At 40.6% G+C, this 71634-nt stretch overlaps 2 protein-coding genes and 1 long non-coding RNA gene across 6 annotated transcripts in view; 2 read left to right on the top strand and 1 right to left on the bottom strand.

Annotated features, from left to right (window-relative positions):
• The window catches only part of TUB (tubby bipartite transcription factor), a gene marked incomplete at its 5' end in the record, with an annotated part of 61482 nt that extends 32364 nt beyond the window's left edge, over positions 1-29118 (top strand). Inside the window, 10 exon segments of the mRNA XM_021403770.1 lie at positions 3840-3974; positions 13865-14032; positions 17535-17606; positions 18490-18611; positions 19512-19703; positions 20240-20352; positions 21425-21539; positions 26546-26644; positions 27070-27241; positions 27893-29118. Coding sequence (XP_021259445.1) covers positions 3840-3974; positions 13865-14032; positions 17535-17606; positions 18490-18611; positions 19512-19703; positions 20240-20352; positions 21425-21539; positions 26546-26644; positions 27070-27241; positions 27893-28026 — 1322 coding nt within the window. The 3' untranslated portion in view covers positions 28027-29118.
• On the bottom strand, positions 36100-55488 carry RIC3 (RIC3 acetylcholine receptor chaperone). 4 transcript variants are annotated; one of them, XR_002440887.1, is made up of 7 exons: positions 54340-54579; positions 50754-50977; positions 48913-48991; positions 47923-48016; positions 43793-43938; positions 40810-42712; positions 36100-36202 (listed from the first exon to the last, which is right to left on the bottom strand). XR_002440887.1 is itself a non-coding variant. In XM_021403773.1 (6 exons), the coding sequence occupies exons 2-6, from the start codon at positions 50949-50951 to the stop codon at positions 42219-42221; spliced, it is 1011 nt and encodes a 336-aa protein (XP_021259448.1). In that variant the 5' UTR covers positions 50952-50977; positions 55383-55488; the 3' UTR covers positions 36303-42218. The 4 variants fall into 4 exon arrangements, 3 of the variants coding, with proteins under 3 accessions (XP_021259448.1, XP_021259446.1, XP_021259449.1); XM_021403773.1 differs by lacking the exons at positions 36100-36202; positions 54340-54579 and adding an exon at positions 55383-55488 and having other exon boundaries at positions 36303-42712; XM_021403771.1 differs by lacking the exon at positions 36100-36202 and having other exon boundaries at positions 36303-42712.
• On the top strand, positions 55244-64190 carry LOC110402089. The gene is made up of 4 exons (XR_002440890.1): positions 55244-55316; positions 55423-55602; positions 61485-61535; positions 62946-64190. It is a non-coding gene; the product is annotated as an uncharacterized LOC110402089 (long non-coding RNA).

The raw sequence follows: 71634 nt of genomic DNA, 5'->3' as shown, positions 1-71634 counted from the left end.
ACTGTGAGAGAACAAATCAATACTGTGATAATAGAGTGAATAGCTTTATAGAGTTGAGCCGATGGTTTGCATCACATAATTTATCCATCTTTCTACATGAGGTGTTCTCTCCACTACTGTGAGATTTTTTTAGTCTATCCATTTCTTTGTGTTGCATGTGTTTTTTTTTTTTTTACTTTCTTCATTCTTCACATAATATACTGATCAAAAATATTTTTTCTCCTATCACATGGCATTTTTATGTGAGAGGGGTTGGTAAGTTATGTTAGAGTTTTTCTTTCTTCCTTTAAGAATGTGAGAGTTCGCAAGTATTGAAAACAAGAAAAATAGGCATGCAAATGAATAAAGAAATCATTTTCATTGCAACATACTTTGAAACGAATTTCCTGCATGAACTTATGTTCATGAAGGCTAGACAGAAAAACATGCTTTTCACTGTCATTCACTTGCGTATCTGTAGGTAGCTGTCTTTCAATGTTTTTTTTCAATTCTCTATTGGCTGCATCACAGATTATTCAGGAACTTTGAAATTGCATCCTTTCCTTTGGTTATCAGTTGTAGCCCTGCCCTTGTCACTTGCAGTGTTGTCCAGCACAGAACTGGTTCATGAAATGCTTCTTCCCGCACTTCAGGCGGTTGGATCACTGACAATGCAAAGCAAAGCCAGCTTATGACCCTTTTCTGCTTTGATGTCAAGACCGTGTGCTGTGTTAACAGTCCACTTGTTTGTTGTTCACCTTTCCCTCTTAGCTCAGGTTTTGAACTGATAAAGTAGCTTCTGCTGTTTTCTGTCTCCCAAAAAGCATGTTCTGTAATACTGTACTGGGGTTAGTGATGAGCAGTCAATTTAACAAAAAGATGAGTAACAGTAGGATTAAAATCATATCATTGTATTACTTGAAATCTTTGCCATTTATCCCAAAACAGTTTCTTACCATTTATGAGTCCAAAAGAGAATGAAACATCAGGTGTGATGGTTCAGCATCATTTGCTGTTTGGAATTTTGTCTCAATAGACATCCTGCTCGCATTTCTGTCTCGTCTAAATGCAAATTCTAGCACAAGCAAATCTAATTGAAAAGGAAAAAAATGTCTTTTTTAAGTTTTTTTAATGAAGATTTTAATGATTTAGAGCTGGAAATATGAGGTATTGGACTATATTTTTAAATGTAGTCACCTGATGATTAAGATAACTGTCAGTTGGGATTTTTAAAGTTAACTGATTTATTTTTTTTTAATTGACATGAGTACATTTGCGAGTGACACTCATTGAAACTTCATCCCTCTAGCTGCATGTAAGATTCTTTATTTGTCCTTTGCTACTACTGTCATTATGTTTAACTTTTTAATATCCAACTGAGGACATAATCATATCATCATTATGCAGGGAGGCCAGAGAAGACATTAGCAAATGGGGGAGCCTTAGCCAAGGACTGCTGTTTTCTAGGTAATCGATAGCAAATGATAACATGGTGGGGTTTTGTGATGAAGGCAGTATTTTGGGACTCGATTTGGATTTATTTTAGAGCTAGTGCTTGAAATGTAATGTTACAGGTCTGAAAAAGATCCTTCAGAAACGGGAGATTCTGTGTAAATTTCTTTCACGAACCCACCTGTAATATTGGCACATTTATGGTTTAAATTTTATTTTTCATCCTCCATCACTTATGTTTGAAAGTTCTGTTTACCATATACAGCAGTGATGGTGTATGTTCAAAATAGCTAATGCTTGGAAATTTTGCCTTATAGATTGAATTAATGGGGGTATTTCCTTCTCTGGCCTTTGAAGCACCCATCACTGTACTTACAATCAGATATCTTTTGCTGAAAGTTGTGGGGCAAAATGAATTCAAAAAGCTTTAGGCTTTTTCTTGCTTAATCAAGGGACAGCTGACAAGACAGTGAAGATGAGTCTTTAACTTTTCAATGTACAGTGTCAGAACTTTTCATCCCTTGGTTATTAATCATTGCTTTGGGCCAAGTAGATGATACTTCATCTGAATGAATGAATGTGGCCGTGCTTAAAAGGGAACTGACTGGTCATTGTATGCTGGTCATTTGTAAAGTACTGAAGTTCAATTATAAGGAGAATTATCATCTTTCAAACAATGGAAAGAATGTACCCTCATTTTTATAGACTGACTGAGCTACAAATATAGGACAGATTGCTGGGCTGACCAGTCCTGCCTATTTAAAGACCGTGCAGCAGGGACACTTTGGTTCCCTGCTTAGTTCAAGGCTGCCATGCCTGTGGAAATAGGACGCCATGCTGGCTTGTACGTGCCACTTTCCCTGACACGCTGTGCACTCACTCCCCAGTTCTGTCTTGTTCGTTTCTGCAGTGTTCTGTGATGCTCAGCGAGGAGACTGCGGTCTTGGGATTTGTTTGATAAAGACAGGAGTGAGGAATTGGGCAGTGACAAGTTGTTTATTTGGGCTATTAATCACTCACACCTCTGCCAGTTTCTCCTACATACTCTGTAAAACTTGGACTCTTCCTCTGTGTAATGAAGAGTGTGTGTTTCGTGAGTGCTCCAGATGCTTCCTTGTGCTGTGAATGTGATGCTCTTCATACTGGATTGTATAGACCCGAAGCTTGGGGAGAATTTCCCTCTTCAAAGGGATAACTGGCTATCTGCATGTCGTGGGGCATCACTAGCCCTTCTGGGGCTTTAGGAAGTTTGCTAGGGATGTTTTCACCTAAACTTACATTCAGCCAGTTTGTTGCAGTTAGGTTCCTTTATGGTTTAGTTTGTTTGTTTGTTTTTAAGAGGACAGTTTAGTTTTGGGAGTAATAAAGAAATGGTGGGAGGCCCTAAGAGCCAAGGTGATATTCCTCTGGGATAAACCAGTCACCTCGTAAAGCTGGGGGCTTAACAATAAACAGCAACCAGCAGCTGGTGCCAGCATTTCTTAGTGCCTACCTACAAGTTATTTTGCTCGGGGTGTGAAGTTTGATGATTTCTTTATATATTCTTTATATATTCTTTATATATTTCACAAAGGTGATTACTTTTATGCCTCTCTACCTCAGTGTTACTTGACTTCAGGGCTTGGCCTGGCCGAAAGAAAGAGTTACTGCGTGTGTTGCTCTGCACAGGTTGAAATACTGACCTCAAAGCATGTCATGCTTGTAGAAAGTGATAAAGCCTCTTTTTAATTTGAAAGCAACTAGCAGTATGTGAATTATGCTGACGTTCATAGTTCGTGCCATGCATAATATGCCGAGACTTCTAAAAATTAATTTGTCTGGTACAAACTAGGGGGAGTCTTTACTTTCAGCTTTGTCTATAGTTTCTCCTTTAAGTGCCTGTCTGTCCTACTCATCATACTGTGGTATACACAGTTATGTAAGGTGTGTTTTTTTTTTAAAAAAAGAAAACCAACGATTCCTTGTTTATGGTTTTAGGATTTAGTTTTAAACACAGACACTACAAAGTCTAAATGAAGCTCTTTTGCCTTCATGCTGCCACTGTTTGTGATCAGTCTGGCAGAGTTTAGGATGAGGAAATGTGCTTCCTACAATAGCTCAGCAACACATTAACATTCTGATGTTATTTTTGGCCTGAAAGCTAGCAGCTATTGGAAGGAGGAAAAAAGTTAAGAAGTACATCCCAGTTAAACTAACACTTCCAATTTTTTACTGTAACTTTGCAATTTCTCATTTATTTGAATCTCCTCTTTGCATGAATTATCTGAAATACCAAATTCTGCTATGTCTGCTTACATCTTTGTGCCTTCACAGAATTCTCAGTTCATTCTCTCTTCTCTCTCTCAATTTATTTCTCTCTTCTCTTCCTCTTTTTCTTTTTCATGGGGTACCCTGAATCTCTCAAGCAGTACAGGAGGCCGAACAGGAAGATGTAAAGGTGGTAGTGGATGCCCAAGCTCCGAAATCAACTAAAAAAACCAAGGCAGCATCTGCGAGCTGTCAGACTGGCAGTGCCAGAAAGGAGAAAAAAGGGAAACACAAAGGTTAGCTGCATGCTGCGGAATGTCAGATGTTGAATTGACTGCACCAATACCTTTCCTCTTTTTTGTTGTTGTTGTTTTGTTTAGTTTCTCTGAAAATGAGTGATTTTCTGACAATTGCCTAAAAGTGATTCATTGAAATTTTTATGAGATTGGAAAATGCGGATTACTTGGACCTGTGTGTGTGAAGGAGGGCTGAAATTTGTAAACCACGTCTGTTCCAAAGAAGCATGTTTATTCAAATTGTGGATGAGTAAAAAAGTCCTGATGAAACAGGCATTTTCCTGCAGTGTTAAAGAAATGGGAACCATCCTACACCACTATGATTTTTCTTTCTATCTGCACGCAGCATAATCTGGTGGAACAGCCTTCAATTGCAGTCATTCTGTCTAAGACTCTCACTGAGGTTTAAATGCTGCACAAATTCGAGGTTAAGTGAGCATTTTGAAAATCAAATTTGACAAATCCAAGATAATATCTTCATAGGGATTCTTCAAGTTGTTACTTCATGATTAATCTATCCTAGCTGGTAAACATATGTGAGGTGTTTGCCTGAAAAAAATGCCTGCGATGATTATGGGTAAGATTGGTTAAACATAAAAAAAAAAAAAAAAAAAAGCTATGGATAATGACAGAAGTGTAGGTAATAAGTATGTATAAAAGATTTTTTATGTATGCACAAACATACACAAAGGAGAGATTTTTGTACCATAACATGCAGGGTTTTTTATTTGATGGCAGATGACTAATGAATTTAATAAATACCTTTCCAATAGTTTGCAGTTCTTGGATAAGGCTATTGTAAAACTGTCGTGCCTAGACTGTACTGTATTCCCATCTTGCATTTTTCTGCAGTCTCTCTATTATTTCATAGGTAAGAATGTAGTGTCTGTTCTTGACAACTCTACTTAACGATAATAATGACTAGCACAGGTATTTATTGAGGTCAGAGTATAAGGGCTTATCTACAGGGATTTTTCAGGACCTGAGCCTACCTTATCAAAATCCATTAAACCATATTGCAGCCTAATTCTTGAGATGTGAATCTGCAGCTTCTCTATATCTGTATTCCCTCTGGGACCAGCATAGTCAGGCTTTGAAGGCTGGCCCTGAGTTAGAGAGTTTATTCGATTATTTGTTTGAAAGAAAGATGATGTTTGTCTTGTCAATACCTAAGCTTAAAATAGTAAATAAAAGACAAGGGTAAAATTAACTCTGTGTAAAAATTGTTGCAAAATAAGTGAACAGAAAGCTGATATTTCTGAACTTAACATAAAAAAATAATTCCACAGTAATACAGATGCCAAGTTTTATTCTGAAGTGCATTTTACTGGAGGATAAAGTTTATCTTACTGGTTTAAAGGAAAACCTTCCTAATGCTGTAGTTGAGCACTGTGTGGAGTAATACTTAAATCATTCTTACTGCATAGTCTTGAGGCTCTGTTTCATCTCATAATGCCTGTTTGGGCTGTCTGTGTATGTACAGAACTTAAAATGTTGTTCTGGTCAGATACAGTAGGCTTAATTTGGCAAATCTGCGTTGTGTAACACCGCTGTATGTTTACATTTGCATGTTTTCTAATCAGTTTTCTCATGAGTTCTTGTGCTAAAATAGTCCGTGACTGAATCCACCCAATACAGTTAAAACTGCTGAGGTAGCATGACGTATGCACTGCATGTACATCATGGGGACAGCATGTCTATGCAGCAGCTTTGACAAAAGAAATCTGGGAAGCCCAAGGGCTTAGCAATAGAATGTTGCTTTTGAGGGCAGCTGTGTCAATGTTTCAAGCCCAAGGTAAAGCAGTAGCCTCAGCCCCAGTAGCCAGCATCAAGTTTAAGGTTTTTATCACCTACAGCATGCTTTGTGGCCTGTATGGATGTTGCCCTTTAAGTGTAGAGAGGGAAACAGTGGGGTTTATTTGGGAGACTGTTGGTTGTGTGGTCACCAGAATCTCCAGAATGTCTTCCATTGCTGTCAGCTGCTTGAAAAGAGTTTTGTGTTTGGTTTTGTGTATTATTTGAGGGACGGAGGTGCATCTTGTCCTCTTGTTAACGTTTGAGCAATACAGGTCTGTTCCATGCTGTAACTTTTATATGTCCCATAAGTGAACAGGATGGTTGCTGGGGGGTGAATGCATGTTGCATGGTAAGATAGCCATTTTAAAGGTTTCTGTTAATATTTAGTTATAGTATTACTTTTCTGAGTGCAGCTGAGCTCTTTGTGCTTGAAGAAAAAAAGCCTTTAGACTAGATCCTATGAATAATAAGCCAATTCAGACCAAGAATCATTGAATTATACATGAATAGCTCTTGCAGCTGTAATGTAATGATCCTGCTCTGGTCTTAGATGTGTAATGCCTTTTTAAGTGGCTCAAAGAAGATGAAACTATGATCAGAACAATGTGCTAAAGATAAACGCGAGGGAAGTAGTAGGTTTAATGAGGTTACACTGACACAGGGCAAGAGAAGGATGTGGCTAATTGCTCATGTAGAGCTGGTGGTTGCTCCTGAGTGAGGGTTCACTGCGTTTTGTAATTCTGTGATGGGTAGTATAGCGTTTAGCAACTTTCTCTACATTTGTGCTTACTACTGATGCTTCTCTCATTAAGAGATTATCCCAAATACACTGTGCCTGTTTTTAAAAAGAAACATCATTTCTGTGGGAAGGAGCCTGCAAAGGAGGTAAATTGATTGCATTTTGTAGTTGTATTTCTGAAAAGCTGGCTCTCCAAGTTTACTGTTGGACATCATATTCAATATTGGGAAAAAGGCAAAAAATGAAGCAAATGAGTATGTAAAGTGGTAGAAATAATGGATTGAACTCTAGCTTGATTTTGAATTTTGTGATGCAAAAAAGGGCTATACAAGGATATTAATGAACCCAGTGTACAGTATTACTAGGTAATTCAGCAGAAAAATAATGCAAACAAGTGAAAACAGTTGCAGTTCCAAAGGCACCTTTGGAAAACATGCACCCAGAACAGGATGCAAATACAAGACCAGAGTATCTTTAAATACCAAATACCTGGATTATTCGTTCAGAATTGAGATTATGCAATTGTACGTGGTAGTGTGAAGTGGTGTGGTTGTTGGTTTTTTTATTTGTTTTCTTTTTTCTCAGTGTAGGTTTGTGAACCTACTTCTTTGGCTTTTTGCAGGGAATCATGCAGAAACAAATCAGGAAGATTAAAAGAACCTTTATCAATATCAAAAAAACATGCAAAGCCAGAACATAATTCCAAGTGAAATCTGATATGAAAATTCAGAACTCATTCCACGAGGGTTTGTTTCTAACTGAACCCGTTGTAAATATACCACATTAGGATGTTCTAGGAAACATTGTCTGTACTGCACTTATGAACGTCAGAAAGCAAAGGAGAAGCTCTGACACACAGCACTTTTTCTGGCAGGATAACTGTTTCATGTTTTGATTTTATTTACTTCTTCCATGTTTATTTCCTCTCTTTCACGCCTGTCTGTCTGTTTTGATTTGTGCATCCCGTCCCATTTTTATATGTAACAAGAAACTACGTTAGCGCTGGCCGACTCAGAAAGTAGCACCATTTGTTGGATAAGAAGCATTAGTTCTCACCATAGCACTTACTCTGATAGGAATAAAAGAGTTTATGTAGAGTGGATTTATCTTAGCTTTCCTGTGCATTAAAGAGAAAGGATTGTAGGAGGAACAAATGAGTTTCCACCAAGAAAAGCGCTGCTGTTTCCAGATTTGACAACCCTTCCAAGCTGCAGTTTAGGAACACACAGACTTGGTTGTGATGAAGTCCTGCTACAGTTTTCTGGATTTCATCAAGTTGAATGTAGAGCTTGCTGCTTGAGCACTTCTGTTAGTGACCTGATGTGATGTTAGCAATAGTCCTTCCTTTGACTGAAGTTTAGATTAAGTCACCTCTAGGGGTCCTTTCCTAAAAAAAATTTTTCTTTGCATCCATTTCTTTACGAACAAATACCTTTGTGCTTTTGCATTTGCTTGGGCCCATCTCAATGGATGTGCAGCCCCTAAGAGAACAGATATATGCTGGGAAGTGGCTTAGAAAATATTAACAGCTACAATATACTTAAGGCAAGGTGATCCTAAAAATAGAACAAAAAAAGAGTGGTTTTATACCCCTTTAAGCATTCTCTCCACTGTTCCAGAAGTAAACCTCATTATACTTGGTGGTCTAACTTCCTGATAGTTGCAGATTTCAAAAATATGATCAACTGCAGTTTTTTCTTTTTAACTTAAACATAGATCACTTGAAGCAATAAAAGCAGAAGCGGAGTTTCCTTTCAGCCAAGTTCTTTAAAGGCTGGAAATTCCTTTTGTTTTTGTGTCGGTATAATAAAAATGGATTTTCTGTCTCTGACCTTGGAGTAGGCTAACTGGCTTTTGGAGCTACAACTCTTGAGTTGGTGGAATTGCTGCTCTGCAGTTTGTAATAGCAGCCTTGCTGCTGGCTGCAGCCTTGTGTTATCCACTTGGATGCGCCTTCTGTGTCAGACCAGTGGTTTGTCTAACCTGGTATCTTACCTTTTAAGTCACATTTAAAGAAAGAAATGAAGGAAAGTCTCTAGTGTGTCAACAGCAGAGGAAGGACGTACGTGTTGGAGAACTCTTGTATGCATCTGAGGTTGGAAAATGTGGCTTGAGGTCTTGCTCTTCTACAGACCTCCTGCTTGACCTTGGACATGTTTTCTAGTCTGATACACAAACGGCTTAAGCATATTCTTAACACTTAGTGTATAAGCAATATAGCTAAATTGTGTCTTCAATGCTCTACAAATTGAAAACGAAAATTTTTATATTGTGCAGTTCCTCTTTGCTCAGTAGGGACAGATATAATTGTTTTCTGTGCTAGATGCCTTCCCTGACACATATTCTTGTTTGCCATGTAGTCACTGGGGTCACTTAGTTCTCTCTGGTGATATATTTCTTTTTAGTTTCTTTTATAATTTGCAGATGTCCTCTGAAAAAAATCTTAATTCGCTATAATTGTTATTTTCAAATAATTTAGAAATCTTTTTCTTCATGTTGTCCTCAGTGCAGTAAAGATTCTCTGTAAATAATGACTTAATCATTCTTTTCTATACTTACAAGTCCATGTGAAAGTACCAGTAGGAAATATCATACGCTGACAATCTTTTAACAGCAGAATGTTTGCATGTGTAAATAGGTGAATGAACACAATGCTCATATATTCAGTTTGTTTCTTTTTTGAAGGATCTGGCTATTGGGGATTCATGTAGTATATAATCCAATGCTTAACTAATGGTTTGGAGAACTGACTCACTGCGCTCATGTCTGCAATTTGCTGCTGGGCAGTTGGCCACTTTTTGAATCTTTAACTGATGTATTCAAGACTAGCATTGTGCATTGTCTCTATTGTCAGATAGCAGTATCTCTCCTTGAGTTTGTACTGGTGCTCATCTGTAAGTGGTGGTAGCTTACATCAGCTGCGTCTCTGAGCTCTCCCTGGTCATGCACAGCTGGGTAGGATGTAGGCTCTTTCTCCTCTTTGAACCCACACCCTCCCCCCAGTGAAAGGTGTTATTCTTTCCTGATTATCTCTTGAGCAACTAAATGTTTTGCTTATTATCAGTACCGACTATAAGATTTTAAGTGCTGAGATACAGTTTTCAATACAAGTATTGAAAACAGAATACAGGTTGGAGCTTATAGGATGGAAATGCCAGTGAATGCCAGTTGGTTAGGGGTTTTCCCTGTTTTTTATTTCTAGTAGCTCCAAGTTTCCTCCGAGACACGATGGTGTCAAAGTTTGCCAGAAGGTCGTTACTGAAGGGAGTTGCTTCAGTAACAGGGTTGTTTCAGTCTCTCTCTTTCCTCCCTGCCTCCCTTTGTAGTTGCCTAGAGGGTAATACAAAGAATTCCTTTTCTTCTTAACGGATATTCAAGGACATGTCCATCAGTTTTTCTCTACATTACCCTTGGGAAAAAAAAATGTAGAAAACCCTGCATCCAGCTATAAACACTTTATTTTTGGCACAGCCCACTCAGCTTGTCTTTCCTGACGCTCTTCTTAAACTGGGAAACTTAAAGCTGTAGACATGAATTGTTTGCTTTTATTGCTTGGTGAACCATCCTTCTAGTAGGTGGGTGGAAGGACAAGGAGGCAGTGAGGCAAAGAATGCGAGAACAAAGGGAGAGATCCACCTCAAATATCACAATTGTGCAGGCTTGAAAGTGCTTTCAGAGATCGGGCAGGTGATGTTAAAGCTGCCTTTTGAACTATGACTGAACAAAATATACAGACATCGCCTGATATATATCATGATATATATAAAAGAAATGCGTGTGTGCTTGCATTTAGTACCATTGCATATAACTTCATTGCATATACATAACTACAATAATGCATGCGCACACACACAAATATTACATAGTTAATCCTGTGTTTGCCATGAACCATGCGCAGCATCAAATTTATTTGCTGCTTTTTTTTTTTTTTAATAATATTATAATACTGCAGAGGTTATTTTCTTTTTTCTTCTCTCTGCCTGGCTTCATCTTCCATTCCCTTAAATGGGGTCACCAGCAGAACCATTCGTAATGCTTAATAACACACTCTACCAGTGATGCACACTTCAGAATGCTGGAATTGATTTTTCTTTTCTAAAAGTGTTGCCTGCCAGGGTAGCCTTTGTCCTACTGCCTAATAATACGTGATGTTCCTGACAGCACGGGATGTGAGCACAGATGTTCTGCAGGCATCAGAAAGCAGCAGCCTCAGTGCAGTCTCTGCTGCTGTCAGAGGCATTTCATTTGCTGCAGATATTGATCTGCATGGAAGGAGAATAATTGAGGTGTTTTGTTCCTTTTGAAATGGCTTCTCAAAGTTAGGTTTCGAGCATCCAAAACTTGATAAGGGTCTAGATGTGCACAAGGGATGAACATCTTGTTAAATTCATGAGTGCTTAATGCTTGACATTCTGAATATTATGGTAAGAACTTGACTTTGGGCAGTTGCTTTAAAAAATGATGGTTAATATGAATAAAGCTGTTTCAAGTGCTGCAGTGGATCCAAGCAGCTCTCTGTTTTAGAATACCTTTTCTGTAGTGCTTAACCTGAAATAACTCACAGTCAGCAAAACCACTAGTTTGCTCACTGCCATATTATGCCTGCAGCATTGGGAATTACACTGTTCAACCTACAATTTGTCCCTGCTAGCATACTGTAGCTAAGAATGTATTTGTTGCCCAAATAGGTATGTGAATATTTGGATGTCATTAACTTTTTAAAGTTTCCTTTGTTACTGCTTTTCTCAGCTTCAGTGCTTAGTTCACTGCAGTCGTTTGTTTGCATTTGCTACCTTTCGGTACTGTCAATGACCTGATGAAAATCCTTGCGCTTGTGCTGTAAGGGGCAACAAACAGAAAGTTAAATTTACATTTTCTGTACCTTTCATTATTTTTTTACATTTGTTTTTGACCTTTCTTTGATTTGACTTAGGCTGTGTGAGATTAAAGTGGGGGTATCTGCAACATCCATATCAATCACACTGTATAAGCTAGACTTACGCAGTTTCCTAAGAGAAGTGTCAACAGTGAATATGTTGAAAAGAGGTCTTCTCTGTTTTGGGACTGATGCCTTCCAGTCAAAACTTTGAGAGTTTAAATCATGGCTGGCAAAGCTTGCTGAATAAACACATCTTTGTGTTATGAATTATAAGACTTGTGAAACAGCAATCTGTTTGTCCAGCGAGCTCGAATCCATTCAGACAGCATGCATTTTTGTAAAGCTGCATGCAAGATTTATATTTAGTTTTCAGCAATTTAGTATTTTAGTAACAAAGCGCATGGGGAGCACTTGTGGCTTGGCAGACTGTCCTGGGAAGCAACACCTCCTGAAAGATGAAAGCCAAGGTGAGAGGAGCTCTGTTGTTATGCAGGAAATGGCACGGAAGGCCACAACTAAACTAATGGCACTCCAGGCTTCAAAGGGGAAACTTTCAAAGAATTCGGAATGATTTGAAAAGCGGAGGACAGGAAAACATGCAGAGACATAAAAAGTTCAGTTCCTTTCACTGATCAAAGTTGGAGAGGTGCATTGATGAGGACTGACTTCTGAAAGGACAAGGTACTTGACGGTGTAGAATATCTGTTGCTTAACCGATGGTGTAAAAATAATCAAGTAGCTGGAACTCATTAGGCACGTTCAGACTGAGTCACACGTGTTGGACAGGAAGGGTAATGCACCAGTAGAGCGATGGCCGTGGGGTTGCAATGCATTCTGCATCACACAGACCACATGAAGCTTTATCTTGCCAAGGTGATAGGAGAATTTCCTTCTGCTTTACTTAGAGATCCCAGGGTGGATGGACTGATTGTTTATTTGTTGTTAGTTTTACTGTAACTACACCAGAACTTACAGATTAGTGCAGAATTTGTCAGATAAGGTTCTGCATGACTCAGCAGAGTCAGTAATTCCTTCTGACCTTGAAATCAGACTATGGGAAATGTCAGTCACACCTCCTCTTGTTTTGTCTCTCTCTTTTTCCATCTAACCTGAAAGTTTTTAAATACTTCTGTGGTGTTGCACTGCATCTTGTCAGGTGGTAGCACAGTCAGTGCTGTTGCTGAGGAGGCGGGCCGCTTTTTTTTCCACTTATGCTTTGCACCGTAGTGACAGTGACATCAGGTATGACAGCGTACAGTTAAGCATGCTAATGTATCATCCAGTTGCCTTGCAATACAAGTTGACAGGTACTGGCAAGGAAGGTTGTAATGGTAATCTTGGAGACTTCTGCTACAGATGACAGTCTGAAAACGCCCGAGTCCCTAACAGTTCATTATTAGAGGATTCATTCAGCTCTGTTTGGTCTGAGCAGCAGCATATTCTTTTACTGAGCTAGCTCTTTGTAGTGCCTTTAAAACAAAGCCTTTAGAACAGCAACAGCATAAAGGGTTATGTTATTTACTATATCTGTAAATGGTAATAGTACCTTTTTATTGGCGCAGAAATGCTTTTTTATATAGCTAGTTTAGTAATATATACCAGCACTAAATCTTAGCCAAGAGCTGAAGTATGTTTGCAGACTGATGTTTCAACCCACTGTCCTGAAGAAAGAAGTTAGCTTATGATAAGAACACCCCCTCCTCACTCCATATTTTCATTCTTACATCTTCAGAGGCAAATTACAGCAGTGAAGAGATAAACAGTTTCTGTCTGTCTGTCTGTCACCAGAACTCAGAATGACAGCATGGCTGAGGCTGGAAGGTGCCTCATGGACTGTCTTGTCCTACATCCCTGCTCAGAGCAGGTTGCCCAGGACTTGTGTCCAGTCTGATCTCAAGTATCTCCAGGGATGGAAATTGCAAGGGCTATTTATTGTCTTCATATACTTTCATTCTGATTTTTAACAGTATGGCAGTTTACTGATTTGGTAGGCAAATTTAGGCTGGTTAGTGTGATTTTCTTGTTGTATATGCTGCTAGTTTTGTGAGTGAATTTTCTAGGTTTCTTGGTTCTTAATGGAAGTCTTTTTGTTTCATAGGGAATGAGGCAGAATCTGGGACTCAGATCAGTTTATTTCTGAACGAGTTGTGTACCCCTAGGAGAACTGCATCTGTTATTTGTCTGTCCTCTCCAGTTGATTTCTGTTCAGTTTTCAGTGCATTAGTCTGTTGCTTTAAGGGTGAGGAGGGCAAAAGTGAAATTCAGATCACCTCTTGGATATTCTAAAGCACTGCATATGGGAAGTGAGGCTTTTGCCTTGGACACTATTTCTGTCTTGTTGAAATCTAGAAAGTATTATTAAATACGAGCTTCTGATCTTTGCTTCCTAGAAAGATGCTTTTTATAAGGGAATGATTCTCTTTTCACTAACTTCTTGACACAATGACATCTAAGGCTGTTACTGTTGTCTGACAGGAATTGATGGCCCAGCTGCTTTTCAAGATGATGTTCAGAAAGCAGGAAGTCAAGTGCAGATTCTCACTGTTGGGCAGTCTAGCCATGATGAAGATGATGGAGAGAAAATGGCTACTGGCCAACAACAGCCAAGCAAACAGGATCTTAAAACAGCAATGCAGAAAAAGGGTAAGTAGCTAAAGTCACCTTCAGATTCTTACTGCTCGTTTTATTTATGCTGATTCCTTTTCTTATGCTCAGCCCTAGCCTAAGCAGAGATTGGTACTCTTCCTTTCAGGCTCTGTTCTATTCTGTCCCTAAAAATAATGAAGTTCTCTCTTGTCCCAAGGAACAAGAGCTCCCCAGGCTCTCAGAATTGTGATATTCCCATCTGCAGTACAGTGCAGCTATTAAAGCACCAAGCAGATGCTAATACTCATATCCATCTGTTACATTTTGATATTTTATGACTCCAGAAATCACATACCTGACAGCTGATGAAGAATATGGAATAACAGTATTTAAACTAGAATATTAGTTTTAATTTTGCTGTTGGTGTTAAACTCTGTTCATGCTTTCACAATGTGTGTTCATGCTCAGAGAGGTGAAAATTACAATACTGCATTCAGCAGCATTTGTATGGGGTGTATTTGTCTCGCGTTGTCCTGAGATTGCTTTTGATTTTTTTTTTCCTAAAGGCACACATGATTTAGGAGATAGACCGTGTATGTACGCATTCATGCGTCTGTGCTTTCCTTCCTGCAGTGTTATTATCTTTTGTCAAACATTATCCGTAGGAAGGAAAAAATCCTAAAATCTTCACAGAGCTTTTTCTGAAAGCATTTATTTAGGAGTTGTTCTTCTTCTGTGTATGGCTTTTGAAGCTAAGATGACTTGAGCCAAGTGTACTCCGATGCTTTAAGAATAAACTCCTTGTGTATAAAGAGCAAAATGTAAGTGCAAACTTGACTCATCCAGAATAGACTATTCATATCTAAATGCACGCTTCTTGTCTGCAGCACAGTTCTCACTAAGATTCATTTTTTCTGGGACATTACTCTGCAGATGTGAGCAACTTCAACTGAAACGGGCATATTTTATCCAAGTGGGGCACTTCCTGGGCATTTGAGTCAAAGGAATGTTGGCATGACTAACAAGTTCTGATCTGTGTGATGATTGTGTTGCCTTAGACTATGGCTCAGAATATGTAATGGTCGAACACGCTACTTACTAAAGCTGGTTGACTTGAAAATTATCTACAGACTTCTCAAATTAGGTCAGAGCACTCAGATTTTTACTCCAGGGGACACTTCTATTTTTGATGTTTTTCCAAGTTAACATATATTTTTATTCTCTCGATTCTTTTGTTTATTTTTTCAGTAGAAGCAATATATGGCATGACTTTTTTTTAGCCAGCTCTGAGCATACTCCTGGTCAGAACAGGCACAGCTGAGGCTGTTTGACTGGTATGCTTCAAGTCTGCGCAGGGGCTTTGTTTTGAGAATGCTGGGGATAATTTTTATTAACAACAGAACTGTCGTCTGTGGGACACAAAGAAAAGTATTAAGACAGGACTGCAACTAATAGTACCTCCATAAAATATTTTTACTCTGCAGATGTGGTTTTCCACTTGACACCAGTAAAGCAGGCTTCATAGTATCCCAGTAGCCCTAGGAACCTTTACATAGGGCTAGAGCTTTTCATATGGATTCCCATATTCCCCACTGCTGCTTCACTGCTTGTGGCATGTCCTTTTTAGCATGTCCCCATTGGTCTGAAAAACATTTAGAATTGCTTTCTCCCGTCAGTCCACCTCTTGCACGGAACAGGAGCAAGAGGAGAAAACCACTGAGGTGAATGCTAACTGGCCTGATGTGAAGGGGCAGGTCAATTCCCATTAGATTTGCTTACCCTGATTTGTGCCTATTCTGCTCTGTTTCTTTAACTTTGTGGTGAGAAACCTCTCTCAGCATATGTATTTCTCCTCTCTGAGGATCATCCAGCAAGTCAAGCTCAGTTACGAGACAAGAGGGCATAGGCTAGCTGAGTGTGAAGAGAATATGCTGTTTGCTAGAAAATGCCAAATGTTTTATTTGATTTTTCCATCTGTTGGAAATTGCCATAGCTAGAATCATTTTCTTCCTGCAGGAAATATTTGTCCTTATAATTCCAGAGCTCTTAATATGTATAGGTCTTTGCTGGCAAATGAGTCACTAGGGCAGAGCCAGACTTCTCTAAGTTTCGCCACTGAATAATTAACATTCAGTCTTCACGTTTATTAATTTCCTGTATGTCTCTGTAAAGACTTGGAATGAACAATTTGATCTTAGTTCCTTGCCACCTAAAGTTACAGCTCTCTTGAAATTTAGAGAAGGAATAGGTTTGATTTCTGGATTCAAGAACAACTCTGGAGCTCTTTGAAGCATTCTTCCTCACAGGTCCTCACTGCAGGCTTTTCCAACACAGGCAGAGAATTTTCCCCACCAACATCTTGCATGAATGTAGAAGCAAACTATCTATGTCTGTGCATAAGAGCATATGCAAGCATGGCTTTTCTACATGGATGCCAGTTGAAGAGATAGATTGCTTCTCCTAACCATGCATATTTGACTAGAACATTGGTTGTCATCATTAACAACTAATGTTTGTGATTAATGTGTGTGATTAATAATGAGTGAGTTCTGCAGGCTTTAAAAATATCAGCTGACCCATGAATTCAGGCTCCCCTGCATAACCAGGTCCTACTAAAATTTTTTGCTGTCATGCTGGGTGCTGTATGTCCAGACTGGGACAACTGAAGAAGTAGATTGTGAGACCACTCATGGTAAAGCTGAACAAAATATAAAAATTGTTGTATGCCTCTGCTTCATTTTTATTTGCTCTTACTGCTTTGGTGTTGTTTTATTGTCAGGTATGCATCTGGTGTCAAAAGCTATTTTAAAGGGCATGCACTGAAGTTACTGGAAAGAGCAATAACATAAAAAATATTTAAGAGCTTTTTGATGTCTATTTTCCTCATTCATTTCCAAAATTGGAAGTGAAGCAAACCATTACTGGTACAGACTCTGAGATTTATATTTTTATGGTAGTTCAGTCTCTGCTTATTGCCGACCAAGCTCGTATTCCAGAGACTAAGTTGCCTGAAAATCTCCACGTGTACCTGTGGCAGTTCAGAAGCACCATCTTGACAGCCTAAGAAAGATACTGCAGACACACTGGGAGCAGGGCTTCAGGTAGAATTTAGGCCATCCAAATATGAATCTGAATACTTCTTGTTTCAGTGTTACTGAATAAATATTTGTATCGAATCTGTGTTTATGCCTTGTATTTACTGGGTGGGGGTTCTGTAATGTGTGCGTTAGAATTAGACCAAAAACTTACCATGAAGAGCATGTCATTCATGGAAGTGTTTGTGACACAACCTTTTAGCATGGACGATGCTTTCTGAAGCTTGAGCTCTATGAATCGGGGCTGTGTGGCTTTATTCAAAATTTCCAAAGAAGTGACAGTGGTGGAAAGTGAATTTGGTTGTGCAGAAAGACATGATGTCCCTAACTGAAAATTGTGGCGGCAGTGTTTCAGCCCCGTGTGGTAACCCTTTAGTCCTGTGAGGAATGCTGTTGATGAGTTCCTCTTGTTTACACAATTAAGGGTTTGCAGAATCATTCCCATAGATGTTTTCCTTTCCCAGATCCCCATGCAAACACATCCTGGTCCTCTTCCACCTCCCAGTCCAGTCTTGTTGCCCTGGATCACGCTCCTGGTAAGTACAGAAAGAAAAAAGTTAATTATGCCCATGCTGTTTAGCTCCGGAAATCATTGAGTTTAATTTATCCTCTGTGGCAGGCTTAACAATAGTGGACATTCTGGACCAGATGGTTGTTGGTTTATTTTGTTTTGTGAGTTTTCTGGGGGAGGGGGGAAGAGGGCGAGTGAGAAGGACTGCACAGTCTGCCTCTGATATGTGAAACTTGAGTACAGGGTGGCTTCATCTGAAAAACTAGACTTGGCAAATGTCCCATTGTTGGATACTTTCTGCTGCCAAGTCCTGTTTGATGTTCAAAGTTTTGTTCCCCTTTGAAATGTCTGAGGCTTTGAATTCTTTGAAAGTCAGATTTTTAAGCGCTCTAAGGCAGTACCTTTGGCCTAGGCTGCTTCTTTTTTTTTACGTGAAATAAATATGCATAAGAGCATTTCCTTACTGTGAATGTTTTCTTCTCAGTGTAAGATCAGCTCTTCATCAGATCTCATAGGAACAGTTAAAAGTGGACTGTAGATGTGTTCATATTTTAATTGTTAAGGTTTCCAAATGGCCACGATAGGTTGTCTACTCAGTGTATTGTATTTGAAGTACTTGATGGGGTTAAGATTTAAATTTAATTCCTCACTGTATATTTTTCTTGTATCACTGTGTAACAGTCTTCTCTGTGGAATGGAAACCATGCCATTCCCTTCCTCATTTGCTGAAATGTTTTGGTTTCTCCATGCAGATGCTGTCTCACCACTCATTCGTACAGTGCCTCACATAATGAACCCCCTCACACACACATACCTTCTCTCCCCTGTAAGCCTAAGTGTGCAACAACATAAGAAATTATATTTTATGTCAAGTATTAGTATATCACAGTACCCTGCTCTCTCCTCAGGCATTTCAAGCAGCATGAATTTTGATGAGGAGGAGGATGAGGAAGATGCAGACAGCTCTAGCTCTTCCCAGCTAAACAGTAACACCCGGCCTGGTTCTGCCACAAGCAAGAAATCCAGTAAGGTAAGTAAGGGGTCAGTGCTGAAGAAGGAGCATGTGGGTCTCTGTGTACCGCATCAGTTCAGGGCACAGACAGGACAGGCCTGTTTTTTTTGTTCTGTTTTCAATATGTACTACAGCATCTCTGAGCTGATTTACTGTGAAAGCTCTCAGTTCACAGAAGTAATGAAAATAATGACTTGGAGTAAAGAACAGCAAATATTGCCCAAACTTGAATGAAGAGAAAGGTAAACAGTAAATATTTACCTTTCTGCCTCCTGCAGGATCTCAGAAGGATCTTTTGTTTCTATTGTCTTTTTTTCTGAGCGTTTTTCCACTCCGCTCTTGTTGCTGCTATCTGAAGATAAAACAAGGCTTCAGGGTGTTCAAATATTCCAAAGCACCGGCTCTTGTTAAACCAGCTGATGATGGCTCACTCCTTTGTGTACTGCAACCGACTTCTCATCCCTTTTAGAGTTTTCTCTAGCTTAAACTGTCTCTCAGCCATCCAGTTCCTTCCTTTAATCGAAAAACGTTGCTGTCCATGGGTACGAGCCTTCTCAAAAGAGAAACATTTTGAGATGGGAAAGTGTGAGCCAGAGTTCGATTTTGTAACAGTACAGCACTCTGATTGTGCCACTGCCGGTTCTTCTTTGCCAGATGTATCTGTATGTTCAGCATCAGCAGGACAGAGAACTGCTTTGTGAGCCTTTGGTAGGCAAGAGCTCAACCAGCTGAGTAGGAAGATGTCCTTAGTTTGATAGGTTGTCTTGAAGGCCTCTGTGGAACTCGAATGGAGAAAATTGTATGTCCCTTTCGTTTATGGTGTGTTGTTTTTTTAAACTGCAGCTGTCAGCAAATGTCATTCCTTCGTATTTATAACTTGGTATCTCAAGGAAACCTGAGTTTTGTTTACTGTTCTAGGAAGTGGCCTCAGCCCCTAGTCCTTCCACAAATGAGCCTCTCATAGATGTTGATGACCTGGAGGAATTTGCTGTAAGACCTGCTCCACAGGGTGCCACCGTCAAATGCAGAATCACAAGAGACAAGAAAGGAATGGATCGAGGGATGTACCCTACTTATTACCTCCACTTGGAAAGGGAGCATGGTAAAAAGGTCATAAAATAACTTGAATAGCATAACAGTTGCATCTGAATATAGAAAAAAAAGTCTGAAGAAGTCTTACAGGGAATATATAGTCTTGTATTTTATATGCCTTTTCACTGAGATCTGCCCTACAGTCTTCCAAAAGCAGAACAGCAATATCTCTTTGTTCTGCTGCCTTTCTCCATATGTCTAATCTTTGGCCTGAAGTAATCCATGCATGGCACCTTTATGGGAGAGCAATTGGGACTTTCTGCATTCTGTGGCCTGAAAAACATCTATTTTCAATTCCAGCAGAAGAGACAACGCAACCTAGAATTAAACATTTAACAAAATAGATTGGATTTAATTATTTAAACCATAAATAATGGACTGAGTGGTTGAGAAGTCACTTTCCCATCCTGATTTTTATCTGGTTTTGCTAAGTCCCAGGAGACCTTCTGTTACTTTGCTTACGATGCTAGAAGACATCCTTATATCAAAGCAGAATGTGGTGTGCTCTAACCCCTTTGGCATTCTAAAATATGACGTTTTTTTGCACTGCTTAGGTGTTTCTGTTAGCTGGAAGGAAACGAAAGAAGAGTAAAACCTCTAATTACCTCATCTCCATAGACCCAACTGACCTGTCTCGAGGTGGAGAGAGTTTTATTGGAAAACTGAGGTAAAGATAGAAACATAAAAAAAAAAAATGATGTAGTTCATATAAAATTAGGATGGCTTTGATCAATGTGACTTCTTATTTGGAGGTTTGGATACATCAGATGATAATGGTACTGCAGTTTAGCAGTATCCAAGACGATTTCAAAATGTCTCAATTATTTATGAAATCACATTTTAATAAAAGTCAGCAGACTGAGGCTCTTAAATGCTCAAAGGCCAGATTCTCAGGGGTTATGGGCATCTGAAGATGCAGACAACTTATCTTAATGAGATTTTGAGAAGTGCATGAGCAGATTGTGTCTACCCGCTATTGATGTAAACAGTTTGGAAGTTCTGTCTGTTAGATAATCTGAAAATCTTCTTGGGTTTTGCCCATTTCTTGAGAGCCTAATTAGAGTTATTTGCATTTAGTGGACTTTGCTCAGAACCACTTGCTTCTTTTCTGTCTGTCATCTCATCACACATCCGTCTGTTGTTGATAACATATGTGGTGCCTCTCAATGTGTGTTTAGATTGTCTCTGCCTGAGGAAGGGGACTACACTACTAATTGCTGTTTGCCTGTGTGGATCTCAGAACTTCATGTGCTACTGCAGTGCAAACACAGAATGAGGATAATGCAGTGTTAGTGTGTTCTAAATTGTATTTTGCAGTCCTTGATATGATTTCCATTTAAATAGTTAAAACCAATCTTATTTATAACCTTATGAAAATCACTGTCTGTAGTCCAGCAGAGCTAGCAGTCAGGTAAGAAAGCCGATGATATTTTAGATGGTAAGCATATTGTAAAAAAATAAAACAATCAGACAAAATAACCCCAACCCCGCTCAGATGTTTCTTAATTGCCTTCTTGAATTTACTAGTTTATGAGATGCCACGAGAAGTCTTCAGATAGGGACCTTTACATTTTTGTTATGGCCTTTAATCTAGAAGTTACCATTCAGTTGAGATTAGAGTTGTACTATTTGTACTTGATATTCTTTGTCCTTCCTTTGGAGCTACAATGCAGTAAAGGATAGATATCTGAGGCAGTGTTATTGACAAATGGTGATTGGATTTTCCATTTTTTTGATAGATCAAATCTTATGGGAACTAAGTTTACAGTTTATGACAATGGAGTAAATCCAATGAAAACAACATCAAGCCTGGAGGCGAGTGTCCTGCGTCAGGAGCTAGCTGCTATTTGTTATGTAAGTACTGCTCACAGGCAAACTATGCAAGAAAGGGCAGTTCAGTTTCTGAAATAGCACACTGAATTTCCTTCTCACTTAAGGTTATGTAAATCAACATTTATGCTTTGGCATAGTGAAACACCTGATCTTCAATAGAGAAACCAGGAAATTCAGTGGAAAGTAAGAGTTGGAAAAATATTGTGCACAGAACCAGGTTGCCCAGTTCTCACTTTTGGTCAGAAGCTGTTAGAGCTTTTACATAGCCTTCCTGAAGAGGTAGGATGCTTCACAGCCTGCAGGCATCATCTGAGAGAGCCTCCAGAAGTGGGAGGAGCTGTACACATGGAATTACTGCACTAGGGCCTGATCATTTCTAATGACATTTTAGAGGAGGCCCCTTTGATGCGAAACACAGGTAGATGGATAACAGTGGCTAATAAAAGCTATAAAACTCCTTTTTAACAGGAATACAAAACAAAATGAAATCTAAAATGCAACTGAATTAGAAACCAGCCTGTTAGAGGAGACTAAATAGTGTTTGTTAGGGGCAATGGAGACTGTCAGGACTTGAAGCACGGCTGTTGTTTTAGAATGATTGCTGGATGACTGTTGTGATGAGAGTATTATTTCTGTCCAGAAGTCTCTGGGCCCAAGAAACTCTTCCAGTCAAAATCGGTATGTGCAGTTCTACAGAAGATTTTTCTGTTTTCCCAGTTCAACAGCTGACAAAAATACCTAAGAACACTTTTTCTGGAAAGTTGCTGTCCAGCTCTAGTCAGGAATGCCTGGAGCTCTTTCAGTTTGAAATCTAGCCGTCACAGCATATCCCCATACATGCATAGGACGTGTTCCTGGAAAGATCAGCTTTAGGATGTGGGAAGCGGTGTGGGGGGCCTGGAAGCTTTAAGCAGGGAAGGAAAAGGAAAGCAAAGAACAATTCAGTTAGCAGGATTTGACATCAGAGTCCAGGATTTGATGTGAGTTTATATCATCAACTGAAGTCTAACTAAGAACCTAGAATAACCTGCATTTTTAATGAAGGTAATTTTACTGGTTTACATAGGAGAGCATTCTCTGGAGCCAGGTAACTAATCGTTTGGTACAAACTGGAAATACAAAGAGCAAACAACAACAGTTTAAAAAAGGTCATGTATTGAAAAATTAAGGCACTGTTTGTAAAAGTGAATAGCACTGATATTTGAACCATTAACGTTACCAAATAAACAACTCCACTGCAGCCAGTTGGTATTTGGAAGTGCAGTGCAAGTTGGAAAGAACAGAACTATGGCTTCTGTTGAGAGGATGTGGCTAAGACTAAAGTTGTTTTTGTAGGCCTGTTTTCGGATCAGCAGTATAAAACTTGTACATTTGTATAAGGTGACTCATTCCACTGATGTCTTAATATTCACAGAGAAAGGCAGCAGGCTTGTAGGTGTGCTATGGCCAGAGGACAAAAGGAAATCTGAATGATGTTTCATTAATAGATAGGTTTGCTAAGATAGGATTATTGTTCCAGGCTGCAGCAGAACCAGAGTAAAAATGCCATAAAGAGCACTCCTGAAAAAACCCTTGTCCTAAAGTAACCTTTTAATTCCTGCCTTGAGATTTTTTCCTGCAGCAAAAGCTGTAATAAACAACAAGTGGAAAGCACCAGTATGCAGTTTGCTATCTTTCAGCTCATCCAATCGAGATGAGGCTCTCCAATCTTCTGGAGAGCAAACTGTACCTGCTTCCACCAACTTACTGCACCTGACCTGCTGATGATTCAGCAGTCTAGTTTTTACACAGTCAGAGGTGTTGGTGCATCTGTTGTTAACTGTGGGATAAAGGTGTTGAGAGCTCTCACTGATCTTCTTCTAGAGCTTAGGCAGAAAAAGAATGTGTATGGCCTCTGGAAGTGAGTTTGGGTGACGTGGGAGGACTTAGAGAGATGCTATTTGCCATTGTAGATAGAAAATATGTGTGGCCAAAGTGCAAGTAGAGTTGAAGCATGCCAGTACTGTGGATGATAACAAGAAAGGCTTTTCTAAATATGCTGACAGCAAAAGGAGGACCAGAGATAACATTGCTTGGTTACTTTATGCAGATGGTCACCTCACAAATAGGGATGCAGGCAAAGCAAAGATGCTTAATGCTTTCTTCACCTATGTCTTCAACACTGATGGTGGGCTCTGGGATCAGCTGCAGGGTTTTCTTTCTTGCCCTTCGTGCAAATGGGGAAAATGTTTGCTGGTTGACTGGGACCGCTCCGGGTCTGTGCAGTTTGGGGCAAAATAAGGACATAAAATTGTTAGAGAGAGTCCAAAGGACAGCAACAAAGACTGTGAAGGGTCTAGAGGGCAGGATGTGTGAGGGAGCAGCTGAGGTCCCCTACTTTGCTGAGCCCAGAGCAGAGGAGGCTGAAAGGAGGCCTCGTGGTGGCTGCAGCTCCTCATCAGGCTCGGGGGGGATGAGCTCTGCTCTCTGGTGACAGTGACAGGGCCCAAGGGAAAGGCATGGAACTGTCAGGGAAGGGGCAGGTGGGGGTTAGGGAAAGGTTCTGCACCAGAGAGTGGACAGGCCCTGGAACAGGCTGCCGAGGGCAGTGGTCACAGCCCCAAGTGCCAGAGTTCAAGGAGTGTTTGGATAGCATTCTCAGACGTAGGGTTTGAATTTTGGGTGCAGCCAGGAGCTGAACTCAGTGATATCCTTGTGGGTCCCTTCCAACTTAGGAGATGCTATGATTGTGGAGCTCACAATGTTTCAAGTAACATTAATAAAGTTAGTGCAAGAACTGAGTTTTATCAAGTGCTCTTTGCCATATTTACTCTTCTTGATGATGGCAGGTTGGGATATTAATAAACCTAGAGCAGCACCTAATGGCTGACTGCAGAATCGCTTGGCAAAATTATCAAGAAGCAGGGAGGTGTAACTTTACCATTTGTACCAGTACACTCTGCTGCAGATTCCTTTATATCCTTAGTATCTCACAATTTAGCTGGCATCATTCTGCAGGCAGGGAGCTCAGCTGATACTGTGAGGTATGGCTCTACTTTAAATAAAGCAGTAAAACAGTAACAAAACTGCATGTTTCTGCTCAAACTGTGATCACTTGCTTTGTGCTCAAATATAGTGGGTTTTGTAGTTCTGGGCTTTCTCTGGAATGAATCTGCAGAATATAGGAAGGACAAGGCACATCTGTGTAAATCAAGTACAGAGAGTGAAGTTGCTGAAGTAAGGGCATGTTTGGGGCAACTAAATTGTGAGTGTCCTGTGTTCCCCTACGAATGCCATTTGTAGTCTTCAGTGTGTACACAACATAGTGGAGCAAGGAAATAGTAGAAGAGCAGGCAAGGGACAAGGACAAGGGGAATTAATTGTGTTTGGATGCAAGGTATATTGGAAAGGTCTGCTCTACCTTGAAACTCCTCTTTTCTCCCTGCTGTTTTCTTCATATATTATACGCTGGTAGAACTTTAATTCTGTACCTTGAGTGTAGCAGAAGGGTTGTGTTTGCCAAGAAATCTTGGATGTAATTGTTGATTGATACAAATGTGCAACTAGAAATTATTCCCTTAACATCTGGCAGAAATGCTGATTTTTAGCATTTAAGTGAAAATCCAAAGAATATGGTCATATTGTTTCAGGGTGATAACGCTTCTTGTTGGGAGGAAAGTGATTCAGCACTATAGTTTAATTTTACCCTGAACAATGTCTTCAACCAATCAGCGTCTAAACAAATTGTATATAGTGTAACTGCAGCTTATTGAGCAGTAAAGCTTGTAAGGCAGTTCAGAGAAGACCAAAATTGTCAGTAGTTAGTGGAAAGTAAGCGTAAGCACGAATCTTAGAAGTTGTATTCTGCGCTGCTGAATCTCTCATCCTGCATATAAAATCTGCTGGCAGCCTTTTGAGTTCTGTCACTATACAAAACCAAGTAGATGCTTCCAGCTAAACTAACCATTGGTTTACTTTGCCAAGGGCCATGATATAAGTGATTCAGAAAAGACGTTCAGTTTTTCCAATTAATGTATGTAGTTATGGAGGTATATAAATATACCTGGATTGCTTCAAGAGTATTCATTAAAATGTCTCCGTAGAATTTTCCTTGTCTGCATTAAAAACTTCAGTGAGTTGTGTAGAATCTCCAAATGGTTTGCTGAAATAACCAAAGGGATTTCAAAGGTCCGATGGATGAAAAAACTTGTTCCATACAAGTAAATTTTGCACAGACTCCTGCACATGGGAAAGGTGAATGGGAAAAATTACGTGACACGCTCCTGACACAGCCCCCCCCCAAAATATACCACAAACTAAGGGATGGACTGGATCTTTCAGAGGTATCACTATTTCATGTGGTTGTGTTTTGAGAGGATAGGACAATACTAGGTGCTTTTGTGAAGAGCTGGTCAGAAACACATCAAATCACGCTGAATGGAAGAACTTGTACTTCATGTTGGTGCCCATGTTATTTCTTTCCTTTCTCTGCTTTCATAGCTCAAAAATTTGCATTCATGCTAATGTGTTGTGGTTTTTTTTACCATGCTCATCTCTAAGCATAACATATCTGAAGACTTTGAAAACCACAGCACTGGCAACAGATGCTCTTACTGGCAGCTTCTTCTTGTTTGTCCTTGTGCTGACTCTGGAATAAATGGAGTCCTATGTATTTAATTTGGTCTCCCATCAAAATGTGTTACTGCATTTTATGTTTTCTAAATTACAGCTACTTTGTTTTCAGTTTTAGCAGTATCCAAACAATCTGGTTAGTCCATATTCTTATTTAACAAGGGGATATATTTTTTTTTAATTGTATTAAGGTTGCTGGCACCCAGTACTGAGAATGTCATTGGAAACTTGTCTGCTTCTATTTTTCGTGTTGTCAGAGCTTCTCAGACAAAGCTAGAATGTCTGACGTGCCAGTAAAGGTGGGAGCTCAAGATAATTTTTCAATTGACTGACTTAAGTTCCCTGGACTGTTCTCTGTTGAACAAATAGATTTGAAAAACACAGAATATGATGAACTCTTTTCTAAATATTTTTAGGAAACAAATGTCCTGGGATTTAAAGGACCTCGTAAGATGAGCGTGATCATACCAGGAATGAATATGGACCATGAAAGAGTTTCCATCAGACCAAGAAATGTAAGTCGTACCATCAGTCAACCATAAAAACTACTTGAATTCTCCCTCAGTTAGTGTTTGTTTTTTGGGTGTTTTTTTTTTCATTTCTAGAGATTTAGAGGCTAAAAAAGTATTTAAACAGATGAATAACAATGGGTTGTGTGACTAGTTCTGTGACTCACAGCAGCACTACAAATAACAGTGTGTTTTGATAACAAAAGATGCAGCTAACCTTTTCCAAGCTGCGGAAAGAACTTGAGTGCAGAGTCTCGTTAAGATACTCAGAACTCTCTATTTCATTCTATGATGCTGTGCTGAGAATTGAGAATGACAGTTAAGTTTTTGGGTTGCATTTATGAAGTTGTTTTTTTTTTTTTGAATGAATGAATTTATTTTTCCATCTTGTGAGGTTGTTAAACTGAAGTGTTCATCTGTGGTGTGTGCAGGAACATGAGACATTGCTTGCAAGATGGCAGAACAAAAACACAGAGAGTGTCATTGAGCTGCATAACAAAACTCCTGTCTGGAACGATGACACCCAGTCCTATGTTTTAAATTTCCACGGTCGAGTCACACAGGCCTCAGTGAAAAACTTCCAAATTATTCATGATAATGATCGTAAGTATCATTCATTATCTGTAACGTGTAGAAACAGTACTGCATACCCAACCTGACAGTGATTCTGCCCTTACTGTTACCTGAGTGAGTTTAGTTTAGTTGATTGGGTCCACCTCACTGCTCCTCTGCCTCATTCTTGAGACAGGTTTCCTCTTGCTGACAAAGAGTACGAAAAGGAAAAAATGTTGAGGATTTTTTGAATGTGATACAACAGAGACGTGACAACACGTAGATCACAATCATACATTTTCTTCTCCCCTTATCCTTACTTGTCCACTTGCCTGTAATTAAGTAGGAGTAGAATTAATTCATTCTTGGTGCGTGTGAAACTCAGTATGTGTAAGGAACTTGAACATTTTATGGAGAAACAATTTTTCTTCTGCATATATATATATATATATATATATATTCGTAATTTTCTAACAAGTCTCGCAATCCTTAATCACTTAGATATTCCTCACTCAGCCTATCCTTGCTTCTCCCTGTAATATCACCACACCCACGCACATGAGTAAGTGTTGTGAAGTTTGATGTGTGAGCAAGTTTGTGTTCTGTTCAGCTGGGCCAGAGGAGGATGTTGCATGTATGCTTATTTAGTGAGCGTCGCAAGCAAAAATAATGTTTTGTTGCTTCTTGTGGCCTTTCTTGCAGCTGACTATATAGTGATGCAGTTTGGCCGTGTGGCTGAGGACGTGTTCACCATGGACTACAACTACCCAATGTGCGCTCTACAAGCCTTTGCTATTGCCCTTTCAAGTTTTGACAGCAAGCTGGCTTGTGAGTAAAGGGGCACGCGAGAGCATCCTCTCAGAGGAAGCAGTTTGCCATATGATTCCCAATTCCTGCTGGTGTCACTTATGGTCCATACTAAGGTCAGGGAAAATGCAGTTGTGGAGGACCACTGGATTGCTGGAGAGAAAAGGAACCTTCTAAAAATTCAGGACATTCAGGAAATAATGCTTTCCTTTTTTTTTTTTTTTTTTTTTTCCTGTCATATTTTTCTGGAAGTGGCATCGAGTTTATGTAAATAGAAGTTCTATCTCATGTTCTTGATTATGTTCTGGAGATGTGCCATGATATACTGTACCGTGGCTCTAGTAGCACCATTATAACGGTGTGTCTTTTTTAAGTCCAGAAAGTGCGCTCTCAACAAATTTCTTTTTACATTTTAAGAATTATTCCAAGGCTGCAATCGTACCTCAAGGTTGCATTCCTACATCGAATAATCAGAACTTCATCCAACATGAAGTTCAACACTTAGACGTTGCATTGAGAGACGTGGTTATTGGTGGTAGGTGGATGGTTGGACTGGATGATCTTGTAGGTCTTTTCCAACCTTGCTGATTCTATGATTCTCTGAAAGAAAGATCACAAAAAAAATGCACTTTTTTGAATTTGCAAGGATCTCGTGTAGCTTACGGCCAAGTCTGAGGGTTGAAAACCTATCTGGACTGAACTTGATGCGTTACTATTGTACATGTAGAGAAGGGCATGATGAATTTTAATTACAGTAGGAGGAAAAGGAGAAGTAGAAAGCACAAAATAATGTTGCACAAGTCACTTAAATTCTAAGCTGTCTTTATGTTTTAACATCTATATGCTTTTTAATTTGTTTTAAACGAAAATGTATGGGAAGCAGAGAGAAGGAAAAGTTCTAGATGCCAATGAAAACATAACGTACGCTGAATTTGGCATGTTGCTTGTTGGGAATTTATAGCCTTGTATTGCTGTGGTGATTCAAATGTATTTTGTATGAAGTGATACAAACAGTTGGGTAAAGGCTCTCTGCAGAGAATCTTATTCGAAGCAGGCTGTGTAAAGCTGAGGAAGGTAAATGGAAATATTTTATTAAATTTGTCTGGCCTTTTGCGATTTCACTATTTGTTGACTGCATTTTTTGAACTTTCAGCAACAACCACTTCTCGTATTTATTTCCCATTGTAAGAGTGCTTGAAACCAGTTGAAACTGTGTATGTTGCTCTGTGATGTAAACGTGCCAGCTACTGAGCTAAATCCTTCTAGGCAAATGTAGTGGATGCTGCACACAAATCAGACGTTGGAAGGACACCGAGTAGCTTAAAATAGTGTGAGGTTTTTGTTTCATGTTTTCTGATTTGAATGGAATATATAAACAAATATCATTTCAAAACAGAAGCGAAGAATATGCTTCGCTTCTTTCCTAAATGTTTCAAAAGCCAAGAGCTGCAACTGAAAGCACAGCATAAAGCACCTTTAAAGGAAATGAATCTTTTTGCCGTTGTTCTGTGTAATGTAATTGCCAATGACACACGAAGTAACAGAATTTATATGCCGTTCACCAGAAAGGTATTGAAATGTGGGTAAAGTGCAAAAGTAGTTGTGTTTTATCCTGCATGTATTCAGATCCACCTTTTTACTCTTTGCGGACTTGTGTTGCACAACCAAAGATTACATAAGGAGAAAATGAGATCAAATCTGCTTGTCTCGTGGCTGTCAGCTCCTTTTTGATGCTAGAGGCAGGCCAGAAGGAGTGGTTGTGCCATCTGGACTGTATAATTTCAACTAACAAAAGAAATATGCTGTCTTCTTCACGTTTTGCCTTCAAGTCTCCTTCCCAGTACACGGGCGAGAAAATTTCAGAAAAGAGATGGAAATAAGTAATTGCCGTCATTTTTTTTCTAATCTTTTTTCAATGAGAAAAGTCTGCTGGCTTTGAGCAGTGTTTTGTTGATGGACTCAGCCTGTCAAATGTCATCTTTAAATAACAGGAGGCTGTGTCATTCTTTCAGCTCTCTTTGCAAGAAGCTTTTCCACGCGGTGGTGTGAAGTGGAAAGGCACCTTTTGTTTGAGAGAAAAGAGCAGTCAGGTCTCTCAAAGAACAATCAAAACGATGAGTCGTGGGCTGATGTCTCATAGCGAGCACTTTTCGGACATGGATGCTTTCTTTTCCTGTAGATTCTGTGATTTCTCACTGCCTCACATCCTCATCCATGATCTCACTTCAGCTTTTAACAGAGAGGGTCCCTTATGCCTTTGTTTCCCTTCCATCAGTCTTCAAAAACTAACTCCAGTGATAAGCAGTATTTTTGTTTGAACTACTGCAAAAACAGAGAGGAATTCCCGGTGCTGGTTATGTAGGTCTGATCTGGATTTCAAGAACTGTGCAGCACGTGAGTGGTTGAATGTGTGGCTTTAATGCTGTGGATCACCAGTCCTATGTTGCCTTTATAGCCCAAGAAAGTGACACCTGACATAGTTTTCTGCCACTCTCTGTGCATAAAACTCTGTTAAAGTAACTAAGCGTCTTGTGGTACAAACATACGATCCACTGGCTTCAATAGCAGAGTTGGTTAAGGAGAGGTTATCTTTAACCTGGATCATAACAATGGTCTCGCTTGCGTCTCAGCCCACGGGGAATTGGCATGAGAAAGAAACTTGAGCACAAAGGTGAGCATGAGGGGCTGGGGAAGGGTAGAGTTCAGCATCTTGGGATAGCAGTGCTGCCAGCACATTGTGTAACCTCACTCTCACCGCATGTTCTTTCCAGGCCAGGAATTTGTTTAACCTGTAAGCATGCCAGGAGGAAGGTGGTGACTCAAACTCCCATCACTGTGACAGAATCAGTCATGCAGGGACATCAGCCAACATGCTGCTGAGGAAAAAGTGCCCCACCGTACATTTAGGTCACTAGAGGGGGACGTTAACCTGGGACTAACAGCAGTGAAAAGCTCCCATTAAATCCGGGTCAGCCACAGCAAGAACTGTGCTGAGAGGCCTTTGCCAAACCCCTCCCTCCTCACGGTTGTTGAGCAAGGTGCAGTGCTCCTTTGCTTCACTTGACCGTTGCCATCTGCTCTGGAAGCAGTTGCTCATAATTTAGACTAGCACCTATATAAATTCTGGTGGGCACTTTCTGGTGAAGAGCCCTGCCACTTAGCAATGTCAGGTGATATTACAGGTTTTCCAGCACATCTGCACATTTTGTTTTGCTAACTTGGTGAAGTCGCAGCAGGTTCTGTCCAAGCATCCGGTCATGCCTGAGACTGCACAGTCCTCACAGTTAGATTGTCCTCCACACCAGCTTGGAATTAGTATGTACTTTCAGACATATGTGAATCTGAAAGTAACACAGGAGTAATTAGTGGCATACTCATATTGGCTGTAGCTTCTGGAGGGGCTGCACATTAATGTGCAACAGGGCATAATCTTGTTTACTCAGCGTGACAAAGAATAGTACGGTACCGAGCTGTGTATTTCCTTCACATAGTGCTAGTGAGTGTTTGGATACAGTAAATTTAAGATTATTTAAACTCTTACTATTGATATTTTTTGCATCTGCTGTTGATTTTGGCAGAGAGTTGTAAACAAATTCCTTGCCTGAATTGCTTATAGGCAAATACTGCACGCTTTAATGAGAGTTCTTAATCTAACTTGTCACTCTGCGTACATCAAACAGTTTCATCCCGGCCCTTTATCTAATTTTCTTCATCTCTGATGTTCTGTTCCTTCTCATTCTGTTCACAATCCCTTTATCTTTTCTTCGGGGACGTGCAACTCAAAAGTGTTTATTTTGACAATATTACTCGGTGATCTCTCCACAGATGAATAATGCCTTCGGTGCACATCCAGTGATGCGCCTACAATAGGAGCCTTATCAGAGGGGGGAATTTGGCCCTTTGGCTTTTCAGTGGAGTAAATTAACACATTAAAAAGGAGCAGATAGATAGAAAAGCTTGCCTAAAATGTAATCGCAATTTCTCTCAGTAAACATTCGTAACCAGAGTTTCCAAATCATCGGTTGCAAATCAATGAGCAGAGCTGTCCGCAAGCCTGGAGGCAGACTGTTATACAAATTCCCTTTGTAGTGCTGCCTTATTTTTCTTTTCAAAAGGCTTAAAGGGATTCTGTGAACTGAAATGTGCTGGTGCCCTAAAACAGAGTTTGTTTTCTAAAGCTAAACATCACTCTGTTCCTTTTGTAGGGTAATACGTGGCACATAAAGGTGCACTCATCCCATAAAACAGCGATGCTGTAGCACATTGTTAGAGATTCTGATGGTAAGAAGGCTGTGAGAATGGCTTTGCAATAATTACTGGGCAAATCTCTCACTATTCACGTTGTCTTACTGTAGTGCCACAGTTCGCATCCTCATGAGGGACTGATAGTGAAAGAGCTCTGGTGGAAAGAGCTGTTCATAAAGTGGTAGCTGCACAATCGAAAAACGCTACTGTGGACTCAGATGATGTGTTGTGGGGAGCCAATGCCAGACTTCCTGGGTTTTTGCTCTCTTTGCTTAAACGAAGAAGTATGAGTGACTTTCAACAAGCCCAGGCATCACTGAGGCCTCTAAAGGAGCTGAGCAGTAGACCTCTTTTTTTAACCTCTAAATATTTGATCCTGTGGAATTCTAGCTAGTCGCCCCATGCTATCACGTTGCTCTCCTAAACCAGTAATTGCAAGCTTTTCCTCTTTTTAGAGAAGCACGTGCTCACCAGTAAAATATCTTCACTTGGCAAATAAGGACAGCACGTGATAGAACAGCAGTCACCTTTACTAGAATTAGGTGCTGACGGCTCTCAGGTATTTCAAAAGGTCTCGTTTTTATTACTGACTAGAAGACAAGAATTATACATATAAAACTTGGACTAATCTTACTACAGATTATGTGCTACTTTATGAACCTGTGTTTCTGCTGTTCTTCGTATGAAACGTACCTTCTGGGGTTCTGCTGTGTAAGTGTTCAAAATTAATTGCATAGATACTCTTTCTGTTCTCGACAGGGAACTAAGCAAAGCATTTGCACAGCTGGCTCACTCTGATGGTGTTTTGCTGTGACCGGTGGCTCAGTAACTGATACTCGCAAATGCCTATGTATGGGATGATAATGCATTAAAACTTACTATGTTGTTTTTTATTTAACTGCCTAGAAATTTGAGGTTCCTCCTTTTCAGTAAGGGCACGTTTATCCATTTATTGTAACTCAGACATATTGTTTAAAGTAGGGCTACAGCAGCGATGCTCTTACAAGCACTGTAACAAGGTTGTCTTTAAAAGCTGCTTGTGGAATAAGGCTCTGCAGCTGCAGCGGATCCTGGAGCCACTGCATTCAACGACACTATGACGGGTTTGGTTTTTTTGATCAACCTGAGGCTCTGTGACAACAGCACTGGTTATTCTGCCTTTTGGACTATGTAGCACATGTCTGTGAGGGTGAATTCCTCTTTGGCATCACTGCAACTCCCTTCATGCAGGTTGTTGGTACTTTTCCGCTTCTTAGCAGTATGTATTACTAGGATTTCATCATTTTAGTTTAAGACCGCTGACATTTATCCATCTATAACTTTCTGTTGTTTCAAGCTTATAGAGGTTTTTCCGTATAAGAACTCTCAAGATAGGTAAAACCTGTGTCAGTGAATCAAAGTGTGTTAAATCCCTGTGTCTATGTTCTCGTTTCAAAGTAGGGTGGCCTTTAATTCAGGTTGCATAATCCTCAGCAGGAGGATTCATCACGTTGCGCGGTTCAAGGTTGTTGGTGAATTGTAAGGCACTGCGTGGGTTTCTGGCCGAGGCACTGCAGAACATCTGCCAAGGGATTCTCCTTTCTATATTCTCAGGGTGGCAGCTACGAGATACAGCGCAGCACTTCTAACAGCTGCTTCCTTCAACCGCAGTCACAAAGCTCAGCACCTGCACAGCACAGGCCTCATTTCTGAAGCAGTCCTCTTTTTTACTGTAGTGGTTTTCAGCCCTCTCTCTCTGAATAACTGACACCTGCGTAATGAATTTAAGCTTCCTGACACGAGTGAGCTTTCTTCTCGGGATTGTTGCTGTATGCTAAAAGTGACTGCTTTAGTAGTATAGCAGAGCAAGATGTTAAGAGCATGATGTAAAGTACATAGTATAATCGGGTTGATTTTTACAGGGCCCATCACAGGCGTGCCTGTTCCTTAGTGAGAAAATAATCATCCTTTCTCTTTTTCTTCTTCATTTCTCTCTGCCTGGATCGGGAGGACAAGCGCCCATCTTAGCATTCATGCAAGCAGCCACCATGTGCAGAAACGCGCACACAGCATATTTGTTATGGATGGGCTTGTCACTAAGCAATGCCACCGTTACGTGCTTGCTGTCATTCTGCCATGTCACTGTGCATGTTCTCCCCGTGTCATCTTTCCCACCCTGTGCGTTGTCGCCACTCAGAGGACACTGCTGCAAAGGTGTGCATGGAAGCTTAGGAAAGAACCTGCAGACCTGAAGCCGCTGACACAGCTCTCCTAACACTGAAGAAGTAGCGCCTCCCGAAGGCACAGATGGGGACCTGGGCTTTAAGTTTTTAGAACTCTCCAGGCGTTCGCATTGCGTGTATGAAGATAACGCTTACTTCTTCATTATACCTGCACTATATTCAGCCCAAAGCCACCAGAAGTGAGGACAAGCTCCCTCTGCAGGGCTGGAGATGCACCAGCACCCAAGCAAGGTTACGCGCTGGGGGATGACAGCAGGGTGATTTTTGGGCAGAGAATTAACATCCTGCTTGGCACCCCTCAGTGTGAGTAATGGATTTCAGTACTTGTTGATAGACTGTTGCCTTATGTTTGTCCACACCAATCGTTTTTCTCCTACTCAGCTTTATTTAAATGCAGCTTTCATCATGATGACATTTTCACCCATTTATTTCAATTCAGGGATTAATCCAAAGCCTCGCGTAACTGAAGGTGTCTGTCTAGCTTCTGTTGTCCCTCTCTAATGCTGCAGGTGCATATCTCCACAAGAGTCCTCACGTTTTCTTCATTAGGGACTTCTGTGGGTTCTCAGAAAGCAGGCATTATTGGTGTGAATACTTATGTACGTGGGCTGAGAAGGGAGCAAAGATGCTGCCTATCTCATTCACACTAGAAGAGTATCTAAATTGTCTGACCTTTTCTATTAAACATGCCATAAAATTATGTTATTACTGCAATTAAACAGAGCGGTTAGAAAGAGAAAATGTTGCTAATAGTTGTCCATGTTTTAAGGAATAATACTAACTGACCCTGCACAAGCAATCCAAGTCACATATCCCAAAGAAATAAGGTCTGCAAGAACCAAACCTTATTGGGTGGGTTACTGGAAAATACGTATTGAAAAAGATAAGTGCAGGAGCCTCGTTAATCTTGTTTGTTAGTATCTATGAAGTGTAAAATGCTCTACTTGTGATTGAAACTAACAATTTATTTCAAATAAAAAAGTCTTGTACTCAGTAACATGAAAATAAGGTCACCTGGAGATGGACTACGTAGCATAAAGGCGGCACACAGATGTGCCCTGCATGACAAGATTCTCAGTATTAGGTTTAATTTATGACTTACTCAAGATTTTCCAGTGGTGCATATGCTCATCTCTGTGCCCTATGCACAGACACATTACACAGTCTTAAGACTCTTATCTAGGCATTAATTGATCTTCTCTTCCCGTGTCTGCATTGACAGAACAAAATAACTTATTCATTTGTCCAAGATAATTATTGCAAGGTATCCATAAAAGACTATCATTTGAAGCCCCTTTTAAAAACAGTTTCAAACAAGTGAAATCTTTATGTGGACAAGGTTAAAAAAAAAATCTCTTAAATGGTCATCATACAAGTGTCTGTATTTAAGGTGGACAACTGCGTGCATTTCCTTTTGGCAGCAAGTCCATCTATACCCACATCATTACAAGACCACGGCTTCTGTGTCTCCTTTTTGAACAGTTTCTTACCCTTGAAAGTAGGGCAACAAGGGAACAAGTACCTGTGGGGGATGTTTTGCAAGTGATACACCTTTAGAAGTACCTCAGGAAGTACGTAGTTTTGACGTGGTACATTTCTCCAAGTTCCTAGTAGACACTGAGCTGTTCTTAACGTTTCCCAACACTGCTTCCATCCAGCAGGTGACAGGCTGAAAGATGCACTGGCTGAGAGCAGCTGCAGAAATAACCACTGTAGCAGTTGTTGGGACTGTCTCTGCCTGTGAAGAAAAACCCACTTGGCCTGTTTACTTAAACTTCAAGAAGTAGAAAATGTAACTGCTAGGTGGATGTTTCTGTACCCATAAAATGAAAAAGCAGTTCTGTTCATTTTTTTTATTCCGACTGTAAACATTTTCTAATACATCTCTTTGCCTTTCTTCAATAAACCGATGATATACAGTAAAACATGAGTATGTTATAGTCTGCATTTCCTTCAAGTTATTTGGAATTCAAAAAATGGAAAATACTAAAATTGACAAACATTGTCTTAATCCTGAGAACCAGTCACGTTTTCTTCGTCCGGCCTCTAATAGGTTACAGCTATTTGCACAAGGCTGTCTGGGCCTGTTTTAAGCATCTCACTTTGGTTAAACCCCTGTGAAGTTTCAGATAAAACTGCAAGAATGTGCTATCTTGAAGTAAATTTTTTTTCATGAAACTCTTTGGAATTCTGGAGTAAATGTGTTTATTTACCAGTATATATACACAATGACCCATTTCTTATTTTCACATTATTTACTGTTATTTACTTTATGCCACTGTTTGTTAATACAGAACATTGTATAGAAATATTAAACATCGTTTGCTGGAAACAACTCTGCCTTAACATATCCAAGGTCAGAAATCCCTTAATAAATTACCTACACAGAATACAGAGGTTTTCTAGATTAGAACTTTAAACTCCTCCTGTTGCAGTTTAAATTTAAAGTTTACCTTTGATGCTAACATGAATTTCAAACACAAAGTATAACCTTAGGAAGCTATTGTATCAGTGCCAGCTTCCACAGACTGGCACAGCTTATCAGATGTCAGTTTTTGTTGAACTGCATGCTCAGCGACTTGCCCTCTGTACACACGGTAGAAATCTTTCTCATCAGGGTTCCCATTTTCACAAAGAGGACAATGAGATCCTTAACGCACAGTGGCTAAGCAGAGGCCCAACTATTTGCTCCTAGGTTGCTACTGTTGGACTACCACGTTCAAGTTCCTGCTACCCCAATGCTGTTTGCTGCAAGCTAAACCAGCTCTCACCAGTTCCAGCTATCTGTTAAGGAGTACATTTTTGGCATACTCACGGATACAAAAATTAGTTTGAAAAGTGGTCAGAAAAGCCAGGGAGAGCATAGGTTTTAAAGACGAGCAAAGAACAGCTCAGGCAGGAATAATCCACTGCACAATCCCAATAGAACACCCACACTTCAAATAAGTATGGGAAAGGGGAAAAGTCTATGTCCTCCGTCTCTCCCACAAACGCAGATAATTCAAACTGGAGTCAAAAGTTTCTGACTACAGCTCTAGTGACCCTTGGCACAGATGGCTTTCGAAACAGATACTTTGAAATCTTAGAAACTTTCATTAACTGTAGAGTCACACTTTCTTCTGTTGGGAATAACGTACATTTGAGTCATCTTTGCATTTGGCAACAGCGGTTACCAGCAGAGAGGAGGGGCCGGGCTGTACTTAACACATCCTGGAAAGGTAACTGAGAAAAATGAGCCTCCTGTCAGCTGTCTGTTTGCTTTCTAGGAATCTGCCCCTCCCTAAAACTGGTGAAGCTCCAAAGCTGATCAAAATCCCTAGGCTAGAGCAGCCTTTCCAGCTCAGTTTGTACACAGGATACTTAGTCTGCGTGATCTGACACGTCACACATTTCCATTGGCATATGCAGCTGTATACAAAGACTGAAACATGGATTAGTTTGTAACTCTTAACTGCGTTATCTTGTCCAGTGCTTGCAATAGGTAAGTTATAAACAATATTTGGATTCTGATGTACAAGGAAAAATACTTTAAGATTATTGCACTAGATTGTTATGTGACCTCAAAATTAATCATAATTTTCATATTCTTAGCTGGAAAAAAGAATCCAACATAAAAACACCAATTTCTGATGCACTGAGTCAGATCACAAACTTCCTAGATGCTCGCCTGTTATACAAACATTAGCTCATAATCTTTTTAACAGGATTTTTTGGGACAAACACTCATAGTTCATGCTTTACTTTCTGATCTCATCTAACGTCTCTAACTATCTATCTGTAACCATTAACAAATACCCAGGAATTATTAGCACTTCTGTGATGGCAATAGTTTTGTCAGAATATCTAAGTGAAAGAACACATCATTTTACCTGTAACAAGTATACCCATTTATTTTTTTAAGAAACATTTTAAGTAAAAGAGCAAATGCTTTTACTGAGCAAGTCTGACTGCTTTCATTGGGAGACCAGAGCTTCTGCATTTTTTCCCCCCCGAGTCCTGGGTTTGCTGCTGTTCTGACATTTGATTTTGATTTAATTATCTGAGAGGTTCTTTGCAGAAACCCAATTTTATTCAGATACACTCTTCTTTAAATGACAACTCTTCCCTGCTAAAAGCGAGCAATTAATAATTAAGAATGCTGGACAAACCTCTGAGGTGATTTTCTAAAACGCATATATAAATACACATCTCTGTTTCAGAGGAGGAAAACTGAAGGAAAGAAACAGGAAGGAAGTGTCATATGAACAAGAGGAGTATTAGTTTGAAAGCTGCTGTTTGAGGTATCACAGGCTACGTCCTAAGAGCACTTCCTGGTACCCTGGACGCTGCCAAGGCAATCAAGACCTCAAGACTGAGCTGTTTAGACTCTTTGGCACCACCCTGTCACCCTGCATTAGAATCATTTTCTCCTAGTATCGCTGCAAAGGAATACGAAGCCGTCGGCTGTATCACAGGCATCAAAAGCAGCCCTAGCAACTGGCTGTTGTGTTAGGAGGGCACTTTTTCTTATTGGGAGGTTGGAAGAGATCAAGGTCAAAATCCAGACTTGATTTAGGCATTGAATTTTTGCTCTTAAGGTGGAAACATAGTATTGTCACACCCATCAATTTCTTGACATTTCTCCTGCTGACACGAGCAGGATTTAACTGCCAATGCAAAGTCAAACAGTTCCAAAGGACAAGCTGAGAAGCCTACGGCCTGCTGGTAGGCCACCCTTGGACAGCTGAGGTCCTTGCTTCAGATCGGTGTGAGGACTTACAAATGCCCCCCACTACTGTGGTGAGTGCCCTCATTAACACAGGCTGCCTCTGTCCCTAGTTTCCAGGAGGAAAGGCTGAGACAGCCCTTCAGTGCTTCACAAATTCCTTACTGACATTTATAAATTGACATAGCGACCTTCGAGTCCAAAAATAATCTTTTCAGGGGTAAGTCTTCCCTTTGGCATTTCTGCTTTCCAGCTGAAACAGCTCTCAGCTTAGCTGGGTCATGTCTGACAGCAGGAACACCTCATGCTTCCTCCACCGTACTTAAAAAGCAGAATTTCTGCTAGACCAGTGGGCACCTGAAATGCTGGTTTGTTGCTATTCCTTACTCATGTAGATCTAGCTCTTAGTTTACTATCACTCATCTATTCTCCTTTCAGAAAGCATCATGTCAAAATATACTGTTAAGTTTATAGCATTAGGGGGTGCGTCTCCCTTTCTGTTTCTCAAGAAGTTTTCATGTTACATGCCTGGCTATTGGGTTTACCTCTGCAGTATTTGGGCCATTACTGATGCAGCGCTCAGAAGTTAGAAGATACAATCGAAATATCTGTGCCTTTGTGCTCAGTGCTGTCTCAAGGCCAGGTCAGCCTACTCGCTTAGTCAGTACAGACACACCAGCCACCAAGAGGTCAGCAGGAACATTTATCCCACATTTGTGTGCATCATCCAGTGCCACACACGCAAATAGTGACTTCTGAATATTGTCATGAGTAGAGCTGTCAGCAGTAAGGGTATTTTGCCGCAGTCTCCGCTATTTTTTGCAACTAACACATTCGGGAGCATGGAATTTCTTACAGACAACTTACTACATTTTAGCTTCTCAATGTACAAACGTAGCTAAAAACTCTACCTTTTACTTGGTGCATAGTGCCACTTTTCTGTACACTGCACAAAATTTGCATGAATTTAAATGAAACGGAACTTTTACAATTTCACATACCGTTACAAGCAGCTGGAATTTGAAGTACAACATAAGTACGTTATTTCTATAGGCAGGTAACATCTTCCAAAAGCCCCCATTTCTAAAAGGCACAGGAGACCTAAGACAGCATCCCTGTATTTCAGGGCAACAGGCCTGGGCTACTGCTCCATCCCTTGCAGCCTTCACCTGTCTCTTAACACTGGAAAGTAACAAATAAAGGCTATGCTTTGCAAGTCATGCAGCTGTATCAGTCCAGCTTGACCATGTCTACAGAAGAACCAGGAATGTCCACTGTCCCACACTCAGATTCCACTCGTGTGACTTCTAGTAGTGTTTAATAGTGCAAGCATTGTTCACAGCACAGATGGACAACGCTACTTGCAGTGGAAGGAACGCAGAGCTTTAATAGCTGTCTTTGATATTAACGTATTCTCTAAATAAAATGTGGTTTTCAAATGAGGACAACGTCCTTTTCCAGTGTAGGTATGTGGCTAGACAAGAATGTGATTAGAAGTCATGTTTTGAAGGTATGTGACAATATTTGCAGGCAAGGAGCGTGAAAATAGCCTTCCCTATCAGTGACCAATACTAGCTGATGTTGTGCCCCAGCTCAAGGACAGTGACTAAAGCAGAACAAATATGATTTGGTATTCTCACCTGCAAAGATTCTGGCTTAGACAGAAACACTGTGTGTCAGGTCCTGGGTGCTGCAGCCACGCAGACGGGATTCCCAGCAAAGAGAACACAAGCCCTGCTCAGAGACAGAGGTCAAACTACTGCCATGGTGAACAGAGAAAGTGTTGAAAGTCCAGGAATATAAATAAATAAACACAGGTCTACAAAAAGATTTAAGATAAAGACTCTTAGTAAGAGTGTCAAATACCTTTCCTCTATTATCTTCTCTCTTCCACCAGCATTAAAAAATAAAGAATAAGTTAATTCCTGTAGTAGGAATTCTTTATGAATAACATATACACTGTAAACATCAGACTACAGTTGTAACCTGGAATTAATAATAACAATAATAACAACCAATCAATGGAAACAAAAGAGATGCCTCAAAGACAGACACCCATTGAACAACAAACCAGATATGACTAAGCAGCGAAAGATGCTTTGTTGTCCTTGTTGCTTTTCTTTCCCTGGTCAAATTCAAGATACGTCCTGGTGATCAGGAAATACAGCTGGAATGCAGTGGTTACACACACATTTTGTTAAACAAAAGACATGCGTGGATTCAAGTGAGCTGTTCCAACATACTTCCAGTACTTCCCAAGTCCCAGAGCCAGTCACCAGGGGTACTTTTAATGTTCTTCCGTAGTGCAAAGTATGGGCTGATTCCAGTACTCCTCTGGGAAGCGCACCAAGACATTTCACCAAGGCGAAGACAAAGAACAACTCCTTATGCTTCAGTCTTGCTCCTGCTCTTCTTGGGACACAGAGCAGGTTAGGCTACAGGTTCTGCAGCAGAAAATAAACTGGGAAACATGGTGTGGATTTTGGTCGTATGTGAGCTTTGGGGATTGTAGCAACAATAGTTTATTGGACTTAGAGCAGCAACGACACGGTTGAGAGTTGCTTCTGTGACTATGGTCTATTATGCTGATCAGTTAAGAGTAAGAAGGCATACTTTCTCCTCCAGCTTCCTGGTAATCTCTTAAATGTATCTGAATCTGATTCATTTTCATAACTGGTAACACACAGATTTTTTTTTGAGAAAAGAGACAGTTTGTTTACTCTTGGACAACAACAGAAATAAGAACTTGTTCAGAAACTGGAAAGGAATAAAACCACAAATACCTGAATGGAATGACCTGCTTCAATGTATCAGTCCCAAAAAGCAATGACAAAGTGCTCCTGGCAAAGCAGCAATGAGCTGACAAGAACTGCATTAAAGAGGGCACTGGCTTCCAGTTCAGGTAGATGATGTGATTGTTACTGTGGGAATGAAGTTAGTACAAGGAGAAGAATAAAGAATTTTGCTCTTCAGGAACAAGAAACCACACAAATTGGCAGTTTATGACCTTTACTGTCACCACTTAGATGGCATCCATGTATTGTCACTATTACTCAAGTCCTTTTGTGTTGCGCTTTCTCAGCATGCCCATTTCATCTGAATCACTGGCTTTCTGCTTTCTCAGTGCTGCGTTTTCACTGAGAGACTCCATGGACAGGTCCTCTAGGGTTGGCTCTTCCGCTTCGCTGCCGCTCTCCGAATGAAATACAGCATTTTCTGCTATTATAGCAGGATCCTCCTCCTCCTCACAACAATAACAGCACTCCTCAATGCTTTGGCTATGTTGAAGGTCCCTCCCCTCTTCACTGATGCCAGCTACCTCATCTTTTTTCTGCATTAAATCATGACTGTCCCTTCCCATGGTGAGATCAGATAGCAGGGCTTCATTGCACAGGTACTCGTCGTCTTCCATGCCCTCCATTCTTTCTGCCAGTTCTTCGGCAGAGGGCTGGCTCAGGTCAGGATAATCTACAAGGATTGTGTCCTGTTTGCGCCTGAAGCAATCGGAATTATCATAGATGGGATACGTCTCTTCTGGGTAACCTTAGGAATAAAGTGATAAGCAGCTTGAAACGTTAACAGCATATAAAAGTAGTGCTAATTTCAGCGACGGATGCAGAAGTGTTAGAACAACTGTTCTCAGCATTGACTGCGTAACTGGCATCCACTTAAGGCTCCGTATTTGCGACAGCATTTAATGTCATAGCAAGAACATGCAAACCATGACTTCTTGGAAGATGATGATGGAAGTCCTCTAATTTTTAAGGGAGTCAGGATTTCAACCCAGACTTCCAAGAACGAGTATTTAAGCTCTGCTGAAAGCTATGGGAGCTAATAGGTGAAAACTGGGTGTCTTTAAATACACCCATTTTTGTTCCTGTCTATAGAATGATTCGTGCTTTACAGACTCTTTCTACAAAGAACGTTATTCTTAAAGCTGGAAAGCAGATATGAGTCAGTGGCTTTGTGCCAAACATGCATCATGAGCTTGACTTAAGAAAACAGAGCTCGAGGCAGCTGTTTATGCTTTATATTAAGAAACATTGCTTCCTAAGAAGCAAGGAATTAGGTCTGCATAAAGATGCATTTAGAATTCTGAAAGCAAACAGCTCAACTAAGATGCCTTGAAAACACATTTCTGTAACAAGTAAACAATAAGGAACAGAAAGGACATTAAAATTAAGAATCTTTAACAGACAGGCTTCTTGGAGTTGTCTTTTACAATACTGGAGCAAACAAAAGTAAAAATGGTAAGTTTTCCAAAGCACTGATTCTGATTTCTAAGGGCTCTACAATTTTTTATGAAATCTAGCCCAGCAAAGAGAGGCAAAGATAAACATACAGCAGCCAAGACCTAGCAGTCGATGAAGTGTATGTGAATATTCATATGCCACTTCTGGCAGCAGATAGCGCAGACTTTACACTGAAGGAAACGCTGGCTGCCTTGTAAGAATTTTTTTTTTTTTGCTGTTATGGTTGGGAAAACATACCACCTCTTGTGAAGTTTTAAACATCGCTTTTTAAAAAGAAAGAGGAAGTTAGATTTTGAAAGGAACTCAGACTACAAGAAATCCTTGCTCAGCCTTCCTCATCAGGGTAATGGTAAGAAAGGTTCTTGCTTACCTTCCCAGTCCTCCATGTAAGGAGCTTCTTCAGCTTCTTTCTCAGGAGAGATGCCATCTATGAATTTGCCTTCTTTCATAACCCTAGTAATTTCTCGGAGTTGCTGAAGTAACCTTTTTTCCTGGTCTGTTGTAACATTTTGAGTCCTGGTACAAAACATCAGACAACAGAATTCAGGCCACAATTATTGCAAACTGCTTACAGAGTTTGGGCACAACTGTCTCTCCGAGTAGGATGGAGAGAGGAAATCCAGACGTAGTGTGATCACCATTCACGTAGTCTGCACTTCAACTCAGTATGAAGGTTTATCCATTTATCTAGAAAGCCTGCAAACTTCAACAGGTCAAGGCAGGCAGATTTAGACACCATGCCATGGTATGGAAGACACTACAGAAAGCCTTTGTTTTTTAGAAGAGTGTTAAGGGAGAATTAGAGAACCGTGCCCTGTTTGAAGCACTGTAAGAAAACGTAATTCAGAATCTTGCTATATTTTAAATAAAATGTGGACCTTATCAAAATATCTCACATAGGCACTAGTCTCAAGAGTCTAAGGGTCATAGGACAGCATTAAAGATGCTAAATTTGCAAGGCCGCATTAAGAAGTAAGCCAGTTGGACAGATGTTGAACAAACTTAACAACAATGCTGGTTGAGCAGAAGTGGAGGAGCAGGCAGGTTTAAATCTGCTAAGAAGGCGTCACATTTAGCTTTAACTTGCCTTAGAATCAGAGAGGGAGAAGATGGAGATTTTTATCAGATTAAAACCAACCAATTCTGACTGGTTCTACACTGCTGATTCTTGTGATTACTACCAGTGATAACAGAATTATTCCAAAATGATTACTACTCCTCAGGTGATGCAATTACTGTTACAACAAAGTGATTCCAACAGATAAGATTATGTAGCTGTTACGTGCTGTTTTCTCTTAAAAAAAAAAAAGAAAGAGACTCTCATGAAAATCTTACTGCTAAAAAGAAGCATCTGGAGAGTGGTGACCTGAGCCCTGGTAAGTCACTCAGTGGGTTACAGTAAGGAAGATCACTGGCTGTACTTTGGGTGAAAATGGTTCCAACTGGTTTTGTTTCATCTTGTGTTTCATGTTGTTCTTGAGAGGATGTTTGATCTCTCTGTGAGTACCCGTCCAGGCCTCTCAGGGGATAGAGGCATTACTCTGGCTCACTGCTGAATCCTGCTGTGTTTTAAACAGGATCTACAACCTCTGTTTGCTCAGAGATAGTGGCTCTCATCACGCACAGAACACTGAACTGCAGGTGGTACCTGAGGTCAGACAGTTGATCTCTGATGATCCTCAGACCATCGGACAGATCATCTCCAACATTACACAGCTGCTTAGTGACTCAGGGGTGAGATGGAGAGGGCAAGGTGGAAACTGATTAATGATTTTGGATTTAGATCCTAAATATCTACATAAACCTTGTAACAAGTGCCAACATTCTCAAAAGCTTGCAGCGGCCACCCTCAGTTTTTCCTCTGATTAACCTTTGCAAATAGAGCAGCACCTTAACGGATGCCTCGTGCTACACACAGAGGAATGATGATGACATGATAGCCACTCCACTAAGGCAGCAGTGCCAGACTGGTGTAAAGACAAAGATCAGCCTCACGTTGCTGGTTTGTTTTGTGCAGTTACACACACTGCTGTACGCTAACAGAAAGGAGCTCAGGAGACACTGGTATCGCTAGCAGCTATCCAGATAGAAACCATCTGGCTGAGATAAAGATTAAAATGTCAGAAATCTTGTCCCTGCCACTTCTCTGTGCTTCCCTTAAGAAGCACTTTGCCCTCAATTTGTAGAGCTGATACAGTCCCAACCCTACACAGAGGTTGCACTGAGTCCCATCAGGTTGTGTGGCAGTTTGTTGCACAGAACAAGCGAAGGAGCGAGACAGCATCTCCTCAAAAGCCTGGGATATGCAGATGTAGAATTTGAAATGAGAATTAACAGGCACATGAAAGGAAATGGTTTCATCAGCTAGCTGCCTTTGACAGAAGCTGTAATAGAACTGCCAAACTAATCCTCCTTTTCTAGACAGAAGTGTAATTTGAATATATATCACCTGGATAAAGACAAACACATCTGTCTACTTAGCACAGTGCAGAGATATGCTAGCACAAATAATAGGATCGATCAATGCAGCTGCATAACTGTGGCATTTCATATCAGAATTCTTAATATGCCGGATATTCCATTAGAAAGCAGTACTTCCCCACTCTAGATATCTTATTTAAAACACAGATTTCCCTTAAATAGGGAGAAATCAAAGCCCACGCATTATTTCTACTTCATTCAAGGCCTCCAGGAAGATTTAACTGTAGTATGCTTGCAGCATATGAGACATCTGGGTGCCTGCATACAGGAGATTTACCAGGGTACAATGCACTTCTGAACGCTGACAGGACAGATGCTACAAGTTTACAGTTTAAGAAGCAGTCACTGTTTTTGCTCTGCATGTAGCTTCAACAGAGCTACAGTGTCGATGCTGACACGGAATCCCAGAGTACTCACCAACAGGTATAGCAAAGGTTTCTTGTTCTTAAACTGAAACAGAACCATCTCCTGTTGAGCTATTCTGACTGTAGTGAGTATCTGCCATCTACTATGACATCTCAGACATGTCAACTGTTTTATTTTCTTGCTTCATGATCTTAAAATAATCACTACCAAAATGCACTTTAGCCCCCAAATCGTAGCCCAGAGTACAATCTCTCTCCCTCAAAAGCTTCAAAGCTTGGGTGTATTTGAAAAACAGCTATTTGCTCCATCTAGAGGTGCTTTCCTCTCTCTTTTAAAGAGAGGCTACATTCAAAATACACTGTGAGATTTGGTTTCTGATTTCCCCTGAGGTCTTTAGATCTAGGTATATAAACAGATTGGGTGAACAGAGAATGGAAGTACTACTAAACAAAGGCTCTCAGCTGACGGCATTAAGTGGAACAAATATTGCACTGGACCCTAAACTCATTTTATCAGTAAAAAATATCCCATCCTGGTAGTCTGAGAGGCATATAAACCTAGTTCTGGCAGTCTAAAGGTAAGTATAAAGCACTGCATTAGTTCTCCAAACAAAGGTGAGTCAAACAGTCCAAACAGTATCCTGTTTCATGAACAAAAACAAGGTAGCTTAGGGGTTCTCCGACTGAAACTCAGCCTAACTCAGGTATGTTTAGCACCTTGCCTTGCTGAGACAGAGCAACAGAGGCCCTAGTGCAAAGCAGACAAAGTGACTCAGAGAAGACACGATCTGAAGCGAAATGAACGTAACAGGCAAGTTCTGCACAGAATTGTTTCTACAGAACGGTTTAAAACAGAAGCAGGAGAAGTTAACATGTTACAGGATGAAGAGCTACCTTTTTTGCTCGCAGACTTTGCCTCCATATTCGTTGTATTTCATTTTTCAGACACTGCAGTTATGCACTGTCAAGTTGATGTGTTGTTCCACTTCTTACAAAGATATGAACTTGTTATCAAGGATTCCTTATAATGTAGGCTAGTCCTCTCACATTTATAGCAAACATTAATGTACATAATACACGTTTGAACCCTGATTTTACCACTCTTTTCTCTTATATTTCTAAGCAAATGCACGTATTTACTGGTTATGGAGTGGCACCACATTATTATACACGTTATTATCAATTCTGCCTTTAAACATGTAATTCATGGAAATTCTAACAGACATTTCCACAGATTATCACGGCATTTCTATTTAAAAAAATCCACAGCACTAGAAAATACTGTAGAACAAATGTTTCTCTTGGGAATCATTTTTGGCAACATAACACAGGTTGTTTTATACATTTTTAATACAGAGCTTTTATTTTCAGTTTAGACATAGCTGCCACTATCCTCCAAATGAAGTACTATTCAAAATGGGGAGGATAAGGATGGTTGTTTTTTTGTTTAAGGAATGTGAAGTTGGAAAGATTTATTATATAAATATAGGCCTCGAGAAGAAAAGACTGCAGAACAAAAAGCACCATGCTTAAAATTAAATTACTACACTTTCAAGTAGAATTAATCATGCTATTTTAACATAGCCAATATAAGAAAATTGCATTTCTAATCAGAAAATAATCGCTCCTTAAAATGCTGTAGTTTGAAACATACCTGTCACAGTTAGGGCCTACTCTGTTGATTAATTTTTCCATAGCTTCTTCAGTCTCTCTCAGCTTCTCCTGGAGCTGGGTGAGCTCATAGTCAGCTGTAGAAGAAACAAAATCCCAAGGTCTTTCAGTGGGAGCTTTTAAAACATACTCTTGTCTCTTTATCACAGGTAGCAAACTGAGTGTAAGGAAACCAAAACACACAGCTTAAAGAGTTCAACACACTTTTCCTGGTGTAACAGTGAAGAGCATTGCCAATGGTAATGGGATGTACAGAAAGCACCTTCTTTCAACAGCTCCTCCCAATAAGCAGAATGAACGAGCCACCGTCACTATAGCATATTATAGCATTTTCTATAAAATCTCAAGTACTTTCCTTTCCTATTACAATTTAGCCAGCTAAACACAAACACACTTGAATACTGATATGGTAACTAATAGCTAATAAATGCCCAAAAACAGTTGAATCTGTTAACTCGCTGATGTTTAGCTAGAATTATAGAACTATTTCAGAACACTGTCTGCCTTCTTTATACTGAAGTCACTGGTAATTTAAGCAGAGCAAATAGGGAATGAAAAAAAAAAAACAGGGAAGAGGCTGCTAATGGCTAAGAATTAATAAATTCAAAGAAATGAAGATAGCTTTTAAGAATATCTAAAATATTATTCCTGGAATATTACAGACGAGCATCCTATTATCCATTTGCTAATTACTGGTTACATTAGCTTTTCAGCAAATAGGTAAGGTAAACCTCACGGAAACCCACCACTTTCAAGGGGGCTTCCAAGGCCACTATTACATACTCTCATCAGCCAGATGAGATTAGAAAGCGATGGTGCAGTAATTCACTTTAACGCAGACTCTTTAGGCTTGTTCCTCAAGCAGTGGAACAACAGTTTTAGAGCATGCCCAGAACCTGAAAAACCCAGGAAGACTGTGACTCTACAGAGTCCATGGCTACTCAGACACAACTTAGAAATAAACAGCACTTACTGATTTTCCTCTTCATGTTTCCAGGTGCAGCAGGAGGGCATTTCCGTTCTCCAGGGGTAGTTTTTCCCTTGGAAGCCAGCTGATAAGTGAAAAAAGCCAACCCCACAATGAGTTACAGCAATAGCAATATATAAGGCCCAAAGGCAACAAAGTAAAGATAGAAAGCTAAAATTATGCTAGGAACTAATCACAGAAAAACATCCCCGGCAGCAAAAACAGACAACCATGAAAGATGCCTAGGAGATCTTCTCAGCTGAAAATTCCTAAAAGACGCTTGGAACAAATTTTATTTTGAAGCATAATGAAAGCATAACTTAATTTTAGAATATTTATCTGTTACAGGAAAGGGTCTGATCCTATAGTTATTCTGCATATATGAGGGAAGAAATTATTATTTTGAAATGTGAAAAGTGAAAGGTTCCGAAGGAATTATAAGTGACCCTTGACTCTTTCACGTTTTCTACCATTTATTCCTTACCAACTTTGTACCTGCAGGAACAATACCACCTGGCTCTGTACAGAAGCTGCAGGCTCCCTATTTCTTTCCTCTTCTCCCTGTTTGATCAGCTCACCCAATTCACCTTGCTCTTGCCCTGGGAATCTCCTCTCTGGAGTGGGCTCAACTGTATGGACATCTGTCTGTCTGCCTTAAATCCCTGATCAAAGGAAAGAAAATATAACCTTGTCCCCCTCTCCTTCCTTCCACAGCTGACTGTAATCACCTACATGCATGTGTCACTGTCATGGTTTTGTGATTTTCGGTTATTGGTATTCCACATCATAACATCATGTAGTGGACATACCTAGTTCTCAGAAGAGAAGGACTACTACAGTCCCCACGGTACTTTGCTCCTTTGTTACCATTTTCCAGCCGGAGGGAAAAGATAGAAGCTCGCAGTATAAAAACTTGCAGATCACGAGACCTCGCCCCTTTTTTCCGCCGTCTCTCGTCTTGGCAGCACCTCGCTCTCCAGCCGTCTTATCGTCGGTAGTAGAGTAAGGCCTACCTTGATTTTGGGACATTCTCTCTCTCTGTATTGAATTTATCAGCTTAAATTGTAATTATATTGTATTATAGTGTGTTGTTTTGCATTCCGATATTTTATTTAGTAAATTAGTTTGTTTCTCCTCAGATTGTTGCCGCTGTTCTTTGCTCTCAGGGCCATCTCCCTACCCTTTTCCCCTTTCCCCTTTTCCCGGGACGTGGGCCCTTGGGTCCCCCGTCCCCTTTGTCACGGAATCAGGCCTAACGCCCGTAAACCGTCGACAGTCACAAAAAGCTGTAAGTTCAAATCACGTGCAAAACATTTGGTTGGAATTAGGACTGTACTTTCAGCCAACACCTCAGCTGGGGTAGTTCTGGTGTGGTCACTGCAATCTTACAACTCTCACTCTCCACCAACAGGGTGCTTTTGTTCCAGAAGGAATTCAGTAATGGTAGCCCATCTCTTTCACTTTAAACGCATAGTAAGATCCGTGATATATACCGTATGTATAATACGCAGTAATGTATAAAAGAATATTATGCATATATTCAAAATTAATCTAACATATGACCAGACATACATATTTTGCAGCAGGAAAAAAAAATCCTTTAAAATTTTTTCAGATCAGAGGCCAATGCAGGATCATACACCTTGCTGCACTCAGTTACAGTCCTTGCAATGGCAAGAAAATATATAGTATACGCCTATCTTCCAAGTCCCAGTCAAAGGTCCATCTTAAGGATATTTCTGAGCAAGGCTAAGATGAGACCTGGTATGGAAATGGGACTAACACTTCAGTTTTGAATGTTTTTAGTTGTATTTTCTTGACTTTTCAATTATTTTCAATCTTCTTACCTTAAATAAGATATACAAGATATACAAGAAGATGCCAAATCCATATATAGGGATGATTTGCCCCACAAGACCTCTCCCAGCTCCACCAGCGCTTCCACCACCACCTCCACCGGCCTTGGCCTTGGCGACTGCTTCAGAGAGGTGAGACCTTGGGAAAGGAGGGGCAGCTCGGCTGTCGGGAGTCGCCTGGTAATGCATCCTGGGTGGAAAGCGACCAAGCTTCCCTGCAAAAAAAAAAAAAGAAAAACCACAGCAGTCATTCTTCTTCTGTTACTTTTCACCTTTTTACATGCAGCCTAAAACTCAAACAGGTGCAGCTGGTCTCTTTGTTTTCTCTACTTTTATTATAAATGCACCACCAATTACGAAAATGTAACCCACAAGACCGTAATATCTGTAGACTCGATCCTCAGTCTAACTAGCTTAACTCTGCAAGAATCCAGCTGCAGTTATTTTTGTTGGAAGGGAGACAACAGAAAATTATATTAGATTAACATTTGTTCTTGCTAGAAAACACTGTCATAGCTAAATTCCCAAGCACAGAAATTGCAATAAACATACTAGGAAGTGGTATCAATAATTTGTGCAGTTCCACTATTAAAACATTTTTCTTCTAGGTGGTGACATGGATTTTTTTGACTGCTTAGGCTTTAATGAAACCGCACAAGCATGCCCCGCTGACCAGAATGCTCTCAGACTAATTCAGCCTCCACTTTGAGGAAGCTGTTACAGTGCATTTGAATTGTAGTGAATTATTCAAAGTGCATCACGGAAATCAAAGCATCTTATTTACAAGAAATTCGCATTGCTACAGCAGAAATGTAACCTTTGTAAAACATCTTACATTCATGTAAATATTCTTTATTCATTAAAAAAAGAGCAGAACAGAGAAAATAATTGACAAAGGTGAAATTGTACTTAAATGGATTAATTTTCTTTAGAAGGCCTTATTTCTACTTAAATAAAAAATCCAATTCAGTTAAAGATATTGAGGCCAAAAAGACACACACTAGTCATCTGATTACCAAAATAATTCTAAAGGAAGTTTAATGGCTCCTAGCATCACGTGCATCCTGTTGATTTTGAACTTTTATAATGATCGCCTTTTTAAAGTGTCCTCTATTGAGAAGAACCCATGCCAACTGCACAGAAAATCAACAGCACACGCAAGTCACCATGTGAGAAAAGAGCTGCCCAAAACATGGTGTATAACTGGAAACATGCAGAGATTTGGATGCCACTGTCAATTACACAGCCTATCTCATGCTATTACAAGATCCTAATGCCCTAACACAGTGGCAGGTGACTGCTTCATAGCAGTATAATGTCAGAACTTCTTAGCTCTCCATCTTTTAGCCATATTAAGACTCAGCTGAACGCAGAAAACGAAAACTAAAAGTACACCTACCACAACAACCAAATAGCTGATAATATTCAGGCCATCCAAAAGAAATCTGGCGTGTACTACACAAAATTCCACCTGGGCGAATAAGTTCTCTGACCAAGCTTGTGTTCTCCCTGGTACTCTAACACAATATAGCACATTCACAGTAAATTATTGCAATATATGTTAAACTACTATAGGGAGAAAAGAACAGCTTTCTTCTCAGAATATTAATTCCTAGAGTACCGTGCTTACCATTCTCCTTGAAGAGACTACATCCAAGCTTAAAGCCTGTTTTAATAAAAAGCTTTCTGATAACATGCATTTCCATTTCAGTAACTTTAAGAAAGTCTTGTTCAAAAGCATTTTTCCCCCAAGACTGCAGTAAGTATTTTATTAACTTCAAGAGTGACACTATTACTTCAAGCCCCTGAAACTTTAGGCAGGTAGCTGCAGTTAGCAGGTCACTCAAGGGAACAGCTGATGACAAGAGATATGAACTACTCAATCAAGATTTATTCTTCCACTCAAAAACAACTTCAGGTGAAATGAAGTTTGGTCTGCAGAGAAGGTGTAATGACATTCTTGCTACCAAATTGAAAATACAATAAATTCTAGTCTGAAGCTGATCAAATGAGATGAGGTATCACATCCTCAGCCAAAGTCAGGGGCTGGAGCCAACAAAGGGATGAGCTGAGTGCTCTTCTGATCCAGGGACACAGTAATCTCAGAGGTATGGAGATCTCCAACACCATGCAGGAAACTATCTGCGCTCTCTTCAGATGACGGAGAGAGCATTTATGCTATCTACTTCAAGCATTTAACTATGGCTGAACAGTCACTATACAACACCAATGATTGAAGCAGGCCATGCCAGAACAGGTGCCAACATCATTCATCAGGCAAACACCACTGAAAAATAACTTGGGGCATCTGTTTCTCAGTTGGTTGTTGTTTTTTTTTCAGTTGGGAGAGGTTTGTTTTGTTTTGACTCAACACTCCTCACTAAGCCTCCATGCCATATCATGGGCACTTGCAAGTGCCAGCACTCATGCCCCACCTGTGAATGCTCTATTTGATGTGCTACCGAAAAAAGTTAGCTATGATTTAAGTTTCTCATGTTTGAGATTATGCAATGAAACTACAGACCCGTAGATCTGCAGCATGCCTGAGCCTATGTGCAATTCCTCAAGTGCAAGAATACACTGCAACCATGGAAGGGTATCTGTAGCACAGCACTCACACGTGGGCTTAACAGAGAGACCTATTCAGCAGTAAAGTCACCCCAGCCAAAGGAAACCAATGATGTCCCCAAGTACAGAGCTAGCTGAGATTCACTACTGGAGGATGCAGAAGATGGAGTCACCAAACATGAGACCCTGCAGGTCAGAATCCAGCATGCAAGTGGGATGTTTTGCATACTTCCATCAGCCCTTAAGCTGGCTTGCAGGCAGCTCTTTCCCCACCAAGGACTGGGGTTGTGATTGCAGGCTACCTTTGTAAAGTACCTTGGTAAGCAAAACCCAAAGAGAAAGGCAATAGGCATAAAACAAATAAGATGCACTTGTATAAACTCACACCTCCAGTACAGGATGCAAGGAGAGGGAGGGCAGGGAAAAAGATATCACCTCAAAGGACAGCATATCTGGAGCATGAAGGAGTCATGATGGCGAACGTTGACTGAAAGGGCTTGGCACCACGTTTAAAACCATGCTTAAAACACTAGAGGAGGAAACTAAACAATGAAGATGATTTAAATGAACTGCTGTTTCTCACGAAACACTACAAGCCATACAGAAAACAACAAAATAATGAGCCACTCAAATAAAAGGTGACGCATCCCCACGAAGAAAACGCGCTACGAGTATGCATCTTCTCAGCAACTTCGACAAGGCGCCCAAATAAAAGCAACCAAACGAGATCTGGAACGCTTGAAATACCCCTTCTGCAAGGAATGAGGAAAACAAATCGAAGACGGGAACGAACTCAACCCCCCGGCACCGCACGTGTCCTTCAGGTGCGCGCAGCGCGGCGGACGCGGAGGGCGAGGGGAAGGACCGCGGCACCACGTTTCCCTACCGGGCGGCCGAGCACCTCCCGACGCTCAGCGCAGCGCCGCGAGGAGCGCACAGAGCCCGCGTGCCTGGCGGCGGTAGGACCCGGAGCCCGGCGCAGCGGGGAGGGCCGGCGGCGGCCTCTTACCCTCGGGCGGCCCGGGGGCTGCGAGCGGCGCGGCCCCGGGCTCCTGCCTGCCGCCCCCTCCCCGAGACAAGAAGGTCCGCGGCAGGAGGAGTGAGACGCAGAGCACCAGGCAGGAGACCACGGCCACCCTGCGGCACGTCGAGGACGCCATGGCGGCCCGCCAGCCGCGGGGCAGCCCTTAAAGGACCGTTAGGCGGCCGCTGGGCTCTGCGCAAGCGCGAGCGGCGCGCGCGTGCGTCGGGCGGGAAGCTGAGGGGGGCGAGGCCGCGGGGTGGGCTGCCTGCTCGCGGGCGTGCTGTGGTCGTCCTGCCGCCCTCGTTAGATCTTCCATGCTTCCAACTAGAAAAAAAAGCTGTCAGAAAAGGCTTCTTTTAGGCTCTGACCCACCGGCTGTGTCCTCGTGTGGAATCATCCCCTGCCTTGCAGCACACGGGGCAGATAGCGGAGAGTCCAGAGCCTGTTTAAAATCAATTCGGTGCGCTACGACGGTCCTGCGAAATGTAGTCATTATAAACGTGCGTACGTTTTCAAGAGACAGCTTGGGATTTGCATAGTGTCAGTGCGTTTGTTTGGGTGGCTTCCGCGCACAGACATCCTAAGCCACCTTCCCACTGCACTAGGAATGAAACATCAAAGCAGAGAGGGAAGTTCATTGTTTGCACTCGTTCATTTTCACCGACTTAAGCGAAAAACTGCCAGTCACGTCAAATTAAATTATATGGTTTTGTATTTCCATTATATTTATATTACACTATATTACTGTAGCTGAATTAGACTATTTTCCATGGGGTCTGGGCTGTGACTACTGAATTTAGCTCACTTTACGCAAGAGTTCCCTTTAATTAGGCTTGAGCTGAGAGAAGAATTGCTCTGACTGGCGCTGCAGATCACTACAGCAGCAGAATACCACAGACTCTTAAATTACTACAGAAGAGATACCCATTGTCTGGACAGCTGGGACTGGACTGATGATTCCGGTAATTGTTCTTATTGAACACCTCGGCCCTGAGGACGTAGCAGCCCCTGGACAGGTTCCCACTCACCATTATTGGATTAACCCGGCTGGACTGTCTCCTTCCACAGCTCCACAGCCAGTCAGTCAGTCGCTCACCAGCTCTCAGATTCCTCGCAGGAGAACTTCTGGCACTCTCCACTGCTGCTTCTGGAAATAAGAATTGTTGGTGCTGTCAGTTCAGTGCCTCACTCTGCTCCTTTCCTAACCTTGCCACCAGCTGCTGGTGCCTGAAGTGGCAAAGTCAGCAGGTAAGGGCATTGAAAGAAGCCTCACCCTGATCAGAAATGTGTGATGAATCCACTAACAACAAATCATTAACTCAATCTGTGATAAAAATACAATGTTGTTCTCTCGTTATCACCACAAGCAGCAGCTTTGATCTCTTCACTGAGACAAAAGCTTTCTTGGTAATTATGTAGTCATTGGCATGATCAGACGATGAAATTACCCAAAGCATCAGTCCTTAAGCCAAGACAAAACAAACTTCCATGACCACAAAGTGAACAAATGCTGCTACAGCAATCTTGTGGGTCTCTCATGGTTCTATTTTAACTCTTGGGTTGCACAGGAATGACAATGAGCAACGAGAGAGCAGCTCCACAGCCCAGGCCTTTCAGGTGTTAGCTGCAGCTGCCAAAGAATGGTTTCACCGTTAGAAGTGTCGAATGTTGTCAGGGCAGTTGATTCAAAACAAAGATATCTGGGACTTTCCTCCTTTCAGTGATGAGGTTTGGATGAAGTAGATTGCCTTTCTGCTCTCATCTTGTTCCTAGAAAGGTCACTGGAAGAAAGAAACAAATGCTGATAACTGTTTTCCCAGTATTTTTACCTATGCTGTTCAAAGCCAAGGAGGAACAGAGAAACTGACAGTCTGAAATTTACTTTTCACATGAATTCACTGGCTTTCTAATCCCAATATGGCAGTTGATCCATGGCCCCTCAAGAAGGCAACAGCAGCTCAAAGCTAGAACAAGGAATTTAATACCAGGACTGTACATAGAGACTCCTTGTGAAGTATTCTGTCATTAAGTTATATTAAAAACAAAAAACAGAAAAGAAGACTTCATAAACCCTACTTTTTTTCCATGGCCAAGGACAGAGCTCTTGCAGTGAAAGCTTAAGGCATGGGTCTTGGACTTCCCAAAAAGCACAGGTTCAATCCTTTGTAGAATTCACAGGTAAAATTCTTCTGATTCATGTTACTGTAAAAGTCAACTGTAATCACACACACACACACACGCACACAAACAAGCTACAGAAACAGAGTCCTAACAAAGAAAATCAAGAGGATGTTTGGGATATGTTCAGATCTAAATATACTCATATGAATGCACAGTTGAGCACACAGTCCTCAAAACACTCAGCCTAAATTTTGTTTGCCGTCACATCAAAAGAGATGTCACAGAATGACAGTGCTAGTGTTCATAAATACATTGTTTGATTTGTTGTTCCAGGTAAATATATATAAGTGCAGTCTTCACAATATTCAGAAACAATGCTTTCTTAGCAAAATACTTTTCAAGTAGTATAATAGGTATTCATCAAGTATTGATAACAATCTCCACCAAGGGATTTGTTTTGAACTCCTGCAAAGGAACTTTAGAAAGGAATTTCATTTTCTTCTCACCTATTTTACCCTGATATTCTACCACTTACCTATCTCTTTGCTATCCCATTCTTACTAACTCTCCCAGTTTCTCCTTATCATGGGAAAAAATGTTGAAAAAAATAAAGACAATTCATCCAGTATGAATCAGGAATGTATTTGTTTATTGTTTTTCTGCTTTTTCTAGAAATTTTCTCATGCTACTTTATCATAGAATCATAGAATGACCTGGGTTGAAAAGGACCTTAAAGATCATCTAGTTTCAACCCGCCTGCAGTGGGCAGGGTTGCCACTCGCTAGACCAGGCAAGAAAACTCATAACCCAGGAAATGGCAGTGAGCATTGGGGAAATTGCACACATTCTTGCTAATATCCATACATGGAATATCAGCATTAGCATGACCATGCATTTGCACGAATATTAACAACTTCTGCTGTTGTTAAGGGAAGGGTCATCTTCAGAAGCTAGAGCCAGTTTAAGACGTGTAGGTTGAGGTATGCACAAAGAGACGCTACTTGGAGCCACAATCTGCAGCTTAATAAATGCATACTAAACTATGAATGATAAACAATACTAAACAATTCTGAAAAACTGGAAAGGCATGAAAGCTCAAGAACGATTGTTAATACTTTAGTGAAGAGAAAATTAATGTGAAAGAAGATGAATTAATCATTTTAAGCCTGTCTTCTTTTTGTCTGCTCATTCTTGGCTGGCCACATATAAATTACTATAAAAATGAACAACCCTTGATACTAATATAAGTTAGGAACAAGTTAATCCAGCAAGCAAGTTACTTAAGAGCCTCCTCATATGTCTAGCCCTTGCCAAAATACCTGTCATCACTGGTTCTCTCACCTGGCTTTGGAAGATGTCTATGTGCATGTTTCTCATTGCAGTTTCCTAGTAAAAAAGTCCAAATGCTGCAGTCTTAGATAAATTCAAAAACCAGCAGAAAGTCTAGAAGCTTTTTTTCTCTGAGGAACACGGTAATGCCTAGGCAATTCCCAACCATGTAGATTCACTGTATAGCAAGCAGAAATCAATGGTTACACCGTACCCACACTATTTGCTGGGAAGACTTCCATGGAATGCTGTGCTCGCTAGCCTGCAGAGGATTTTGGTGCACAGCTCAAGAGCCTAGCTGGTAGACACTTGCAGCTGCTAAGTCAGCGCTATTCCTCAGTGGTAAAAATGGGCCACATCCCGTGTGCCTTCTGTGGCAGTGTTGGGGCTTCACAAGTAGCCTGGAGCAAGGATGTGGTTTCTTGTCTCCACTGCATGAGCAAATAACATACCTCCAAGTCTTCCCCATGCTGAGAATTGCAGGGGTTGCCCTAAATGAGGAGTGCTGACTAGAGGCTGGCTGCATGTTTTCCAGCTCCATGATGCGTTTATGATCACAGAAGGCGGCAGCTGGAATGGTTCACACCTTAACTGTCAATCCTTGTGATGAGGAACACGTTAAAGGGGATGGACTTGTGGTCCAGGTGGTGCGTTGCAGAGGGAAGACCCTTTCCCTGCATCCTTCATGCTGACATTAATCAGCAGAAAGTAAGCTCAAATTTGAATTCTTTGGGCCGTCCTGTCACACACACACAAAAAAAATAAATAAGGGAGGTAGTCCTCTGCTCCAATTAATTAAACAAACTGATATAAATTCCCTTCTTAAATTGTACTTTGCATATCCATAATCTCTGCACTACATTTTATGTATACTTTACCCTTGGGTAAAAATTTGTGAGCATATAAATGCTTTCTCATATAATCTTGCTAAAGCACGCTCTTGCCTATAAATATTCATACCAATGCCAAAACATTTGCAAGCTTTCCCCAAAGGTGAAATATGTGTAATGTACTTTGCCTTCTGGGTATAAATATTATCCAATACATTTTGGTTAATATGAATACACTAATTATTCTTGTAACCCTTTTTAAAAGGGTCATCCTCATGATGTGAATTTTTTAAAAATGTAATTACAGTAATTGGATACTTAATCTAATTAAAATTGGCTTTATCTTTAATGGAAATTTTTCTAAAGAGGCAGAATGACAATTGACTTTCTGATAATCACTGTTTTCTTTCAGCTAGAGGATGCATTTAGTACAGTAGGAACCAGAGAACGTGGCCTCTTTACTACATGCTCACCACCTTAAGAGCTAGTTAAATGATAACTGTATCCATTACCAGGCAAAACTTTCACTTTCCTTGTCAATAAAAGTTCTGCATCCTGAGTACTGATTTCATTGTGGTTCAGATACAGTTAATTTAAGAAATATTTGTACTGCTGACTACTATGCAAAGCCTACCTTGGGAAAGATGCAGTATAGGTGATGGTGCATACCTTGCAAAGCGTGTCTCTCTAGGCAGCTGTAGGCTGTCACATTTGTGATGAGCTCCACTGTCTTCTGTGGGTGCATCTGCATGGACCATAGCATGCTTGTGGTGCGCGTAAATTCAAAAATACCATTTTCTGATGCTGTTGAATGGAAAATCAAGAACGAAACAATAGAAGAGCTAGGGGTTGTGTAAGGATAAGACTTGAGAAGTTGATTAATAGTGCTAGTTTCAGATATCAATGACATAAATGTTTATATCTGAGATATTTTTATTGAGTAGTGGGAAATAGGTCCTTTTAAGGTGTAACTCATCTGATCATAGGTGATCTACTTTTAGACCTGATAGATCACACCATATTTTCTCTGCTTGACGATAAAGGGTGCCTTGTTCAGAGACAGATGGGCATTCTGCAGATGTTGGTATTGAGTCATATGAATGCCACCAACTGAGAAGAAATGTAAAACCCTGTTGCTGGAGCACATCTATTCACTCAGAAAGCGGAAAAGACGGTGCCAGTATTAGAAGCCAAGGGAGATTCGAAATTTTGCTTTCTGGATCTCTGAAGATTCAGAAACCCAAGTGAAAATTGTGTTGAAAGAGCTAAAAAAGATTACCTTGAGAAAGAGTGAAAATGGAAAGTCTTTGATGAACCAGGTGGTTTTGAACTGTCCTTGTGACATAGCGCAAAACTGGGGAGTAGCTTCACTGATAAACTCAAGAAATGCAAATCTGGCAAAATAACAGAAAAAGTAATTCCTGTGAGTAAATCTGAGTTACCCATCTCTGGTGATGTTACAGAGATGGCACTAAAAGCAGAGGTACTTTGTCACCTGTCTCTTGAGCTTTTCATGTACAGTTTGATCCAGTCACCAGGCTGAGCTAACTGAGCACGGTGACTACAATTACCTGCAGAAGACAGCTTCAGATTGCAGTATCTGGAAGCAGATCCTTTATAAAGCTGCTGCACCTTTCAGGGCCTTTGCTTCCAGGAAAAGGCATTACTGGAAGCCAAGAAAGAGAGAAAGCTTCTAAGAAAATCAATCAACTATTTTGTAGGCTCAGCTTTCCAGCTGAGTGTTCCTCATAGGCTGATGTGTCTTCATGACTGAAGACAGCAAGACATATCACTGAGGAACCAATCATTGTTTACAAAGCAGGATAATCATCTACACTATGTTTCAGCACCCATCTGTGCACAAGTGAGAAAAATCATTAATTTGGAGTGAAATTAGGACTAATGAACAGAAGCATTTCACCTAAAGACAGGTATCAGGAATGCTTAGGCTCAAAACACCATCAAAAATACGAAGGAAAGCTTCTAGCTTTGTTTGAAAACTGCTGGTGCTCTAGGGCCAAAGACTTCAGCTTCTTAAAAAGTTTGCTATATCAAAAATGTTGATGTTGAGAATTTGGAAAAAACATGCAATTTCTGATCTGTTTTATCAAAAAGTGATATCTTTGGGTAAGAAACCAGTGAATCAAGAAATGATATCATCTGATAGCCTTCACTAAGTTTAAAGCTCCCAGACTGGAATTAATCGTGAAGGCAGCGATGATCCATTCAACAGGGAGTACTTGTAGTGAAAAGAAAATGAAGTAATAGGTAAGTAGGCTGTACCTGCAATGCACAGAAGTTGGAATTTGGTGAGATTCTGTTTCAGCTGCAGATACTGAACACATTTCTAGCTATGGCAGTATGTCAGAAATATTTTGGGCAGAGAAAAGGAAGCTGTTGTAATGATCAGCGGTATGAACTGTCATAGTTTCAGAGCTGAAGACCCTTGCAGTTAGTGTTTATGCCGTGGGGGCACCGGTGGCTTTGAATACAGAAGAGATGAGAGGATAATGGCTTGCTAGAAAAATGTGAGCTCCTTAGAAATGAGTTTTTGGACTGTCGTAGGAATTCCTGGCTCTACTGATGAGGTTGGTTCAAACTACTTGCAGTAGCTTGTAACTGAGGAATCTTGGCAGATGCCTGTCTGAAAGCTTAGAAAAACAGAAACAATTTGGTTTTGCAATTTGTCTTGGGTAAGAACTCTGCATTGCTGATGTGTGCTCCAGACAGACTTATTGGGAAACTGATATCAAACATTGTCCTGAGCATGAGAGAAAAGCGTTGGCTGCTAAGGGGACCAAATGTGTTCAGAAGGAAAAGACAAAAGTCTGTTGCATCTTCTCTTTGCAGACGGACAGTTCAGTGGTACAAGTTGCAGAGACTGCAAAGGAACTCACCTTGGTATGTATCACAGGAAAAGTTTTCTTGTCTAAGAGAAAGTTTGAAAATTAAAGAAGAGTTCTTGTAGATTGGGAAAAAAAACCTGTAGTACAAATGTCAACTGGTTATATACTGTGCTTTTAAAAAAGAAAACAGAATCCTGAGGCAGCTTCATGATTTCAGAAAGGAAGGATGGTCTGAAGTTATAAAAATTGTTAGTAAGTCTATGAAAAAGCTTCGGTTGGATATAATGTAAAAATTGTGCAGTAGAAATGAGGCAGGGAGAAATGTCCCCCTCTGCCGTGGACACAGCCACATCTTTGTCTCAGGTCTGGCCTCAGAAGCTGGGCCTGGGAACAGCATAAGAGGTCCTTGCTGCTGTTCCTCTTCAGGCTGAAGAGGACACAGAGCAGCCAGCGGGCCATGAGAACTGATGGAAAAGCTGTCAGTGCGTCAGGTGAGGGTGGGGGATCTGGGGAAATGTAAAAACTGAGTATGAGAACTGAAGTAAAGACAGGAGAGTTGTGCTTGGCATTGGGGAGGTCCTCCAGTAGCACTGCTTTAGTAAGCTGGTGGACAATCAATGCTAATTATCGCAGGGTTGTTCTGGAAAGTCCAAGGAAGAAGGCAAAAATACAATATGGTCTCCTTTTCAGAAGAAAAATCCACAGTGGAAACCTCTTTACTGCTAAAACCCCATAATTATAAAACAGCTCTGTCTGGGTTATGGAGTGCTAGGTGTGCAATTCATCACATGTTTAGGGAACTTAACGTTTTTTAAAGGCACTCCAGACCATGTGAGCACCTAGCTGTTCTCACCATCGCCTTTTGATGAGAATAGCACACAGCACTCTGAACATCACATCTGTTTTTGTTCCTTAGCAAAACCCTTGGAAAACAAAGAGAAATGCAGCCATTTCTAACATCAAAACCAGATATCTCAGCAGCGCTTAACCCCCTACATTTAAGGGGTTGTTGGCTTTTGTACTTAACTTCTTCCTCTTGAAAAGTTTCTTTCATCTCAAGGTGAAAAGTTTTAATGCACGACTTCTATTTTTCCAGAAGATGGCAGTGCCACTACAGAAAACAGTGGAGCAATTGTACTCCTAAGGTGACTGTTCCGTAATTTGCCAGCTCAGAACTCCCATAAAACAAGTTTTGATTTTTTAAAATAGACGATCAGATAATTATGCCTCAATGACTGTCAAAAGCAATAACAATAGCACTCATTACAACTTTAAAAGCGTTTCTTGTTTCCCAAGGGCTCACAACAAACTTTAATATATCTGAATGGAAATGGGATACATGATTAGGCAGTAGCTCATTTCTACCACATATAGTGTATGCTGTAATTAATTTTTGCTACACGTGTTCACACTGAATGTTGAACTGCCCTCCTAACATTCACCTCATATACATCTACCTTGGCAGGCGCAGGTGTTGCAAAAGTTGCAGTGGCAAGTAAGTAGGTGTTAAACGCTCCAAGGAAATGGCAGAGCACATCTGGCAGCACCCAGAAGATCAGAAGAAAAAAACAAGCAAACAGACGTATTGAAAATTAATAAAGACTCCAGCACTGCACCAGATGCAATGGTACGGTAACTACATCGCAAAATAGATTGCACTATGCTAACTAGAACACATAAAATAGATTCATGCTTTCACAAACTGTGACCTGATACCTTTAATTTTCAGGTTGGGCTTGATTTCTGATTATTTTTGTCACAACATTTTTCAAGGATTTTGTGTTATGATTGCATGTGATTTGCTAAAAATAACGGATCAGTGAAAAGATGCTGAACTTACTGTGCTTCTCTTTCCATTCATTTATTATATTTTTAAGTCTTTCATTGAGGGGAAAAAAAAAAAAAAGAAGGTCTATTCACACTAGAAAGGCTACCTACCAGTTCAGTGAGAAGAAGGCAAGCAAAGAGTTATTCTACACCCTGCTAACACATTCACAGAAAACTCATCCAATTTTGTTAAGACCTTTTGTGGAGAATCAAAAGTTAGTGAAGATTGTATTGTAATTCCTGACCTGAAAGTCACTCAGCTGGATTCAAGTAGGCCAGAAATGTGTGCTTTACAGAAACACCTTGTGGATTTTTATTTTTTTTAAGCTATGAAAGTTTTTACTGCTGACCCTGCCCTGTGTACCGACAGCTGAGTCGCTAGTAGGAACTCATGACAGAAGACAATTGATCGCAACTGTCAGATAGTCAGCAGAAGGAAAGAACCACCTTGTTTCATCAGTTTTAGCCTCCACGTTTCCCTTGTAACGGGGCAAAAGTTACATGCTGCTCATTGGATCTGAAAGATCTAGTTTTGTGAGGGGCAGTCAAGACTTAAATACACTGGAGGGAAATAATTGGCTGCTTGATCCAACAGCACCTTTTGAAGTCAATGTAAAATTGTTCATTAGCATCAATGAGATTCAGATTAGATCCTTATTTCACAGTCAGCGGTATTATGGCATAATTGGCTGGTCAGCAGAGGTTGAAACTGGAAAAAGTGCAGAGTCTGGAACAACATATCAGGCTGGAGCTGGGGAATGCACAGGGAAAGCTGTATTTCTTTCAAGTGCTTCAGCAATGGAACTGTGCTGAGAAACGGGAAAGTTGTATTTCTTTCAAGTGCTTCAGCAATGGAACTGTGCTGAGAAACCTTCATGTATTTTGTCAAGTAGCAGGAAAATACAGTGGACCAAAAGCTGCTTTTGTTTACACCCGTGCAGCCCTCACCTGCACCACCCTACTGATTTCAACTGTAAGTAAGAGGAGAAAACTTATTCCACTGCATTAAGAACAAATTGTTTCCTGGATCATCTTTCACAAACCAAAGGAATTCATTGAAAACCAAGTCAACAATAATTTTGGCGTCTGGACCACCAGCGGCAGCACTCCAAGGTTCTTTAAAGCCTCACAAACCTGCGCGTTATATCGTTTGCATACCTCCTAGATGGACTGACAGCTGTCAAGCCAGAAAGTACCATGGTGAAAAATTCAGATATTGCTTACTGTTGCATACATTTGTAGCATTTGCAATAATTGAACTTTTCTGGAGAAAACAGTTGGCCCATATGGCCAAGCAATTACACAGGAAATATTTGAAATTCAAAATCAATTAAAAAAGAATTCAGACACGTAAGGAAAGGAAACAAAATGGTACTATGTAACCATCTCCTCATAACTGTGACTGTATCTGATCTTAATACAAATTTCAGCTGAGATATGAGAAGGGAAGTTTAGCACCGCATAGTAACATTTTATGTTTGTTACTTTTAGTTCTCAGTGCTAATGACTATGGTGAAGTAACTTTTAATGGTACATGGAATTACATATGTGATGAAAACAACAGAAAATTCATAGTGTTGAGAATCTCCCCATTATTTTTGCCTTTCAATTTATTTCATTGTCTTACTATTTGACAAAACATATAAATACGATATTTAACAAATAACTTTTCAAATATATCATTCAACATTTTAAATAGTGCTCTGATGGCTGATAATACCCATAACTGGGGAGAAAAATGAAAAAGAAGAAACCGTAAGAGTTTCTTACTCAGCAGCACTCCAGCCAGCCTTGTGAAGCCCATCGCATGGCTCTGTGCTGTTGGGTAAGAAAACAGCTAAGCAGGACTTGAAAACTACAAGCCTGCAATGCCTTCCTGTCTTATATCCACTCAGAACACCAATCAAGCTCTCAGGAGCCTTGTTATTTCTGGGAGGGCTACTTTCCGTGTGTACTTGCTTAAGTCATGCAGCCTCTGTGGCTTTATTCCTGCTTGGCTGTGCCCCTCCACTGACATCCTCTGTCAGGACTTCAGTTATGGATCTCTTTTTATACATTTAAAACTTGGTTGAGGCCTCTGGGCAAATGAATATTGATTCTGCTGATATGTTATCCCCTCTGAAGAGGAAAGCATTGACAAGTATGTCTGGCTGTAGGAAGTCCCACTGTCAAACTGTAAGAGCTTCAAGGAGAAGCACCACTGCAGCATATGGATGGACGGCTTGGCAAAAAGGATAGTAAGAGTGGCTTGTGATTTTCAATGAAAAAGACTGAAAAGATATTCAAGATTAAATAATCTTTGAAATTGGTGCTGTGGGGACAGTTAATACAGAGTTCCTATTACAGATCTCTCAGGAGATCTTGTAAGATTAAATAAAATTAGCCCAAAGGCCCAAATTCTACCTTCAAATCAGGCATCATGCACTGAAATGAAAAAGCCCTTGTACAAGATCAAATTCAGAGATGACTTGGATAAGGTCTGAGTTTGTAGGATCGGGGACTCAGACACAAGACAAGCGCTGACTGAGCCAGGAAAGAACAATTTCCCCATGCTTTCCATACCTGTGCAGCCATCCTCAAAAGCCACGCGTGTCCTACTGGCTCCATAGAGCTCCCAGCCCAGCTGTCCTTCAGCTGGCAGTTTTGCTCACGTCCATGGTTATACCCTGAAAACGTGGAGAGAAAACGCAGTTAGCCGATCCTGTGAGGACCAAAGCATCCGCCAAACTTTTTATTTCAGTCTTTGCTGCGTGCATTTGACAAAGTCTGGGTATTGCCAGCTGCCTGCACCTGCAAACAATTCCACCGAGCCCTTGGCGGTGCTGGTGGGACTTGGAGCTCAGCAGCGTCTGCTGGTCCGTTAACTCCATGGGATGTTTATTATAGAGCTAAAAATTATTCAACTGCAACTCACAATGAATAGAAAGCGTAATACAGATATTAGGGCTGCACTTGGTAGCAACAGTCAGCAATACGCCGTTTACCAGAGTAGATATGAATGTTAGTTAATCTACGTCAGAAGTAGTTGCAAGGAGGGAGACCTCATTACACTGCTACAAAGCAGAGTTTTAAGCAGGCTTTTTTCTTAAGGGTACTTAAGAATATTTCTGCAAATCCTGTTTTTTTCTCCCTTAGGAGGTCAAAATATTAGTCCCTTTTTCTCTGCTGCAGTACAAGGCAGGTAAACAGTTGAAAACACACACTTTCAGGCACTAACTCAAGAAAATCCTGAAGTGCAGACTCATAAAGTTAGGGAAGTGCCCAGCTCCTTAAAAATATAGAAATAAAAAAAAAATCTGTTGTCGGTGAGTCACCTGTGTTCTAGTTCATGGAAGCATCACAAGTAGTGAGAACCAGGTGCCAGTACAACCTTGGTGCACGAGTCTGGCCCACAGCGCTGGTACATAGCCCAAGCCATGATGTAACTTCTCCATCATCCATGTACATCCATCAATAAGGGACAGTTTATAGATTGAAATGGAGGATAATGGGAGGATGGTAATTTAAATCATAGTACTTAATTCCTAACATCCTCTTACTTTCCTAATTGCTAAAATTCTTAACACTGATTTTATCAATAGTCCATGATAAATAAAATTACTCTGTATCTGCTCATTAGTTAATTAATTATGGGCAGAAAAAAAATATATAATGAAGACAAAAGTAGATGGAGGACTCCAACTTCTGCTTGAGTCAAAGATGCGGCTCTGCCATCAGCGCAGTCATGCTAATCCCCGGTGGCCTGCATATTTTTTGAGTTCTTTATTCGCTTCATTTGTAAAGTACAAGCAAGAGGGAAAGCAGGCTACAATCCAGAACCAGCCCTTCTTTTGAGCTTTTTTGAGCTTTAGGAGCAAAGAAGGTAAACTGCAGCTCAGAGCTGTCATAACCACTGCCAGCTGGAGGAAAATTCCACTGTTGTGGATCTACAGCAGAATAAGTAAAACTACAAGATTAAAATTAATAGATATATAATTCTTCAGAAAATAGCTGAACAGGTATATTAAGAAATGGGATCTCAAGTTGGTTCTCATCTGAACCGGGAGGAAAACACAAGTTAGAACCAAAAAAGGATCTGAGGTTGCATTTGGTGAATGTTCTCTGGCTGGCTGTTTTTGGCAATAATTAAATATCAAATAATTTTCCCTACATTGTGAAAGAATTGGGTGAACTGAATGATTTTGAGTACCCAAACCTGCAAACATAAGGATATTTCATGCAATCTCATTTCGCTTCAGAAATAAAACTAGGAAGAGGCAGAAGGCCACTTAATGGAGCTTCATTGCTGTACGGTGTGGCCTTTTGGTGATGATCTATCTGTACATGAAGGTCATCCCACTTAATTAGAAGTAAGGTTATATAGGATTCACGCCTATTTTTGGTTGTCTTTTATTTGTTTGCTTTTTGCTGATCTAAATGGAGCAGGAAAAAGGAGAAAGCTCATGCTCCAATCCAGAGTTTTCATAACACAGTAATCTTCCCTTTGGTTGTCCAGTGAGCCAGAATTTGATCTGTTCTCTCCAACATCAGAGCAAAATGATCACACTTTCTTCCAAATAATGGGAAATGGATAGCAGTATTTTCCAGATCGACCATCTCCATAAACGTGGCTTTCAGTGTGATGGAAACTCTCTCCCCGACACGTTCCTGGTCTTTTTCCTTTCAGCTTCTGCATGTGATATGTAAAACTATTTTTACCATTGAAGAAAATTGAATCACCCCACTAGAAGCAAACAATGGAAATTTTAGATTTGCAGCTTATTTATTTTCTACAGTGGAACTCAAACTCCAGTTTTTCCTTCATGCAGATTGTCCCTCTAGGGGGAAAAAAAAAAAAGCAAACGAATAAAAAACATGAATTTTTCTTTTACACTTTTGTTCCTCGATCTATGCAGATATTCCATAGGTATTGTTACATGTCTTCTCCCTCTCCTGGAAGACAAAAGTGAGGATTTTTTCAGCCAAAAACTGTTACAAATGCTATTGTTTGTCCCATTTCTCCCCGCACCCTACACTTACCTCTCTAGTTCCGTGTGATGATTTATTACCAAAGAGCGTATTTTCCATTATAGGAAAGGAAGAGGGGGCAGGCAGAGTACCAAACAAACTCCAGTGGCTGCATTCAAAGTGTAATGCTTCTTATCACAAATAATTTTAAAAATGCAAGAACCCCAATTTGCAGCTAGGAGGCCCACTTGAGGGATCAGTTAAAATTTACTCCTTTATACACATGCCAACTTTGACTTCAAAAAGACTTTATTCCCAAGGATAAACAACCCAATATTTGTGTAATATAATTAAGTGAAGGCATCTTTAAATGTCATACCAGCTTGTGCCATGCTTTAAATTGTTATGCATCAACAGAATTTAACGAGATGGCCAAGGATCCTGCTTCCTGCGTGAATGCGATAAGCCACAAATACTGTATAGCTCTTTAATAGATTGCCAAAATAAAGCATTTTGTATGCAAATTATTCATGGAGTGGCAAAGCTAATATAGTGCCAAAATTACGCCCACCGGTCCTCTGCAATTAGTAGTTAAGTTGAAGTATCTTCAAACTGCAGAATTTCTTTCAGTGTTTCCCAATACTTGAAACATCTTTTCATTTATGTAAATATGAAATAGCAGCTTTTATTTTGCTTTTAAGGATCAGGGTACGCATGCGCTGTAGCAGAGGGTTGGCAGCCAGGATCTAATCAGAAGAACTGCACAGAGGCTACGCAGGAAATCAGTGCTCAAGTCCAGGGACTTGCAAGAAAGTTGAAGGAGGAAAAAAAAAGATTTTGCCTCCCCAGCCCATGCCACTAAAATAAAGTACGCGAGCCCCATTGCATCGGGACGAAAAAACTAATGAACACAGCACAGAATAAAATTTAAGCATCTGGATCCTGGCTTTGGGACAGCTCACAGAGCCACCCGTGTGCAATATCCTTTAGTATCTTCCAAAAACCTCCCTGTCTGAGGGACACTCCTGCACTCGTAGAATTTCTGGGAGAAAACATCCTTGGGTGCACCAGGCAGAGGAGCCACCCCCACAAAATCCGGTACCAGAAAAATCACTTGACCTCTGGCTCAGCTGGCAGGAACAACCTAAGGCTGGAGAGGAATTCGCATAGACAGGGAAAAGAATTGCTCCTTGACAGAGAACTCTTTGGAAGAGCTTACACAAGCTGCTAAGTGCTCAGACAACTTTTCCACTCTTGAGTGTCATTTAGAGCACCACGTGGAGATGAAGCAACAGTCAGGCAAGGGGGTCCTGTAGATGTCACATCCACGTGTTGCAGTGTTAACGCCAACTGTATTTTTCATTTACTAATTTCTAATCATGAGAAAAGCACAGTGCATGCCAGGGGCCTGTGACAGTGTTTTAAAGAGGCTGTGTCAAAAGGCTTGGACCTGAACGCCCTTTCTTGGGTAACCTGGAAATTTACTACGAGCTAAACAAAAACAGTAACTCTGATTACAGACTATTTTGTAGAACACTGTGGAATACCGTGAACAACTGTATTCAGTCCAGTGGGCTCCAAACGTTGCAATCTACAGACCTGTGTTAACCCGGGCGGAATGGGGGGACCAAACACAACAGCCCCCCGTTCTGTACTTTGGTAGAGGTGGGTAGCAAGAAAACTGCAGTCCCTTGGAGAACGAGTAAAAGCAGCTACCACCATTACTGAGGCCGCTCTTGCGTTCTTTCTTTTTCTGATGCCGGTTTAAATGCCTGGCTAGCTGAGGTGAGCGTTTCTGCAGTGCACCCAAAGGGAGGCGTGAGGAGCGCGTGGCCCCAGCACCTCTGCCAATGGCTTTGCCAAGCGAACCCTGCGCCTTCGGGACGACTTGGCGCAGCCTATTGGTCAGGGTCCCACACTGAGAACTTGTCATCAATTTTGTAAAAGAATAAAAAAATTTAAAAATGGCAACCAATGAAAATCAATCTTCTGATGCTCCGCTGCCTTAAATACCAGTGGAGCAAACAAACAGCCCTAAACAATACAGCAGAAACCATATATCAATTACCCTAAATGCTCAAGCATTTTTACTTCACAGCCTGCAACATCCACATGTAGTATCCGCACCCACTGCGCCGGGGTGATAATGGTGCCGCATTGTTCCTGGGCGCCTGGCGGCGAGATAAGGGCTGCCTGCACTTAGATGATAATGAAAGTGGGCAGACTTAACATTGTGATTTGAAAATTTCTTGGGTCTCAGAAAAAGGTTCTATTAAGCCCACTGACCCCAATTGAATATTAATTAGCTAATTAACAGATTTATTGTTCCACGCAATTTCTGGAGAGGCAATTTTTTTTCAAGTGCCATTATTTTTTTAAATTATTTTTTGCATTGTGTATAATTGAATCTTTGCAGCTGCCAGCATCTTCTGCATGATTTGGCAAAAAAAAGAAAGGAAAAGCACTTATAGCTTTACCTTTCTTTCCAGACCCAAACGTTTCCAATCGCTTTAGTTAGCGCTTGGGGAGGGAGTGGGAAAGAGGCGGCTGATTTATGTCGCAGTCTACAGATTTATTTATTCTTAAAAGCTTAACTTTAAAACGTCCACACTTTTTAAAAATTCTGTTATGATTCACCGGTCTATCTTTTAGCCTGAGGTTACTACATAGTGCGCTATTATTCCTGGGAAAGAAACCGAAGTCTGCTTCCCCATCTCTCGCTATGCACAGTATTCAGCATTGCACATCTTTCCTCTCTTCTTACCTGTCTGCTCTTGGGCTTTTCCCCTACTCAGCCACGTTCTGCCACCACCAGGCAGCCAGGCTCTGCCCTTCCTGCAGCACGCTCTTTTGCGTGAACCAACACAAATCTTTTTTTCAGCCATTTTTTTTTGTCTCCGCAGGTGAATCCTGAGAATGTGAAGTATTTTTCTAAATGCTGAAGCATTGGTAAAAAAGAGAGATGTTATTTTACCATATGGATGACTTCAAATAAGTCAGTTTTGCACAGACCTTCTGAAGAGATTCATGCTGAATTGCACAGTAACACACAGCGGTCACTCACGCGATGCTGTTATCAGGGCAGGTAGTCCACTGCAGATTTCTTACATACCCGATATGACATCGTATCTTTTCCTGAAGAATCAAGTTGTCTCTTAAATAAACTGTGTTATTTTTTCTAGTACCGTCCAAAGACACTAACATACGCAGTCCTTAATGCTCCAGAATTAACAACCAAGATATCCTTAAGCTCGTATTGGAGTATTTCAATGGAGAACACCATTATCCCATCAAAAGTAGAAAAGAGATAAATAATCTTGCATTATAGAACAGAAAGTATGCCATTTATATGGTGCAAGAAAACATGCAGATCTCTAAAA

Source organism: Numida meleagris, chromosome 6 (genome assembly GCF_002078875.1).
Source record: "Numida meleagris isolate 19003 breed g44 Domestic line chromosome 6, NumMel1.0, whole genome shotgun sequence".
Classification (NCBI taxonomy): Eukaryota; Metazoa; Chordata; class Aves; order Galliformes; family Numididae; genus Numida; species Numida meleagris.
The sequence above is the reverse complement of the archived record's forward strand: the minus strand, read 5'-3'. Positions and strand labels throughout refer to the sequence as shown.

Excerpts from the sequence above, each read along its gene's own strand:
- RIC3 (XM_021403771.1), bottom strand. The coding sequence starts at position 54,490 with ATGGCGTCCTCGACGTGCCGCAGGGTGGCCGTGGTCTCCTGCCTGGTG. Across the intron at positions 48,992-50,753 it reads TCTTGTATATCTTATTTAAG|CTGGCTTCCAAGGGAAAAAC; the intron begins GTAAGAAGATTG and ends TTCACTTATCAG. Across the intron at positions 43,939-47,922 it reads GTAGGCCCTAACTGTGACAG|GACTCAAAATGTTACAACAG; the intron begins GTATGTTTCAAA and ends GTTTTGTACCAG.